The sequence below is a fragment of the Cajanus cajan genome, chromosome 6 (assembly GCF_000230855.2).
Source record: "Cajanus cajan strain Asha chromosome 6, NIPB_CcT2T_4, whole genome shotgun sequence".
Lineage (NCBI taxonomy): Eukaryota > Viridiplantae > Streptophyta > Magnoliopsida > Fabales > Fabaceae > Cajanus > Cajanus cajan.
The window spans coordinates 35833230-35905318 of record NC_138522.1 but is presented as its reverse complement, the minus strand read 5'-3'; the positions used below and the strand labels follow the sequence as shown (position 1 = coordinate 35905318).

The following is a 72089-nucleotide window of genomic DNA, read 5'->3' as shown; positions in this document are numbered from 1 at the left end:
AAATTCATGTTATTGAACTATTTGTGGTTTGAATTGAATTATAGGAAGAGGTTTGCTCAACAATTTGTGACTCGTGATATCATTTCTGAGGTAATGTCAAGGATGCCTTATGCTGCAGATTGTTGGAAAAGTTATTGCCCTGAAATGAAAGAAATGTTATTTAATGATTTTAAGGTAAGTAATTAATCTAATAGTATTATATATTATATCATTATATCAACAACTATTTTTTTTTACTTTAGTTGTATTATTGCAGGAAAAATATCGTTTTGCATCAGAATATGATCGTGTGATGGCGAGGGAAGTTTGGGAAAAAACATGCATGGATAGGTATTCTGATCAATTGTGTAAAGACAGGGATAAAGCAATAAAAGTAGCAAACTCAAGAAATTATGAGGATTTAAGGGCTCATAAGCCTAGAGGGATGAAAGCTGAAATATGGAATGGGTTGATCGATATTTGGAAGACACCAGAATGGCAAAAGAAATCTGTTGCTGGAAGACAAAACAGGGCTGCCCAGCCTGAAGCAATGGTGCACACAGGAGGGTCAAGAAGCTTCGGGCAACACAAAAAAGCTATGGTAATCAAATCATATTGAATTTTGTCAATAATTAATGAGTGATGTTTGCTTTATTCCTATTCTAATATTTGGAATTTGTTACAATTAAAATTGTGTTATTAATGATGTCTTAAAAATCTTTACCCATGGATTTTTTTTAAGTGCAGTTTTTTTTTAATTCTTTAACAAGTTGTGGAAGTTGAAGGTTTTGAAAATTAATGAGTTTCTTTGGTAAATTTCATTACTTACAATTTGTACTGTAATTTTTTTACAGGAGGCACAAGAGAATCGTCCTGTTTCTTATCGTGAAGTGTATAACAAAGTTCACAAAAAAAATGATGGTGAATTTGTCTCAACTAGGGCAAAGAAATTTATTGTATGTTATTTTATATTTTAAGATTGATTATGTACTTTTTTAATCTCTTACTATTTCACTTATTTTTTTTATTTATTATTTGTAGGAAACATATGAAGAATCAATGACACAAAAATATGGAGAAGACACTTCATCTCATCCTGTAATTGATTCTGATCTTTGGTTAAAAGCTGCAGGTGAAAACAAGAAGAAAAGAGTGCATGGCATGGGACATAGCTTGGATCTTGGAACTAGTAGCTCTACCCAAGCTTCATCTCCAGAGGTTGCAGGTTCCTCTGCAAATCTTACACCTATGACAGAAGAACGGGTCACTGCAGTTATAAATAATGCATTGGCTTCTTTTTTGCAAACACAAATACCAGAGATGATGAGGCAAATAATTCAAGCAGTTCAACCATCAACAACACCATCAACCAACCAACATAGGGAGGATCAAGGACGAGATGATGATTTTACTAGCTTAGGTTGATTAGTATTTAGGATGACTTGTTATTTGGCTTTTCTTTTTGTAAGACATTAATTAGTTTATGTTTCTTTAAGATATAGTATGCACAAGTTGGATTTTGTAAGACATTTAACAATTTGGTTTTGTAAGAGATATTGTTATATGCAACTTTTATTTTAAATCATGTCGAATTAAAAAAAATTATGTAGTTGATTTAGATTTATTTAAAATATCAAATTAAGTGACATATTTACAGGGATACATGAGAGAATAATGTAATTAGGAAAGCGAGATATTAGCGAGGGATTCGCGAGGAAACTCAAAAGATATGTTGTGAAGGTTTCGCGAGGGATTAGCGTGGTATTCGCGAGGGAACTCAATCCATATGCTTTGATGGATTTGCGTGGGATTAGCGAAGGATTTGCGGGGGACATATTTGCGAGGGTTTAGCGAGGGGTTCGCGAGGGAACTCAATCCATATGCTTTGATGGATTTGCGTGGGATTAGCGAAGGATTTGCGAGGGACATATTTGCGAGGGTTTAGCGAGGGATTTGCGAGGGACATATTTGCGAGGGTTTGACGGGGGATTCGCGAGGGAACTCAATCCATATGCTTTGATGGATTTGCGAGGGTTTAGCGAGGGATTTGCGAGGGACATATTTGCGAAGGTTTAGCGAGGGATTTGCGAGGGACATATTTGCGAAGGTTTAGCGAGGGATTTGCGAGGACATATTTGCGAGGGTTTAGCGAGGGATTTGCGAGGACATATTAAATACAATTAGCGAGGGAATTTAGGTTCTACATTTGCGAGGCGACAGCGAAGAATTAGCGGCACAAATTTGCGACGGACTAGCGAAGCTAGTTGCGAGGGAAAAGCGAAGGAATGTAGCGAGGGAATTGCGAGGGATATACATCCGTCGCTAATTAGCGACTTGAATTTAGCGAGGGAATGATCTCTCGCAAATCCCTCGCTAATCCCTCGCCATTATGTTTAGCGAGGGATTTGCGAGGGATTTGCGAGGGATCTTTCCCTCTCTAATCCGCGAAATTCTTGTAGTGTCACTAAGGAATACATCATCAAATTCTTTTAGTAATTGTGTAACACCAAGAGGTAAAGAACTAGGTTCAAGATTTAAATTATGACATTTAAGCATACTTCTACAAAGAAGAATATAAGAGGATTTTTCAACAAGAAGTGTTTGTTTCAAAATTATTTTCTTGTTGAAGTACTTTTAATGGAAGATGAATTTCTTCCTTTTTCTTCTTTGATGATTTATACTTCTTTTCTTTTTCTTCTTCTCTTTTCAATTTCATCTGAACTTGATCCTCTATCACTTGTGAAGGAGATAAAGGATGAAGTACAAATTTCTTTTCTTTATGGGTGAAAGTTATTTCATTAGTAAGGCCATTATGCATGGTTTTCTTGTCAAATTACCATGACCTTCCCAACAAAATATGGCAAGCCTCCATTGGAACTATGTCACATACCACATGATCTTCATAGTTACCAATAGAAAACTTAACTTTCACTTGTTTATCCATAATAATATCCCCATCTTCATTTAACCAATGAAGTTGGTAAGGTTTTGGATGGGGAATTGTAGTTAGATCTAGCTTCTCAACCAACCTTGTGCTACAACAATTACAACATGATCCACTATCCACAATGAGAGAACAAACTTTATCTGAAATTTTACACCTTGTGTGAAAAATATTCTCTCTTTGTGAGATATGAGATTCATTAAGTTGGCTTCCTAGAAGCCTTCTAATCATCTAATTGACCATCATAAGGATAAGCATTTTCAACTTGATGGTCTTCATCACTAGAATCGCTTTCACTTGTGGTAGTAGAACTAGATTCATCATGACTACTATAAATGTCTTGTTCTCTTAAAATCATGATTTTCTTGTTGGGACATTGAGAAACTATGTGACCTCTCCCAAGACATTTAAAGCATTTAATGTCACTAGATTTACTACTAGAAGTGATAACACTTTTATTTTTTTCTTTTTCTTTTTCTTTTTCTTGACCTTTGCCAAAATTTTTAGAGGAATCATATTTGGAAAATTGACCCTCCCTCTTGTAATCTTTTTTGACATAAGAACTAAAGTGAGCTTTATCTTTCTTAAAAGAATTTTTCTCAAATGTTGTTGTTCCGCCCTTATACAAAGTTGGACCAAATCATCAAGGTCCCTATAAGGGAGCAACTCAACTCTATCCCTTATGTCAAAGTTAAGACCACTTAAAAATCTTGCAATGGTCAACCTTTCTTCCTCTCTTATTCCAGCCCTCATCAAATACAACTCCATTTTTTGTCTATATTCCTCTACACTCATATTCTTTTGTTGGAGTCTTTGGAGCTTATCCATAAGCTCCCTACTATAATAAGAAGGTACGTGCCTTCTTCTCATAGCACTCCTCAAATCATTCCAATATTTTATGGGTGGATCATTATGGAGTCGTCTCTCTCTGACCAAGGTTGTCCACCAATACATAGCTTGTCCTTGGAAAGACAAGGTGGCTAAGGGAACTTTTCTTTCTTCCCCTACTTGGTGACAAGTGAAGATTTGCTCCACTTTTATTTCCCAATCCAAGTAGGCATCCACATCCTCTTTGTCATGAAAGGAAGGGAGATCAATGTGTGATTCCCTTACCTTTGGCTCTCTAATAATCCTTCTAGGGGTAGGTTGATAGTATTCATCTAAGTTTAAACTCCCTACCTCCTCGTGGCTTGTGGAGCTATTAGAACCCTTATGAATCTTCTTTTTTTGTTTTATTTTTTCTAAAAGTTTAGCCACTTATTGCTTAACCTTTTGTATCTCCTCTTCAAGGACAACAAGTTGTATTTCTCTTTCAATTCTTTCCTTTTCTTTGGTAAGTACTTCTTGCTTCCTCCAAAGTTTTAGTGATTCTACCTCCTTAACAATTTGGGAAAAACTTTTTGGAGATTCCAAATCACTACCACTTTCAGAATGATTACTCATGGTTAAGTAAGAAGATTTTTTTATGTTATGCAAAAGAGAGAAAAATGTTTTTGGCTTTTTCTAGGAACAAGACTAGTACTTGGAGGTCTAAGTGTACAAATTGCACTATCAAGGGAGGTGAGCTACTAAGAGTCACTTAATAACCAAGCCTTTTCAAGTGGAAATCACCAAACCTCCTTATGGTAATCTCAATTCCACAAAACTTTTCACAAATTGTTTTAATGCTTTATGATTTTCAAAAATATTTCTTGACTCCTAACTAAAACGTGAGCAATTAAGAACTACACAAACTAGTCGAATTTACAAATTAAAGCAAGCAAAGAATTGAAACAAATCAAAGGAGTAAATATTAAGCAAACTAGTCGGATTTCCCTAAGTGAAAGCTTGAAATCATATGAAATTTTCAAGCCACTTCCACTAGATCTACACGTGAATGATTTATAGGGATTTAGATATACCTGACCAGCTTCTTAATACTCCCTCCAAGCTATTACAATTTGAATGAAATCAAAGAAAATTGCAAAGAAAATTAAACTAGCCTAAAACACACTTAGTGACGGATTTGCAAGGAAAATAGTGACGGATTAGTGATGAATTTTCCAGCCACTACTTTTCTTCTCAATTCCGTTTCAATTCTTTGAATCCTTGATGATCCTTGTAACCTGCACATTTTAAACAACCAAAATACAGCAAAGCAATGGCTCCTCTCAATGATTAGGAAAGTTCACTCTTGTGATGGAAATTTAGATGTTTAGGTCACCAAATTAGGTCAAAATTTTTTAAGTCCTTTGATCTTAGGCCTAGCAATACTCCTCTCCTAATCTTGTTGAGTCAATGTTTGATTCTCTTGCAAGGATTTGAAGCCACTTCCAGCACTGGAAATTTTGAAAGAAAACTTGGACAAGCAACAAAAGCATAATTAGAACAAGCTTATACCAAAGATAAAGAATTAGGTATATGCTGACAAGACTCAAAGATAGCCAAGAAATAAAACTGAAAAATTAAGACTCCAATGAAGGCTAACACTCAAAAAGAATGTTCCTAGATAAGCACTAGAGTAGATTAACAAAACCAAAAGAATTGTAAAGGAATTACAAAATATTAAAAGCATATTAGTAGATCCATCACATAAAGAAATTTTTGGTTTTCTCACTTGTTTTCTTCTCGGCTTTTTCCTTTTTGTTTTGCTTTCTTTTTTTTTTTTTTTAACTTTTGTTTTTCTGAATTCAAAATGTAATTCCAGAGAAGATAAATTGCCTTTTACACCAAAAATTTCACAAAAATAAATGTTCACAAACCCGATCTACAATCATTAGATGTTTTAAATGAAAATTTCAATTTCTAGTAAATTAATGATGAAAGTTGTTTTGGATTCTTTTGTATTTTGTTTTATTTTATTTTTTAACTCTTTTGATTCAATTTTTCTCTGTATTTTCTCTGTTTTCCAGCAAGCAATTTTCCAGAATTTGAATCCAAAACAAACAATGCACTAGAAATAGGTATATCACTTAAGAACTCAAAGAAACAATGATTGAATTAAGATTTGAATTGGAACTTGAAATTTGAAAACTCTTTAAACACAATGGAAACCTAACTCTAGGAATTCATCATTGTCGCCACCCGCCGAAACGGACCTTGGCATTCGCGACGATGGTTGGACTCGTTTTAATGTTTTGAAAAGTGATGGATTGCTAGAACGACTTATTCTCAAACTGAGACCTTGTCGAGCTAACAATTTTATTAAATGATTCACCAATCCATGTTAATCCCAAGCGGGACCCTCCATGGATTAGTGGTTTTCGCAAAAGGTAGGGTTCTTGGAGTCGCCACCAATGTTTTACTCAAAACATTGGAAAAAGATATAAGGCAATTGATTTCATAAATCAACTTTGGCCATTACAACCAGAGTCGGGTAAGGGAGTCGGTTACGTGCGAGGAAGGTGTTAGCACCCCACAACGCCCCTTTCGGGTTCCCTATGACGGATTATTTATTAAATAATAGCGTAAAATTACTAAATTACCCCTATTTATTATAAGCGATTATATTAAATATCTACATGATGACGAATTTAAATATGCAACAATCAGAAAGCGGTAAAAGAAGGGATTTTTAGAGAAGAAACCTCTTGAAGCGTGCTTTTTATATATCAATGAAGTTTAGGAGGCTTTTTGGCGCTCCCTCCCTCTACAAGCTCGCTCGCTCCTTCCTAAAAAATAATTTTTACTATGGAAATCCAAAAGATTTCCCTTCGACTAAGTTCGAGACTCAAGCAAATGGCTCGTGACTCAAGAACTTCGTCGGATTGACTCTCAGAGCGATTTCTAGGGCAGAACACTGCTCAAAAACCCCAGAATACTCAAGGAGAGAGTCAAAACTGTGTGAAAAAGTGTCAAATGACGTCCAAATGACGTCCTATTTATAGGGATGAGGCGCAGTACGGCCCCTGGGGTCAATACGGCCCGTATTGAGTTTTTGTACTTCAATACGGCCGTATTGAATTCAATACGGCCGTATTGAAATACAGAAACTTCAATACGGCCGTATTGGTTTCAGTACGGCCGTATTGTAGTACAAAATGTGCAGTACGACCGTACTGAACTCCAAGGAGGCCGTATTGAGCTCCAAACCTCCCACTTTCTTATTTTTGGCTACTCTAAGACCTCTAAACCTACAGATAGTCATCCTATGGTCTTCTGGGAGTCCTTCTGGCTGACTTTCCTTTGATCTTTGAGAGTCTTCGAGTCTTATTTCCGACCCGGACAATTTTAGGGGTCTACAGCTGCCCCCCCTTTACTTAGTCAAACGGCCTTTTGGTGTACCGTTTGATAAGTAAAGGAGTTGACCCAATTGTCCGGGGAGTAGGCCATCCTTCTGACTTGTAGTGTCTTCCGGTGGAAAATTGTTGAGTAGCCTCTCCAGGTTGAGTATTAGTCGTCGCCTCTCCAGGCTCATGCATACCTCCGTGTTCTTGACAACCTCGGGGTAGCTGAGTACCGCCTCTCCAGGCTATACCAACGTGTTCTTGACAACCTCGTGGTAGTTGCATACCTCCGTGTTCTTGACAACCTCGGGGTAGCCGAGTACCGCCTCTCCAGGCTATACCAACATGTTCTTGACAACCTCGTGGTAGTTGCATACCTCCGTGTTCTTGACAACCTCGGGGTAGCCGAGTACCGCCTCTCCAGGCTATACCAACGTGTTCTTGACAACCTCGTGGTAGTTGCATACCTCCGTGTTCTTGACAACCTCGGGGTAGCCGAGTACCGCCTCTCCAGGCTATACCAACGTGTTCTTGACAACCTCGTGGTAGTTGCATACCTCCGTGTTCTTGACAACCTCGGGGTAGCCGAGTACCGCCTCTCCAGGCTATACCAACGTGTTCTTGACAACCTCGTGGTAGTTGCATACCTCCGTGTTCTTGACAACTTCGGGGTAGCCGAGTACCGCCTCTCCAGGCTATACCAGCGTGTTCTTGACGACACTGGCAGTTGCATACCTCCGTGTTCTTGACAACCTCGGGGTAGCGTGAGTTTGCCCTCTCCAGGGATTTGTGATGATTTTGTCTCCACAGTCCACGATGCTGTTTCGACGATTGTTTTTGATTTTTGTGCCACTGAGGGCTGGATAACGCAGGGATCCGTCTAGGGGATGTGCAGTTACTCATAGGTTCTTGTGTCCCAACTTTCCATTGCGTAGTTGGTACCCATTGAGGAATTTCTGTTTCCTTGGGGTGTAGACACGAAGATGCTCTTTCTGATGTGAGCGATGCCTTATGATTGGCTGACGTCCTTTCGACGATGGTGGAGTATCCCGGTTATCCTTATTCGGGTGACTCTTTTTGGTTTTCTGATCTTGTTGCCTCTGTGTAGGCTGTTATCCGCTGGGGAATTCTATTGTGATGATCTTGATTGGCCTCTTCTGTTAGGCGGATTATCTTGACGTTTGATGTTTGGCTGAGAGCCGGATTCCACTTGGGGAATGATTATTTATCTTTTGTGATTTTTCTTGAAGGGGTGCCTCTGAGTAGGCGAGTGGGGATTTAAAGTTTATATATCCCAGAGTATTATTTAGAAAGCCTCTTCAGGCTTAGCTTCACTCATCGCTTGAGTTGGAAAGCTATCCTCCACTGAGGAGGTCATAGTCCTTTCGACTCGGATATTCTGTTTAGACGATCAAGCCCTCCTTGGGAAATCTTGCTGATCTTGGTTTGATAGCTTTCACTGGGGAATTTGGCCCGTGAGTGGAAGCTGAGATATCTCTGGGGAGTATTATTTCGGTGAGCCTCTCCAGGCTCAATTATTCTGATGAGGGAGTATTATTTCGGCAAGCCTCTCCAGGCTCAGTTATTCTGAGAGAGTATTATTTCGGCAAGCCTCTCCAGGCTCAATTATTCTGTGGGAGTATTATTTCGGCAAGCCTCTCCAGGCTCAATTATTCTGTACGAGTATTATTTCGGCAAACCTCTCCAGGCTCAATTATTCTGTACGAGTATTATTTCGGCAAGCCTCTCCAGGCTCAATTATTCTGAGAGAGTATTATTTCGGCAAGCCTCTCCAGACTCAATTATTCTGAGAGAGTATTATTTCGGCAAGCCTCTCCAGGCTCAGTTATTCTGTACAATTTGTTGGGTTTTCTGTATTTTTTCTTTTTTGTTGATTTTTGGCTTTTTCTGTATTTTTGCCTTTTTTGTCGATTTTTCGGCTTTTTCTGTTGGAGGGATCTCAAACACACTCACAGACAATATAGATATAGGAATGAAGAATGCTGTGATGAATGAGAATGGACCAATACGGGCCGTATTGAATTCAATACGCCCGTATTGGTGTGGACGTTATGGCCAATGCTGCCGTATTCATTTCGGTACGCCCGTATTGAGTTGAAAATTTGTTCATAACCCTGATTTTAGTACGGGTGTACTGAACATGATACGGGCGCATTGTTTTTTCTGAAGTTTATATTTTTTTGTTTTTTTTTTGTTTTTTTTGTTTTTGTTTTTTTTTCAATAAACAGAGAATAAGTGATCTTCCAGTACACCTATCATCTGTATGCATGTATGCGGTATGATGCACCTAATTCTATTTGATTCATTTTTCAAAAGAATTAACCGATGCGTTTCTCTGTTTGAGTTTTGCCATTCCTCCAGACGGGCTGTGCGCTGCCGATTTACATAACCGAGGAATGATGCGTGTTATATCAAGATGGGCGTCATCAACCCAGTGATTCTTCCCTTCCTTTAGAAGACATGTCAACCCTCCTATTGACCACTATATCTCCATGTTTCCACTAGATTATCCTAAAATCGTTTGGGACAAGAGAGAAAAGAAGGGAAAGATATTTTTGTTCTGAAGTTTGTGTTTTAGAGGGGATTTATTTTTTCGAAAATGGTTTTTGTAAGAATGGCTGGCCAAGGTAGGCTTATGTGTTTAGGCTTGTTTGATTAAACACTTATGAAGTTAAGAAAATCTTGTTATTGACGTTGTGATTTTGACAACTTAGATAGCTTCCCTTGAACCTTTCTTTTTGAATTCGGTTCATGATGTCATCATGGATTTCTTTTGTTTTTGATTGTCCTTATTTTTGCCTAAAACACCCTTTTGTGGCGTTTTAGCGGACTTTTGTTTTTGTTCATTTTTGCAACCCTAACTTTTGCCTAGGTCACCCTTTCGTGGGATTCCTAGCGGGTCTTTTGCTCTTATTTTTGCGCAGCCCCCTTTTTGGGTTTCCTGCCGAGCTTCTTTTATTTTAAAGGATTTCTTTTTATCCATGATGGCACTTGTCGAGGCCAAGGGAAGGTGCTCCAAGTTGTCACACACACTTCCACATAAAAATGATGCGGGTTTATTGTTATTAAGATGATTTTAACTTCATTCATGTTTATTCAAACAGGGTTTAAAAATAATGTGGTTTAGAATTTTATTATAAGCAAGAAGAGAAGCAATAAGAAATAATAAAGAATGATTTTATTATAATCATAGTGGAAACATGTGCCCTATCGAGGCTCGGGGGTCGGGTTGTCCCCGAGGAGTAATCTCTAATAGTCATCAGGTCTATACATCCCTATCGGAAGGAGGAGAGCACTTGATGACGACGACCGACCTTGACGCTTGTGAACCGGCCTTCCTAAAGATCTGGCTTAAAGAACGTCGAGAAGGATCTTGGTTCCTCTTCGTCCTTTGATCTTTATTAGGGTTGTATCCTAACCCTTGTTTCCCCGGATTATCCTTGATAACGGGTAGCTCGGGAATTCCTTGGGAATCCTTGCCAAGTCCTTGTCCTGGCAAGTATCCGTTCTTGGTGAGCATGGAGGCTACCTTTTTCATTTCTCGGGGAAATGTTTCGACATTGGCAATCTCCAATGCTTGGAAGGCGGTTTCTAAAGCTTCCTCTGCTGCATCCACGTAAGGTATGGTGGATGGCTTACTGATGAGTATGTCATCTTCAGCTTGTACAGTCACCAGCTTGTCACCCACTATGAATTTGACTTTCTAGTGGAGCGTAGAAGGAACAGCTTTTGCATCATGAATCCAAGGTCGGCCAAGGAGACAGCTGTATGCGGGAGTAATGTCCATCACTTGAAATTCGACGTTGAAGATGGTGGGTCCAATTTGGATTGGGAGATTGACTTCTCCCACCACTTCTCTTTTAGAACCGTCGAAAGCTCGAACGATCATGTTGCTCGGGCGCATTTGGATTCCCTTGATTGCCACTTGATCGAGCGTTCTTTTTGGCATTACGTTCAAGGAAGATCCATTATCTACCAAGACTTTAGCGATGTGATACTCCTTGCACTTTACAAAGATGTGCAAGGGCTTGTTATGATTTGGTCCCCCAGCGGGGATTTCTTCATCGGTGAAAGTGAGGTGATCATTAGCCGTGATGTGACTAACGATCCCCTCAAACTTGTCTTGGGAGATGGTATGCGACACATATGCCTCGTTCAAGACTTTCAACAGAGCTTGCCGATGCGGTTCGGAGCTTAGGATCAACGACAACAGAGTAATCTTTGCTGGCGTCCTATGAAGTTGATCCACGATGGAGTACTCGCTCTGTCGGATATACTTTAACAGCTCGTTAGTCTCCTCCTCGGATTCTTTATTTTCCTCGGTTTTTTCTTTTTCTTTATTCTTGGGAGCTTTATCATGAAGATCTTCGGGAGTGTAGATCCTGCCACTCCTAGTCATGCCCCCAAGTCCAGCGACGTTAGAGATATCGCTGTCGGCAGAAGAATGGATGTCATATATCCATGGCACAGCCTTATTCGATTCGTAGGGAAAAGGTCTTGGAGCAGTGATCCTTAACGGTGTCGGACCTTCCCCTTTATTCGTCTTGATTACCAACAACGGAGTTGACGTGTGTTCGCTTGGCGCGGTTGTTGGCTTACACTTAATAACAAATGGCGTGGGATCCATTCTGAACATACGCATCGCTTAATCCTTTCTTTTTATTTATGTTTATTAATGAATTACTAGGAGGGATGTATGAAATGCAAACCTAGATCCCTCCATGATCTTTGATAAGAATGCATGATATGAGATGATGGCGTTGAATATGCATGCATTGTGTTTATTCAACTAAGCATTATCATGTTTTCGGGATGCTCCTAAGATGATGCATGATATTGCTTGGTTTGGATAAATAACCCTTTTTTCTTTTTTTTGGGTATTTTGTTTTTTTGTATTTTTTTGGGTGAAAAGGGAATCTACCTATATGAATGTGATGAAGGTAGATGTTAACACCATGTAACGGAAGATTCTTATTCCTATTTATTCTTATTTTAAAAAGGAATGTTGTATGTTTAAAGAATGCAATGTATGCTCAAACAATGTCACATAAACAATGCACACACAATTCACTCATCCACGAGCAGTCACGAGCGAATCACGAGGTAGGGGTATCTTGCAGAAAAGTGCATATTCAAGGTGGTTCTAACTGTTCTCACTGGTCTGAGGCCCCCAAGGTGCCCTCATTATAGGGACCCAATTCCTCTCGTCGTAAGTCGATGGAAAGTTCCAACGCACTGTCGGACTTGAGTTCATGGTTATCACCTTGAGTGATGCTTTCCGACAACGGTCTACGGGCACCTATAGACCCATTCGACAACCGGCCGTACTAACATCCACTCCCTATGGCTTTCCACTCATGCCCCCGGGTATAGAGGGAACTGTTGTGTGCAAAGGTTTGTGTACAGTTTTTATTTCAAACAATTGCGGAAATTTAAACATACAACAGTTATTAAAGCCAAATAGATAAAGCATATTATCATACAAGTAAGGGGTAATAAAGTAATTTTAAACTATTATTTTGAAAAGAATCCATCACTAAATGGGACTGACTCTCGAGGCTTCCCCAGTGGAGTCGCCATCTGTCGCCACCCGCCGAAACGGACCTTGGCATTCGCGACGATGGTTGGACTCGTTTTAATGTTTTGAAAAGTGATGGATTGCTAGAACGACTTATTCTCAAACTGAGACCTTGTCGAGCTAACAATTTTATTAAATGATTCACCAATCCATGTTAATCCCAAGCGGGACCCTCCATGGATTAGTGGTTTTCGCAAAAGGTAGGGTTCTTGGAGTCGCCACCAATGTTTTACTCAAAACATTGGAAAAAGATATAAGGCAATTGATTTCATAAATCAACTTTGGCCATTACAACCAGAGTCGGGTAAGGGAGTCGGTTACGTGCGAGGAAGGTGTTAGCACCCCACAACGCCCCTTTCGGGTTCCCTATGACGGATTATTTATTAAATAATAGCGTAAAATTACTAAATTACCCCTATTTATTATAAGCGATTATATTAAATATCTACATGATGACGAATTTAAATATGCAACAATCAGAAAGCGGTAAAAGAAGGGATTTTTAGAGAAGAAACCTCTTGAAGCGTGCTTTTTATATATCAATGAAGTTTAGGAGGCTTTTTGGCGCTCCCTCCCTCTACAAGCTCGCTCGCTCCTTCCTAAAAAATAATTTTTACTATGGAAATCCAAAAGATTTCCCTTCGACTAAGTTCGAGACTCAAGCAAATGGCTCGTGACTCAAGAACTTCGTCGGATTGACTCTCAGAGCGATTTCTAGGGCAGAACACTGCTCAAAAACCCCAGAATACTCAAGGAGAGAGTCAAAACTGTGTGAAAAAGTGTCAAATGACGTCCAAATGACGTCCTATTTATAGGGATGAGGCGCAGTACGGCCCCTGGGGTCAATACGGCCCGTATTGAGTTTTTGTACTTCAATACGGCCGTATTGAATTCAATACGGCCGTATTGAAATACAGAAACTTCAATACGGCCGTATTGGTTTCAGTACGGCCGTATTGTAGTACAAAATGTGCAGTACGACCGTACTGAACTCCAAGGAGGCCGTATTGAGCTCCAAACCTCCCACTTTCTTATTTTTGGCTACTCTAAGACCTCTAAACCTACAGATAGTCATCCTATGGTCTTCTGGGAGTCCTTCTGGCTGACTTTCCTTTGATCTTTGAGAGTCTTCGAGTCTTATTTCCGACCCGGACAATTTTAGGGGTCTACAATCATTGATCTAATGATGAATATGAACTTAAAGATGTAAAGATAAAAGCACACAAGCAAAGCACATATAGTGAAAATATGAGTCTCGACTAAACTCAAAAATTACTCAAAATTTTTTTAGCACTAGATTAACAAGCACATCTTGAATTGTGTATGACATTTAAAGTAATTCAAACATGACTTAGACAAAACTTAAGATTCAAAAATTAAAAGAAATCACATGCATATGAATCAAGATGACTGAATCAAACAAAAGAAATGAGCAATGACTCAAACAAATGACAATTAGCACAAGTTGAATCCTAACACAAATTGATTGTGGATTTGAAGTGAAAAGCAATCAAACCTTTGGATCTTTCAAGAAATTTTTTAGAACAAATAGATCCAAGAAAGAAACTCAAGATATGACAAGTCTAAACACCAACAATCCAGAATCCAATCGGTGAAAGAGGACACATAACCTTCAAGGAAGAAAACCTTGCTCTTGATACAAAAAATGATGGAAGTAGGTAGGTGAAAATGATTTTTGATCTTCCCTTGCCTCCTCCAAGCTCACGGACTTTCTTCCTTGATGAAGTACTCAAACATGATGAGTTGTAGAAGAATGGAGAGTTTCCCTAAGCTAAGGAAGGAAGTATCCTAGCTAGAGAACCAAAAGAAAGCCCATGGACAAGGCTTAGGAGAAGTGATTTTCCTAAGGCTAAGACTTGATGGAGTTTAGGTTGAAGCAATGGATGGATTCTTGCTTCTTGTGACCTTCTCCGAATTTGAAGACCTTTTCCTTGAGCTTGCTACAGTTTAAAAGATGTAAGAAGATGAAAGGAATGGTAGGAGAATCCCTAAGCTAAGGATGGAAGCATCCAAGCTAAAGATCCAAAGGAAAGCTCACTTTCAAGGCTAGGAATGGAGGTTTTCCTAGAACTAGAATGGGTGAGGTTTCGGTGACTCTTGGAGAGAATATGGCTGAAGTAAAATTCAGAATTCTCATTCATTCAAAAGTCAATACAAGTTGTGAAGGATCTTGCATATATAGGTTCGGCTAGGGAAGCATTTTGGTGCCATGATTCAAACACCACATGTGGTGCCAAGATTTGAATTCAAATTTGAAATTTGAATTCAAATCTTCACTCCCATGTGCAAGTCCGTGGATCTAGGTGCCCTCATGCATCTTAATTTGATTTAGGAAGCATTTAGGGTTGATTTGGCTAAGCACATGGTCATCCACAAGTGGCACCATCCATGTGATCCCAAATTCAACTTAAATGCCTTCTAAATTAAATCTAGTTTAGCCTAATGAACCTATTTAAGTAATCCCTCAATAATCCTAATCTAATGGCCTAAATACAATGGCCAAGCAAATACAATGGAAAGGAAAAATTACAAGAATGAAAATGAGCCCAATATTGGGTACCAAAAGCCCAAAGGCCCATGAAGCCCAAAACTAGGCCCAATAAGCCTATAGCCTAAAATGTTATCCTATATGGTCCAAAATACAAGACCCAAAATATAGAGAACCTATACTAACATGGTATATACAAGATATAAGAAAATAGCTAAAACAAGATATGGCCCATGAGAAGCTCAACTTGGGCCTTTCAAGCCCTATTGGGCCCATTGGGCCTTGATTGGCCCAATCCTCCATGTCTAGCCCACTCCTCTTGGTTCCTTCAATATGTCACTCCTTGCTTTCCTAAGCATGATTCCATCACTAAGACTAGGCTTTTTAGGTGACTTTGAGAGGAAGAGACTTGGCTAAAAAATTCAGAAATCTCATTAAGCATCAAAGTGAATTACAAGAGTGAAGGTTCAAGTATATAAAGCCACGGATCAAGGGAATTTGGCGCCACTCCCATGTGCACACAAAGTGGCGCCAAATTTGAATTCAAATTTGGACGTCCACTTGCACCATGCCATGTGCAGCCCTCCCTTCTAGAATCCTAATTGCATTTAGAGGTAATTTAGGGTTCATTTAAGTGTACACATGTGCAACCACCTTTGGCACAAAACATGTGACTCAAATGAAACTCTAATTACTCCTAAATGCAATTAACATTCTATGATTCATGCTTAATACTTATTCCTTCTAAATTCCTATTCTAATGGCCTAAATACAATGGCCAAACAAATACAATGGAAAGTAAAAATTACAAGAATGAAAATGAGCCCAATATTGGGTACCAAAAGCCCAAAGGCCCATGAAGCCCAAAACTAAGTCCAATAAGCCTAAAGCCCAAAAAATTCATAGACTAAGGTCCATAATACAAGACTAAACAATATGAAATCCTACACTACTAAATATGCAATAAAAGAGGTGGTCATTCATGTAAAGCCTATGTGAAGAGAACCCTCGGCCTACCAAGCCCATTGGGCCTACTAAGCTCTGAAGCAGTCAAATCTTCAAGTAGTCGCCCAACTATAGCTCTAGTGGTTCGACCTTTGGTCCATGCTCTTCCATCATTTTTTATGAAAAATAATTTACAAGAAATTTTTGCAAATTTTGCTACAATTTTAGTGATTATAGAAATTATTTTCCATGATAAAAATTTGCAAAAAATATTGTGAGAATTTTATTTTGTTTCTTGCATATTTTCTTGCAAAAATAAATTCCCAACTAATGTTTAATAAATGGTTGAAAAATTTTGCAGGTAACTTTTCCTGTGGATTTTCCTGCCAATTTTAATTAGCAGGAAAAATAAAAAAAAATTTAAATTTATAAGTTTAATATTTAAAAAAAAATTTAAGTGTCACATCGATTGAAAATAAAATAATTAAAAAGTATATAAATTGGGGCAACACTTACCTTACAAGTTGATTTGTATGGTTGAGTGTTAGGTTTATAATCTACAATCTTAGAAATAAAAAAATTATGTATCACATGTTGGAGGCATGAAAACAAATATTTCGAATAAATTCATTGTGAGCATTTGAAAGTTGAAGAATTATTGATAGAATTTATAGTAATTTCTTTAATTTTTTTAATAAAAATATTCTTGTAGATTTTCTTACAAAAAAATTTGCAGGAAACTTTGTAGGAATAACATTTCTTGCGAATTTTTATGAAAAATTGGCAGAAAAAAGTCGCATGTAATAATAGAAATTCTAGTAGTGTTTATCAGTAAAAATTATAATGACCGACAACAAAATTCAAACTTAAAATTTTATACATATTATTTCAATCTCACTATAAAACATATAATACATTACTAAAAAAGTAATTATACAAATACATTAAAAAAATAAAGATTAGAATATGCTATATACAATAATAAAGGTAAATTACTAGTTAAATATATTAATGAGAATAATAATTTATTATTTCTTTAATTTAATTAACTCATATAGAGATTATTATCTTGAAATATAGTAATTTGATTTTTTTCAAAGCGTTCTCAAATTATTATTAATTTCGTTAATAATATTGCGATTATTGTTGATTTTATGAGTTTTTATATCAATTGTTGGTGATTTTATGAGTGTTTATATGAAATGTAGTGAATTAAAATTTGAATTTCTCATATGATAAGTACATCTCAAATAAAATTATTTCCAAAAGAAAATTAGGGAGGAAAATAAATAAGATCAGAATAAGCTTTGAATATATAAGTCGAACATATTTTACAAAATTATAACTTAAGTCTAACCTATATCATAGGTTAATTTTTATTTAGTTATTTATATAAATATGGCTTGATCTATTAACATATTTAAATGCCTATTTAAATTATTATTTTAAATTAAGTTGATAAATTTAATTTTTTAAAAATAATAAAATTATTTTTAAAATATAGTTTATTCAATATTATTAAAATTTAAATTGAAAAAAAATATAAAAAATTGAATCATTTTCTATTGAAGGACAATTCATGCGTAACCATGTTTGACATACACTCATACATAGATCATAAACTTATAAATCTATAATGAAAAATGTAAGACCCATTCTTTTTCTTCCTCCTTCCCCTCAACACTCTTATTTCTCCTCACTTCCTATTCTCTTGTTCTAAAATTTCTGAGCTTTTCTTGTGGTGTTGTTGTTGTTGAAGGTGCTGAGTAGAGGTGTGGGTTGCTAGTTGGAAGCACAAACCTTCTTCTTCTTTTCTTTTTCTTCCCCGAAGCTCGGATTCTTTTTCTCCAAGGTGAGGGAAGTTAGAATGCATAGTGTTTGATTTCTTTTGAGTTTAGGAACTCATTTAAGGCATGAATTCTGAGAATCCGTGGTGGGATTTAGGAATTTCTCATTTCCGGGGCTTCGGGAAAATTGGGAAATTTGATGAATTTGATGCATATTGTGGTTGCATGTTGATTTTGAAGTTGTTTTTGAGTTGTATGGAGTAAATGTATTTCATTTCATGTATTACATGTGTTTGAGTTGGCTGATTTTCAAGTTTTTGAAGAAAATTTTGAAGTTTTGGAGTTGGCTATTTGAATTTACGCTGGGCGTAGTTCTTGACACCGGGTGTGCGTTCATCAAGGACTACCATGGTTTAATCACGTCGGGCGCGAGGTTAGTCACACGCCGAGCGCGATTGAGAATAGGGTGTCTCTGGATGAATCACGCTAGGCATAGGGAGAACCACGTCGAGCGTGATATCAGATAGTGGCCCAAAATTTTAGGTTAGTGATATGGCGCCGGGCGCGATCTGAGCGCGTCAGGCACAGAGACTCATTGGGGGTCTTATCCTTGGGTGGCGTCAGGCGCAGAGTGAGCGCGCCAGGTGTGAGACCCTTGTGAGGTCTCTACCTGATTTGTGCTGGGCACGAGTTGGGCACGTCGGGCTTGGGAGACTTCTGGAAGTCTCTGCCTACCAACATGCCGGGCGTGATGATGCTACGCCGGGCGTGAGAGAGCTTTAGAGCTCTCGGGTTGGGTTCAGGTCGGGCACAAGTTTACTTGTGCCGGGCGTGAAAGTGTTTGGTCTTATGATTAAGAAAATGTTGAATATTATGGTGTGATGAGAAGATATAGTTGTGTGTTGAACCATAGTTGTGTATTTGTGTAGAAATATTGTATGTATGATTTGAATGAGTTTCTTTGTTGCTAAAACATGTTGTTAAACACTATTGAGAAGTTGTTATGTTGTTGAATTGTGTTGTTAAAGTTGTGAGTTGACCACGCTACCCCAACTTAATCTCTTGTTGGTCCCCAACAAGATACCAATCAAAAACCAAAAAGGTCACTTCCTACCATGAGATTTCTTCTGTATCAACAATAGGTAAACACTCAATCAATTCACCATCACAAACCAATTTCTACTCACTGAGGTGCCCACAACAACAATCATGCCCAACCACAAAAATTGCAAGGCAAATCATAGCATGAACATTACAAACCAATATCTGAACATACTTTCTCAACAATGGCTCTCCAGGGTGAGTGTTTCTCTCAATTCTATTCATCATTTCTATGAACATAAGCATTGATATCATCTCTACAGTACTACTCTTTGAGAGAAAATTAGGAATCACAAGGACTTTTTGAAGGTTGAGGGTTTATTGAGGCTTGGTTAACAAATGAGTGTGGTTTTTCAGATTAACAAGGTTTAAACTCAAGAGAGTAGAATGAAAATGAACCAAACACTCCATCTTGTTTACTCTAAATATTCAACTCCAACTAGATCTCTCATCCCAAATTCTTCCTCTAATTACACACCCTCTTTCCTGAAGATTCTCTGCCTAGATTTCAAGAGGCCCCTCTCCTTTTAAGACTATTTGTACAAGTGCTTGCTTATTTTACTTTTGATTTTATTTTTTTGATTTTTTTGATTTTTTTGATTTTTTTGATTTTTTTGATTTTTTTTGTTGATTTTTTTGAGTTTTGAATACATGATAATGGTAGAATGAAACTAACAAGCACACTTGATTTTGAGCAGAGAAAAATGATGGAGGGGTGACTCTTCCCTTCAACTTTGCATTAACTTAATTTCACCACTTTCTCTCAACTTGGCAATTCTTACCAACTACCCCAACTTAATCCCCAATTCATTTTCATTTACTCTCAAGAGTTTGGTCAGGGTGATGAGTTGGTATTTGGGAAAGGTTTAAGGTGATTTGAAGGTTAAGGCTCAAACAGGTTTTAAAGGATGGATTCAATTATGGCTGGCTGTTTGGCTCTAGGCTTAAAAAGATTTCAGTTATTTACAAGGGAATGCCTTGATCCTGTCCAAAACTTTCTCACAAGAACAATCATTCAAGACTCAAACAATGCAAACACATATGCTATGATGATGGCTCTCAAAAGTGGAAATATATATGATATATGCACTGTTTAGTCTCTCTCACTCACCAACTTGGCTAAATGTTCAATTACTGATCTTTCATGTCATGCTACTCAGATATCTCACAACTTCATGATCAAGCAAATTGGATGAGTGCAACCTCAAAGCAAGTCTCAAAACAAACCATTTTAAGGTGAATCAAAAGATGTGTTTTCACTCTTGTTGATCTAAAAACCATCTCATTTACTACCTTTCAAAAATGATTTTCAATTTTTCCCATTTTTTTTAATGATTGTTAATTCACAAAAAGTATATAAACTACCAGATAGTCCAAACAATTAACAAAACAGAAACTAAAACAACTGGAATTTAAAATGGCATAAAATTAAAGTCGAACTCCTCTTCCTCAGAACGAGGGTGCCAACAACCCTCCATCCTCTCCTTTTCATCATTGCCTGCTCATGCTCCTGCTCCCCACCATGAAGTTGTTTGCCTTGATCTCCACCCCCTCCAAAAAATATAGGACTGTCCCCAGGCCACTTTAGATGGTGGTGGTGGGGTTGGTGCAGCTGGGATTTTATGAGTGGCTTTAGAGCTTCCGCCTGAACCGCCACCTCTTGAACATGCCATCTGAAAGACTAAATCCATTCTTGCAACCAAGTTAATCCACCAGTTGATCATAGAAACAAAACACAATTCTTCATGGGGCATAATTAATGATTGATAAACAGTCTAACATGTGAAATGCTCAAGTTATTTCAAAGCTACCAATGAACAAGCAAATATTTCAACGAGAATTTTTCACATGTATTTAAACAAACAGCCACCAATGAAATGCTATTAGCACTAAATCTTACTTGCTTCCACGATCATCCCACCACAAGATTCTTTTGATTTAGAAAAATGAAATCAATTTTCACTTAGGCATTTTGTCGAGCATATAGCAAGCAAAAACATGTAATGGTCATGCATGTGCAAGGTGGATTATTAAACATCCCAAAATTCAAACTTTTCAATCCAAGAAGAGAATCAATTCCATATTATGTTTTCATGATGAACAAAGAACCCAAAAATGATTATGGTTCATGAAAGAAGAAGAGTTCATGAATATTCTTCATGCAATGACTTAAGAGAAAAGAAAATTGAAAACTTTACCTTGCAATGCCAATAAAAATTGATTCTTTTGTGTTTGTGTGCACAGTGGATGAAGAAAAATGAAGGTTTGATGGGGATTATAAGGAAAAGGCATGAGACGTAGGGAGGCGGAGGGGTTTGGGTAGGGTTGGGAAAAATGAACTGAACTGAACTTATAAAAACTATACTGAACTTAAAAATAGTTCTAATGAACTGAACTGAACTGAAAATTAGATTACAAAAACTGAACTGAACTATTTTTATTCTATTAAACTGTACTGTACTGAAATATATTGAACTATAATATGAACTAAACTGAACTGCTATACACCTTAATCTATTTCTGAACTGCACTATTTTTGAACTGAACTATTTATGAACTGCTTCTAAACTGTGCCACCAGTTTATGAACTGTTGATGAACTATACCAAAAAGGCTAAAACTATTCATTTGGTCACTTATTTTCATTCGAAGTTTTAGTCTTTATACAAAATAATAAAATTTATGAAATTATATGAAACAAAATAATAATTAAATCTAATTTAATTAATATAACTTCAACCACGTATAGTATTTATTTATTGAATAAACTCTCAATTTTCTCTTTAAAGTATTACATTTTATTTAATAATGTTTCAAATAAAAAATATATGAATAAAAATCCCATGATAGCCTCCATGGAAGAACTGGCCCACCACATGCACACCTTTCTCCTCCACTAATTTCGTGAACCCCACTTGACGGTCCACCAGAAGGTCCCCATCGCACCCGAACACCACAACCCTCCATCCAAGCCCTCTAATTTGCTCCAAAACCGGTGATCCACGTGAACCGTTGGATTGGAAAACTCGTGATCACGGTTAGCGCCTATGGGCACTGGGCAGTGACAGCTTCCACGCAAGATCAGTGGTGAACAAAGGCAATTCCAAACTGCTCGTGCGTGGTTTTATTTTTTAACGTGTAGTTAATTTTAGTTAACCAAACTGTAACTTAAATAAGTTCAGTTTTTTAAAACTGAATTAAAAAATAGTTTAGTTCAGTTTTATTTAAAATAGTTCTAGTTTTTTAGTTAAAATAATTCAGTTATTAATAGTTTTAGTTAAGTTAAGTTAATTTTGCCCAGCCCTAGGTTTGGGATGAGAGAAAAGGAGAGACCAAGATGTGGAGAGAGGGGCTTCATTTTTTTTTTACTGACCCAAAACTCAACCTTTTATTTATCTCACGTGTTTTGAATTCCCTTCATTTAAAACTGACCCAGAAAGTTGCCGCTAAGGCCATGGGATTGGTGCTTCAGCGCCAAGACTTAAACATATCAAGACTCAATCCGAGATGTGGCGCTAAAGCCGTGAATCTTGATGCTTGAGCTGTGGGATTTTTAACATGCAATTGCCAAGACCGAAACTTGGCGCTAAAGCTATAAGTCCAGCGCTGGAGCTGTGGCATGTGAAAGTCTAGGAACCTTGGCAGAGAAGTGGCGCTATAGCTGTAGAAGCTGGCGCTTGAGCGTTGGCACTTTCATATGCAATTGTGCTAAAACAGAAAGTTGGCGCTATGGCCATGGAGTTTGACGCTTCAGCTGTGGAACTTAGCATGCAAACTGGGCTCAACAGAAACTTGGCGCCTTAGCTGTGGATTGTGGTGCTTCAGCTGTGGAAATTCTTTTTCACAAAAATTGATCCAGAAAGTTAGCGCCATGGCTGTGAAGACTAGCGCTCCAGTTGTGGAAATGGGTATATAATCTAATCAACCCGAGAATTGGCACCTAGGCGCTGGGACTACCATTGGAGCACTAAGATTGTTTCCATGTGAGGGACCCTTATAGAAAATTGGCGCTAAGGCCATGAGTCCAGAGCTGCAGTGCCAAGACTTAGAATTTGATTTTCTAAGTTGCATATCACTTTTACTCAAATTCCCAATGATTTTTCATGATTTGAGAGAATAGAAAACTATCTTAAAGCACATGAATATGCCATTAAATTGACATAGAGCTTAAATTCCTATTGAATCCCCCTGATTACCTCTCAACTCTCAAAATTGCCCAGTTATCAAAGTAGCATTTCATACCCTGTGACCTTACAACAAAAAAAATTATAACCTTCAAACAACAAAAATTATGAATGTAGATATGTTTTTGAACAAATATACTTCATTCCATGTCACCAAAACACATCACCAACATATGCTATTGTATACTAAGCATCACTATCATAAAGCTCAATACAGTGCAAAATGAACAATCACAACACGAAACTCAAAATACTGCAACCAACTATAAACTTAAACAAGATTATATTCTCTAATACTAAGACACAAAACACAAACAGAACTTCAACAAGATCAGCAATGTTAACACACTCCAAAAATGCCAATCATCAAGCACATTCATTTTGAAATCAAACAACCCTATGCACAAAAACTCTTAACTACTCACTATTCAAACTAAAACTTAGAATCTAAAACAAAAATTAAAACAAGAACATGCTAATTTAATGTCTTCAGCTTGACAGTCCCTGTTTGATCATGGCTCCTTCAAATGTGTGCTGGCAGTGAATCTCTCAACTTCACCACCCAAATAATGCTTGAGCCTCTGACCATTAACCAACCAAGTCCTTCCAGAAGCAAGGTCTTCAAGTTCAATGGCTCCATAGGATCTGACAGATTTAATTGAAAAAGGACCTGACCACTTGGATTTGAGCTTCCTAGGGAAAAGCTTCAACCTGGAATTGAACATTAATACTTGCTGGCCAGGTTGGAAGTTCCTGTTCAGAATCTTCTTGTCATGGTATATCTTGGCTTTGTGCTTGTAAGACTTAGAGGAATCATAAGCTTTCAATCTCCTTTCTTCCCATTCATGCAATTGAAGCTTTCTTTTCTCCCCTGCTGCCTTCAAATCATAATTTAAGGCCTTTAAAGCCCAAAATGCTTTATGTTCCAATCCCACTGGCAGATGACAAGCTTTACCAATGACATTTTCCAATTCTTCGTTAGAGATAGGCAAAGCCTTCTCTAGTGGCGATGAGCTCTTGAAATCATTTTGAGTTTCCAAGTACGCATCATCTAATACATCAATTCTAAAGCAATCTTTGTTGCCTTTTGGAAACTTCGTTGTTTCAAATACATTGAAACTCACTTCCTCATCTTGAACCCTAACTTCAGCTTTCCTTCATCCATGTCAATGATAACTCGAGCTGTCTTCATAAAGGGTCTGCCCAATATCAAAGGAACTTCTATATCCTCTTCCATGTCCATGACTACGAAATCAACTGGAAACATGAACTTATCAACCTTCACTATCATATCTTCCACTATGCCATGTGGAATCTTGATGGATCTGTTTGCCAACTGCAAGGTCATTCTTGTAGGTCTCACTTCCACTTCTCCTATCTTCTTCAGCATGGATAAAGGCATCAAGTTAATATTGGCTCCAAGGTCTAAAAGTGCCTTACCCACTGATAGATTACCAATTGATACAGGGAGAGTGAAACTGCCTGGATCTCTGGACTTCTGAGGTAGAGACTTCTGTATAATAATAGCATTGCATCCTGCCTCAAGCTCCACAGTCTCTTCTTCAAGAATTCTTCTCTTCTTAGTTAATAATTCCTTCATGAACCGAGCATAAGTGGGCATTTGTTCCATGGCTTCAGTGAAGGGAATATTTATCTGAAGTTTCTTAATGATGTCCAGAAACCTTGCAAATTGTCTTTCCTTCTCTTTCTTAGATGGGGCATGAGGGTAAGGTAAGTCTTTAATAGGAACAGTGGAAATGACTTCCTTGCCCTTCTTTTTATTTTTCTCCTTCTTTAATCCATTCTTCTCTTTTATTTTCTCACTATCTACACCCTCATTTTTATTGCTTTCTCCCTCATTCTTCTCAATCTCCTCCTCAACTGCCTTTAGTTTACTATTTTCTTCCTTATTATCAACACCCTCATGGTCACCACTCACCCCAATATCACTACCAACTACCTTCCCACTTCTTGTTGTTATGGCTTGGCAATACTCCTTGGGGTTGGTCTTGGTGTTGGCTAAAAATGGGCCTTTAGACATGTCAGCTAATTGTTTAGCTAGCTGACCCACCTGCACCTCCAAATTCTTGATGGATGCTTCAGTGTTTTTCTGGTTGTTCATAGATACCTGCATCAACTGGTTCAGAGTATCCTCCAATTTGCTGGTTCTTTCATGCATAGAAGGATAAGCAAACTGATGTTGCTGTTGTTGTTGTTGTTGTGGGGGCCTATTGGATGGCCCAACTTCATTCCTCCATCCATATCCCTTGTTGTTATTGTTTCTCCAACCTTGATTCCCCTGCATATAATTATTAGTATTATAATTATGGGAATTAAAATTACCTCCTTCCGGTTGGTTACCCACATAGTTGACCTCTTCTTCATTTGAAGTTTCAGAACAATGACCATTGGGATGATCTCCCCCACAAAAATCACACTTTAAATAAGAATTTGATTGAGCTGGGGAGGAAGCAATGGCATGAAGCTGTTGTGGTATTTTGGCCATCTGCTTAGTCAGTGCTTCAATTTGTTGAGATAGCAGCTTGTTCTGAGCAAGGATTGCATCATTAGTACTGAGATCAAGAACTCCTCTTTTATGAGATTGATGTCTCCCATGCTTTGCTTGGTGATCAGAAGATGCCAAAGATTCTATAATTTGAGTAGCTTCTTCTTGGCTCACAGTCATCATGGTGCCACCAGCTGCTGCATCTAATAACATTTTCACCTCAGGCTTGATTCCATTAACAAAGAAATTCAGTTGAGCTATATCTTCAAACCCATGGTTAGGACATTTTCTGAGCAATGAATTAAATCTTTCTCAGGCTTCACAAAATGGTTCATCTACACCTTGTCTGAAAGTAGTAATTTCTGACTTGGCCTTAATATACTTGGATGAAGGATAGAATCTATTCACAAACTTGTTTTCCACGTCACCCCAGCTTGTCGAACTTTGATTTGGGTGAGATTGTAACCATACTTTAGCTTTTCCTGTTAGAGAAAATGGAAACAACCTCAAATATACAGCTTCCTCATCACCTTCAGGTATTCCCATTGTTCCACATAACTCAGAAATTTGAAAGGTGTGAGTATGGGTCCTCATGATCAAGGCCAGCAAATTGTTGTGAGCTAACCAAAGTAAGGAAGCCAGGCTTCATCTCCATGGCTCTAGAAGTATTTGGAGCTGCAATGCTAGAGAAATGCCTAGGACCATGTTGTTGTGCATAATCACCTAGGGTCCTTCTAGGAGGCCTGGCTGGTCCATGTCCACCATTATGAGTGCTTGTACCTTCTTCGGCCATTTCTGTTTCAAGGTGTGGTTGATTTGATGAAGTAGAAGAACTTGGAAGATCTTGTTGTTTTTTTTTTAAGTCTCTCTAACTATTTACGCCTTCTTGTCCTACTATTATTTCTCCTTACCGTTCTTTCAATTTAAGGATCAAAATGCAATTCTTCGGCTGGAGTTTTCCCTCACATACAAATTTAAGAAGTCTGCATAGGAAGGTGAGTCCACAAAACACAACAAGACAAATATCTCTATATATTATAAGTATTCACAAAATAATTTACAAAATTACAAAATCACAAGACTAAGAATTACTAAATAGCACCAGGTCCTCGGTAACGGCGCCAGAAACTTGATGAGGTTTTTCGCAAACACACCACTTGGCAAGTGAACCAAGTTTCGAAGTAGTATTCAAATATCGTCCTCAGGGATTTGAGTGTTTAGTAATTCTTGCTCTAATGACTTAAATGAGAATGATGTTATGATTGCAACTGAGTGAAGATAGGGTAGAATCACACAATAAACTAAAAGTAGTAAAGACAATAGTTAAGAAACAAGGATTGGTTCAGAAGCACTTGCTAACTCATAGATCTTCTTAAAATACATGTGATTCTAATTCCATTATTTCCACGTTCATTAAATAATCCAACAAGATTCCTCAATGTTGAATCCTAAAGTCATTAAGCTCAAAACATGATTCCTCTATGTTTTGAGTTTAACATTTTGCATTAAGACCAATGACTTGAACAATGTGACTAACCAAATCAAGTCTATTCCTAGAACAAGAAATGATTAGGTGCAAGATTCTGTTTCGAGTTTTCAAAAACGTTTTCCAACTGGATTCAAAAACCAAATATTCATACAACGGGTGATCAAGTCGATATAAGCATTAAGAGAAGAATCAATGCACAAATAATGAGATCAAAATGCATATATTTAAGAAGAAGAGGAGTTAGTAGTTACATCCAACCAATCCTTAATAAGTTTAGCCACACATGGCCATTACAAGATCTAAGAAGTAAAAGAAGAGATTACAAAGTTGGAGATGAAAACAAGGGGTTGGGCTTCGTTCCCAAATGACCCAGCTTCCCAAGTAGTAGTTCCTCCTCTGGTTCTCTCTTCAAGTCCTCCTTACTCTGTTCTTTCTCCTCTGTTCGTTATGCCCCCTTTCTTCAGATTTTTGCCCTTTTATATGAGCTTTAAAATAGGGGCAAAGAGTGATTTTTACTCCCACGGCTGCAGCTGTAGATCCACGGCTATAGCTGTGGAGAGTCCTTCAGGGTGAAGAAACCTCCAAAGCCATAACTGTGGTTCCACAACTATAGCTGTGACAACTCCTTCAAGCTTAAGGAACCTCCAGCGCTGCAACTGTGAAGCCACAATTATGGCTGTGGATCTCTGGAGTTTTTGCTGGGTCCTGGGTACTCCATGGCTTTAGCTTTGAGTTCACAGCTTTAGCTTCAACTCTCTGGAGCTTCAAATTGTATTTCAGATTTCCACAGCTCGAGCTCCAGATCCACAGCTATAGCTTCAAGTCTCTGGAACAAAAAATGAGCATTCCAGATTTCCACAATTATAGCTGCAGAACCACAGCTATAGCTGCAAGTTTCTGACTTTCACAATTTCTCCCCAGATTTCCACAACTCGAGCTCCAGATCCACAGCTATGGCTATGGATCTCTGCCTTCCTAAAAAACCTGCAAAAAATGAGGAAATTCCTTAAGATTTTGCTACTACTCCTCTACTCTTTTAGTATAACTTGATTCTTTAAATAAAGGGGGGTAAAATAACATATCTAATATCTACAATTACCAAAAAGAGTACCAAAAGTTGAGTGCAAATCATGCATAAAAGACACTCAACAACCACGTTGTTTAAGTTGTAAGTTGATTGAGCTGTGATGATGAGATGTTGATCACTAGGACTAGAGGAGATGTTTTGAAGTTGCTCATCCCATTGTGTGGATGGAGATAGTTGTGGTGCTCTAAGAGCCCAATTTGTTGAAAAACTCTCACTGGGAAGTTGTCTCTTGGAGTGAACGTTGTGTTGTTCTCCTCTAAGACTTAGTTGATCCCGTGTGTGGGCAAGGTCGAGACACACGTGTATGAAGCGACCACAGTATAGGGCCAGGTCGAGCTATACCGATTACAAGCGACCAATTTGAGTAAAGTACGAAATCGGGAACTTAGTTCTTAACCAAGTATTGGAGGGTTGTAGTATTTGGAGGATAGTCGGTAGGCTAATCCCATAGGTGGCTTAGTTGAGCTAGCTAATGCTATGGTAGGCCTAAACCCAGCTGTTCTATCCTGACAGAGTACTATACTTCCTTGTTTAAGTGACAAAGTCTGAGAAACTGTTATCGTGTTGTGGATTGATATCCAAATTTGCTGTTTACCTAGCAAGCCCAAAAAGTTTCTGTGTTGTCGGTTCAGTAAGACCTAGTCACTTAGACTGCTCACCCATGTTGTAGGAGATCTCCGAGTTGAAATGTGTGACGACGCATAAGTTGTAGATGTATTGATCTTGTGTTGGTTGAGTTGTAAATATGTTGTTGTGTTGCAAAGATGTGATTGAGTTTTGTGATGCCATGTGTTGTATGTTGACCTTGTTGGGATTGATGATAATGCTGTTATGTTGAAAGTTGCTTATTTAAATATATGTTGATTCTTTTCACTAGCTTACCCTTGCATGTTTCCATGTGGTTTGGATTACTATGATCATACTATGTATGAGAGTAGAGCGATGATAGACTAGAGAGTTGCAATAGAGTAGCTGATGATGCTCGGAGTTGGATGTTAATTTTGTAGTCTCCCGATTGTGGGTAGACATTTTGTGTAGTTACTTGTAGATAGTTGCTAGACAAGCAACATAGTTATATATATATATATATATATATATATATATATATATATATATATATATATATATATATATATTATGGAGATGATGTTACATATATTATATTACTATCTTCGATATATATTATCATGTACAGTTAGTGTTGTGCTGTGAAGTGAGACGACCATGACGGGTCGTTACAAAAAACATAATTATATAAAAATATTTTAAATATTAATAATATATCTTTATTTTATAAATTTATTTATATTTTTAATAGGTTGACTTATCAAATTTAATAAAATTTTCTATAAATCTAAGTTTAACTTTTTTTTTAAAATATAAATAGACTTTTTTAAAAGTCTAAACTTAATCTTTTTATAAAATCTCGGACTTTAAAGAGGATTAATTATAGATTCTTATTTAAGACTAAATTTATTCTTATCACTAAAGAAAATACTAATAAACAACTATTTTTACATTACTTGATGGTTACATCATAGTTATTCATTTAATGTATTTATAAAATTGTTTCTTAAATTTTATTATGATAAAAATGTATTGAACCGACAATAAAAAAGTAATTATATCTTATTAACGTATCAAATAATTAATTAAAACTAAATATGATAATTTTTATATTGTATTTTAAAGTTTAATGACTATATATTGTGCTTTACACTATTAATTAATTACATTTTTAATAACTAATTACATATATTTATAATTTATAATTTTAAATATCTTTTTTTATCTATCAAATTACATTAATGATATCAGAGTTTAAATTTAAAATTATGTGCATGCTACACCAATCTTCTCCTATTTACTCACAGAAGTATTTCATTTCAAATAAATTTTTATAAAATACAATAAATTTATTATTTATTATACACAACTAAAAGAATATAAAGGAAAAAATATTACAAGAAGTAATTTTGTTTTGGCAAGGTGTGAGTGGAGGACGCATGTGTATGTAGCGTGCACCCTTCCACACCGAATTGAGATTGCCCTTCTTCGTTTCTTTCTCGTTCTCGATCTCTCTCGATTTTTTCATCCCTTTTTCTCCATAAACAATCGGAGGGAATCGAAATTCCGCCGCAGAATGGAGGACTTACCGTTACCGGCGCTGTTTGAGCAAGCCCGCAAGATCCACGCCGCGGCCACCGACTCCGGCGCCGACCAGGTTCGCCTCTTCCTTCTCTTTCTGTTCTACTTTCTGTCTAGGGTTTTTCACTGGACACGCGTTGTTTCTCGGCTTCAGGAGGTCGTGAAAAAGGGTTGCGAAGCCCTGCGTAGGTGCGAGGACATGGTAAATAATCTAGGTTTGTTCTCTCTCAACGAGACCAAAGAAGATATCGGCACCACCAATCTCAAGTATATTCTGGTTCGTTCTTCTTCTCTTCTTAACCTTCTCATTACTATTCTTCTTTCGTATGCTTGTTTAGGTTTAGTTCTTTTAGCTTTTAATTTCCGCGATTATTTTATACGTTATGAATAGCGGCATGAACCTATTTAGGTCGTGTTTGGAAGAGTTAAGCAGGATGCAGTGGTTTGGTGTTGTTTTTAATTCTTAGCGGTTCAGCAAGCATATTCAGTTTTTCAAATTCTTAGAATCAGAGAAATTTTTATGTACTTGGAGAGTGATAAACCACATCAAAACGTGTTGTGTGAGGCAGAAATGTGCTGTTAGATTAATCACTGAGCTTATTATTTAATGATTTCTCATAACATAATATAATAAACGGCTATAGTTTTTGGTTTGCCCCTATCTTTCTGTATGAGGACTAGCTTACCTTGGCATTTTAAAAACTGTAACCACTCCATTAGAAACTATCAATTTTCAACATCCAAAACAAAGGGGAAACAAGAGAGTACTATCCATTCCCACCCAATTCCATTGTGAACTGTCCTACTCTACTGATCCAAGCACAAGATAAAAGATATTTATGTGTTTAACCACAACTGGTTCATGCTGAGAATCTGTTATCAACAAATCCAAACTGGAGGAAAGTGATTAGCGAAGATTCTTTCAATACTGTAGTTGAAAGTTGAAACTAACTTTTCTTGGGCCTCTACATATTTAAAGGTTGAGAAAGGAACTTAATATGATGCCTAGAAATGAGAATCTTGTTGTAGCTTTATTTACTTTCTTGTTTGAATGGTTTGGATTGCATTCTACTTTTAAAGATGGGACATGCAGGGTGTTATGTGTCAGTTTAGTAATTCAGCGTACTATTTACTCCCTGAGAGAATAGAATTGTTCTTTTTGAGCTGCCGTTGAGAGAAAATATGTTATTTTGCAAAAGCACTAACTTGCCATGTTCAGCTGGTATTCGGCTTCTTGAAAGATTTTGGGTGAATTTTTTAATAGAATAAGTTTCATCATGGGAATGATTGTTTATGCTGTTTCCCACTGAGCTTTGTATAAAAAGGAACGTGCAAAAATTTGTACTGGCAAATTAGTATTTAGGAAGGAATCCCATTATCAACTTGCATTTCTCCCCAAAATTATTTGAACTGAATATAAGTGTGTATAAATGTGTTAAGGCTAGACGCGTGCACCACCCATGGATATTTGTTTCATCTGTTTTAACATTTAACTTTTACTGATTGTTAAAGCAACTGAAGAATTAATATTGACAACTTTTTACTATTTTATTTACTTCACATGATAATTTCCTCAGGTGCCATTTTATCTTGCTGAGTTGACTGAAAAAATAGCACAGGATGACAGGATACCGATTCTAAAGGCATCCCAGGCAAAACTAAAGGTGAGAACTGATCAATTAAAATGATCCTCCTTCCTCTACCAACAGCCAATTCAACATTGGATGCACAATTCCTTATTAAGGTTCTGTAATATTCATTTTCATTGAAGTTTACTAAAGAAAGCCTTTCTGTAGGAATTTATCTCATTTTGTGAAGCAATGGAGCTGGTCCCAAAAGAGGAGTTAGAATCTTACACTGAAGGGGCACCACAATCTGTTGCTGATCAGAGGGCCAGGAAGGTGTTTTTTTCTTTCTACATTTTAAAAAAAAATTACATATAACATGATTTTGTATAGAATTCAGGCACTATAAGTCTGTGTCATGTTGTGCAGATTGCTAGGTTCAAACGTCAGAGAGCTGCAGAATCAAAGTTGTTGGAAATAAAGGAGCGAAAGGAGCGGCGTGGGCGTTCTACTAAAGCTGCTGCCCTGTCCACCCCTGTTGAGGCAGGAGAGGAAGAAGTATTGGATGATGATGGGGAAGAAGAAAGAGAGGTTTGTGTGTGATCTGCTTTTTTTAGTGTGATGTTGTTAATATTTTGTTAGCTTATGCTATATGCCTGTATCATTGAAAAATCTTTTTTACATGATTCATTTGCCTTCCATTAGACAGGCTTAAATTCAGCTCTACTTCTGCTGTAAACATCATTAATTAGTACACAGTGGATGATATATTTGGAAAATTAGAATATGCTCTTAAAATTTTTTTGTGGGACCTATAGTGGTCTTAAGATGAGTACCCAGGAATGGATGGGTATTGTTTTAAATAAATAAAAAAAAAAGATTTCCTGATTTAACTACTGCCCCCCTCTCCAAGATCAAAAGCTCTGAAATACAATTCAAGATAAATTCTCCAATGGTGCTTCTCCCTCACAAATTACTCTATATTTATTATCATCTCCCTCAATCATATGAGAAAGGCAAAAAACAGAATAACAAATATAAAAGCTAAAGATAAGCTATGAATATGATATAAGAATTCAAATAACATAATCTTGAACTAAATTTGCTGATCTATGAGTTGGGCTCTATCAGATTATAATCATTATATGTTGTCTGACTGACTTATGATTTATGAAAAGGATTTTGGCTGTTTTGAAGGCCTGAAAGAATTTTTGTGCGAGTGATTGCATAATTGTGGTTGCTGTGAAGCATGAACTATATCTACTCATTGTACTGCACATTTATTTTATTTCATCTTTTTTCAGGCTTGGAGCACTACCATATCTTTGGCAATCTGTAAGGTTGGTTTGTGCTCATGTAACATTTTCATGTTTCAAAATTCTATTTTCATTGTTCTGATGTGCATCTTGTGTTATATTCAGGCATTAGATCTGCTGGAAATGTTAAAGAAAGAGGAGGAGATGCTGTCTGCTGTAAAGGATAGACAATCCAAGGTAGTAAAATGCTTGGTGTTTAAAATACTTCATGAAGCACTGTTGTACCTTGTCATCCTTGGTTCTGTTGCTACTATTTTACATTGATGTTATTACGCTAGAAGTCTATTACTGTAAGGAATGCTATTGTGTTAAAAATTAAAACTTGAAGAACGTATATAAAGTACCAGAATTTGATACTTAGCTAGTTTTGTTAAGACATTGTAGCATGTTTCAAAAAGCTAATTCTAGAATCTAAGGCCAAATATCGCATATATACTTGAACGTATTAGACAGGTTTTGTACTTCTGTTTTAAATAGGAACGGGAAATAGTACATTTTGTTGACTTAGATTTGGTTTTATTTATTCTTGTATTTTGCCGTGTTTTAGGATGGAGATAAGGAGTTCTCTAGAGATGTTCTTGATGAACGTGCCAAGAAAGCAGAAACTTGGCATCGTGATGCAGCACTTCGTGCACAGTACACTAAGCCATCACCACCAATCACGTGTGCCACTTTTGCTCAAGATGTTCTAGAAGGAAGAGCAAAGGCTTCACAAGCACATGAGCATAAACACCAACCACTAATATTTGGACCAGCCAGCCTTGTGAATGGAAGCATAACAACAGAGAGAGAACGAATGGCAGCTCAGGTCTTCCAACCTAGTCATAGGTACACATTATTCCCTTTATCAATAAGATGCACACACAACCTGGCTAATGCAAGAAAAAGGGAAAAATGAGTGTTTCAGACTGACGATGTGGCCAAAAAGAGATAATAAATTTTTATTTCCTTGTAATTTTTACTTTCCAGTGTTGTATTGCTTAGGACTCCATTTGTTGCCTATTATTGAGAGAAGTGATTGGGTAGAGTTTTGCATATTTTTTTGGGAACATGGTTTAGGATAAGAATGGACTTTACTTGCACTCTGGTTACATTTTTTGAGATGCTAATATGAATATTTTATGAAAGGTTGCCAACTATGAGCATTGAGGAAGCTGGGCTAAAAGAAATGGAAATAATGAATAAATGGCAAGAGAGAAATGTCAGACTCATGGAAGAAGCCAATTCATCTTGGTACAAGGATAGGAAGTCAAAGCCAGGAGAAGACGATGATGACGATGAAGATGATGATGCTGCACAGGAGAAAGCAAGGGCTTTTGATGACTGGAAGGATGACAATCCACGAGGTGCAGGAAATAAGAAACTTACCCCTTGTGGGTAAGGTGAGTTCTTCCCTGGCTTGAGACTAATGGGTTCGGGATAAATCTGATTTTTAACAAAATCCCGTAATTTGTAGTTCGTATACTCGTAGTTAGATTGTGTTAAGATATGTATACCAGGATTTCCATTTGATTACATGTGTATATTCTTGGAGTGCAAGTAGGGTTCTACCCCACCTTGCCCCTTTTATTATGTTTTGCATGCTCTTTCCTACGGATACTTGTGGGATTAGAGCTTGCTTTACAATTTGCACCAAAAATAACGAAGCATGAGATTTGTCTTATTGGATTACTGATTAAATTTTGCATTATACAAAAGTTTCTAGAAAGTCATGTTCGGTTTTGAATAATTTTGAGAAAATGATTACGTTGATTCTTTTAGAAAGGCTTCAGTAAAATCTTGATTATACAGTTTAGTTACACCGCAAATGTTTCCTTTTAGAATATCGTCTTCCAAATTTGTCCTTAACGTGTGTTTGGAAACACTAAAGATGAGATAAACCACATCAACCTACTGAAAAATGCAGAAGTTCTATTTGCTAACTTTAAAGGGAACGTAAAATTTCAGATCACCAACTTGTAAGTTGTAACCTAGCACGCCATACATGTGTACAGGAACTACGTGCGTGTAACTATATGTTCATCTGCTGTTAATAGAATAATTGTACTTTCACGTTTTTGCTTTAATTGTTCTCAGCTTAATCATTGAATAAAGCGCTGGCGTGCACATAATATTTGTGTTCAACTATTATGTATTTGAGTTGACAGGACAGTTAGAGACAATTTCATTTTGAAACCGAAATGTTTTTTCAACATTTTTTGTTATACTAATCAATTCATTAGTATCTGTAAAACGTTTTCATTTTACAGTAAGTTTACATATATCTATTTACTTAGTTAATTATTGTTAGTAATATAAAACGTTTGGAAATGGAATTTCAGCTCCTTCCCAGACCACTGAATATTGCCAGTGACTGATAGGCATTTGTGTTTGGATTATAAAAAAGTTTATTTTAATAATAACTTATATAAAATAAGTTTAGATTTGGGTATATTAGGTTAAAAATTAAAAATTCCTGTGTTTAAATTGCTTTAATCTTATATTGAAATTTAATATTTTTAATAAATTATTTTTGTATGTAACATAAGATAAAAGAAAAATTATAAAATTATATTTTTAATTAAGGAATGGTTAATATATATATATATAGAGGGGGGTTCAAATGACACTGGTGTAATTTTTACTAAGTGTTACACTGCTCAATAACTTTAAATTAAATTAAATTTTATAAATCTAACCGTTGGATTGAAAATTTATACCACTTTATATGTGTATATCAAATTTTGTTAAAATTTTGAGCAACAACTTGAGGGTAATCAAAGTGTTCATATTTAAGTATATTTTGAAATAAATATATTACGTCAATGTTTTATAAGAATAAAGTATCAAATCATCTTGGATTAATATAAAATTTTGTATATATGATCTAAGAGATATGGACTTTCAATCTAATGGTTAATTTACAAAATTCACATTTAATTTAAAGTTATTGAACGGTGTAATATTTAGTAAAAGTTACACCGATTTGAACCCTCCTCATACACACACACACACACACACACATATATATATATATATATATATATATATATATATATATATATATATATTTATAATTTTAACTATCATAAAAAATGATATCTTTTTTGTTGAAATTACAACTAATATTTTAACTCTTGTAAATGTAAGGTAAATGTTTTTTAAATACAATAATTGAATAATATAAATTAAAAGTATTTTATTCTATTATTTCAATGAATGAACTTAATATAACAAAAGATAACACCTAATTTAATTTAAATTTGAAGATAATAATATGACTGTAACAATAATATTTTGAAGATAATAGAATTTGCTAGAATTTAAAATAAAATAATACTTATTTTAAATCTGAGAATAATAACATACAATTTGTTAGAACTTAATATCTAATATAATTTAATTTAATTCCAAATTCAAAATTCAAAATTGAGTAATAACATACAATGAGAATAATATCATAGTCATAATAATAATATCTAATATAATTTAATTCAAAATTTAGAAAAATGGACAGAAAAACAATGAGTCTCACTCTTTAAACTGAGTATTCAAATTTATAATACAGAAAAATCATTAGAGTTAACAAGAAAGTTGAAAGTTGAAATAACATGTACGGAATTTTATGCTCGATTCTTATTATTCTCTTTGTACACAAAAACTAAAAAAATAGTGTAGAAATTAGATTAAAGATTATAATTTAAATTATCACAAACATGATTGAAGAGTAATGCCGATAATTTTTGTTTTTTAACCAATCATATTATAATCTTTGGAAAAACAATCTTAGTCCAAGCATGCCCAGAATTGAATTTTTTACCTGTACAGAAATCCATTTCTACACATTTTTTTTTCTTCTTATATTGAGAAAAATAAATGGAAGAAAGAAACACTTTCTAATAAGTAATAATTTCACTCTTCCTCCCTCCCTCTCTCTCTAGGGAGATTATTTCTCCCTTCTCTCTGAGAAGTTTTGATAAGATATGATATGATGTAAATCTCATTTATATATTTGATCATTCACTCATCACCGATGCAACACTGCTGTCTGTGATATGATATCGTATCAATTTGCATGGGCCCAAACTACGCATCACCAAAAATTCGAGATCTGTGGTGGGAACATAGGCTACGAATTTCAGTCTCTAAGATCAAATATTTCTTACACTTCGCTCTCATACTGTTCTAGTCAATAGGGTGGATAGATATCAACATCCACAGGTAACTCCTCCAACCTCCTTATCTTTGGACTTTTAAAATCAGCTTAATTACACTTATTTTTTACCCATATTTTATGTCTTTAGGAATTTTTTCATCTAATTTTTAAAATTATATATTTTATCATTAATTTTTTTTTAATTTTACATATTTTATTAACCAATCATTTAATATTTTTAATTCACCATTGATATGACATATTAATTGTTAATATAATATGTTTATTATTAATATGTTAAATTAATTGTCAATGTGGCATGTTAATATGACAGATAGATAATGATGTAACATGTATCATATGTTGTTGAATCAACAATCAATTAACAATATCAAGCTAACAAAATTGTAAAATATGTAAAATTTTAAAAGTTAAATAATAAAATCTATAATTTTAAAAGTTGGATAGTAATTAAGAGAAATTAAGTCCAAAATCAATTTTTTTTTTAAAAAAAAAAGTGAAATCGAAAAGAACATTGTAAAATGCATAGGAGAATTTGAAGCCGACATTACCGAGTTCACATACCAATAACAGATCTTGAATTTTTGAAATTACAAAACGTTTATATGCAAACTGCAAAAGGTACAATAAGTCATCCTAAGGTCAATAATAAAGGGAAAAGTATACATGATATGATATAGCTATACATAAACAATCATTGTCGTTCCTCTTCATTCCAATACAAATAAATCTTTTAAAACTATCAAAGTTAATTATTGAATAATGATTAAAAGAGTCCAGAAAACAATAATATTTCCACCGGTAGTGAAAGTTATGAATCAAAATTAGTTTTCTAATAATAGTGAGTGAAAAATTTATTGTAATGTATACATGTATAGTTGTATACATTAACCATAAAAATTCATAAAAGTTGAAAAGAAAACCTAATTTGAAGTCTTATTTTTCCTGAGGTACTAGACTTTATTGGACTTATGAGAGGCCACCACCTTAATTTTCTCTGCTATGTACATGAACCTGGCATTCATAATTTAATTTGATGTTGTGTAGCTTTTGTTTAACAGGTTCCAGCTTTTGCAGATCTCAATTCTCAAAAGGAAAGCAGTTAAATAGAATCATATCCCTCTAGTGCATTTGGTATCCATCATTACTCTTAACAACTTTATTGCTTGGAAATTGAGAAATATGTACTTAACTGAACGTTACATATACTTTTGGTATTGTAAAATTGGAGGTATCATATCACAAAATATTTGAATTCCTAAGTTGTGATTAATTCACGGATAAGATACGTGGTCCAGGAGAAGCTATTAATTCATTTGTTTGTATTGTTGTTGTTATACTATATACTATCAATCATGAAAGGGACCTATTTGTCAAAAATGGGTAAACCACGTTACAAAGCAACCAATACTTGTTCTCACTTGTATACGTATACGAAGAAGGAAAACGGAAAAATATACTTTATGTAACTGCTTCCATGCACTTTCAAATATGTACCATCTGTGATAGTTTTACTTTTTAATTTTTATCTCCTGTTGAAACTAGAAACTCTGGTCATGCAAGTGTTTTTTTAATAATTTTTATTAGGAAAATGTTTTTTTTTGTGTGTACTTTGAATACAGGTAAGCAACTCTGATTTTATTGAATATTGTATAGCCAAATTGATTTTAGATATTTATTCTTTTTGTTGCTAAGGCTCTCTCTCTTGCAATTAATGGTGACAAGCATCCAGGAATCTAGTGCTTTTGCTTGCTGAAATGGTTAAGAAGTTAGAGAAAGGAAAGGGGTGAGGGGTTGGTGGTGGTAGGAGGAGAAGAAATCAAGAAAGAGAAAAATTAAAATAAAAGAAAGGGAGAAGCATGTGGGGTTGTGTTTCACTGAAAACCAGGGAGCACAATTCATAGTTTTCTTTTCTTTCTATTCAGTGTAGAGTACCCTTTTTCAACCGAATGTGCAGGGTCACACGTGTAAGCACCCATCTTCTATGCATTCTCCGGCCCTTTTTTAGAAGATTCATACCTTTCACATCAGCTACATGAGCTTTGCTGTTTGGTGTGACTGGTGGAGTTGATTTGTCCATTGGAATAATACTTTTTTGCTGAACCTAGCTGCAATCTCTCCTTCACTCACTTGCCTTGTTTTTTTTTCCCCTGGATGTGAGTTGAAGAAGTGGAATTGTAAGTTGTTGAATGTTTTTTTAAGGAAACTATTGTTTTAGTCACATTTTGAATCTGCACCCATCAATTTCACCGGGTATTGCTGTTCCTCAATTATTGCACTGCCAATGTACGAAGCCTAGTTGGTTCCCAATTATTGAATCATTTTGTGATCTGTTTTATCAGAAGTGGGTCTGTGCTTTTCCCCATTTGTGTCCAGTGAGTCATGTGCTTGTAAGGTGATGTGGGTCTTACATTTTGCTGGTTTTGTTTTTTAACTTTTGGTTTTCAGTTGCAGAGGTGCCAGGGAATCGGATCTCACAGGAATAATGGGTGAGAAGGAGATTTCTGTTTTGGATAGAGTTGGGTGTGACACTGAAAGCATGTATCCCATGTATTTTGGTGTTTCTTGTGCATTCTTTGCGCTCCAAGTCCTCACAGAACCGCAAGTTGAAGTTCAGAGATGGTCTAAAATCCGTGACACCATGCTTCAAGGGAGTGCTCAGATTTTGGGGTTGATTGTGTGGAAAGTTCAGAAGGGAGTGCCAAATGGGGGAGAGTGCAAACTCAGAAGTGCTGAGAGGGAAATTGAAAATCTGAAAAGGATGAGGCATGAGGATGCCAAGGCCAATGAGAAAGTTGTGGGAATCTTTGCAGCACAAGAGCAAAGCTGGTTGAGTGAAAGGAGGAGGCTCCGCCAGCAGATTGGGGCTCTATTGAGTGAGTTGAGAGTTTTTGAGAAGAACAAGGGTGCTGCTATTTCTGAACTGAATCAGAAATTGAGGGACATGGAGGCTCTGGTGGAGTCAAGAGACAAGGAGATTGAACAAGAGGAGAAGAAGAGGAAGGAGCTGGAAGAAAAACTCACCAAGGTTGAGAGGGATGCTGATGAAATGAGAGAATCTGCCAGGCGTGAAGCTCAAGAGCATTCTTCTGATCTTAGGAAGCACAAGACTGCTTTCATTGAGTTGGTGTCAAACCAAAGGCAGCTTGAGGCTGAACTCGGTCGCGCCGTTAAGCAAGTGGAGGCTACTAGGCAAGAGCTTGCTTCTGTGATGGAGAAGAAGGAGGAGTCAGATTTGATGGCACAGAAATTGTCTTTGGAGATTGCAAAGTTTCACAAGGATTTGGAACAGAAGGATAAAATTTTGTCAGCGATGTTGAGGAAGTCTAAGTTGGATACTGCAGAGAAGCAAATGCTGTTGAAGGAGGTTAAGTTGTCAAAGGCTAGGAGGAAGCATGCAGAGCAGGAGACACAAAGGTGGAAGGCTGTTTCAGAAGGAAAACATGAAAGACATTCCTTGAAAAGCATGTTGGTGAATTTGAGTTCAAGGATGGATGTTTTCCCTGGTGCTACTAGAGGTATGCAGCATAGTTCCACAGGGTCCTCACACATTGCAAATGAACCAGACCAATTTTCACCTTTTCCTGATCACTATTTGCAGCAAAGAAATGGAGACGTGTGTAAGATTAAATTCTTCAAACTTGTATTGTATATTACTTTATTTGTTGCTAATGTGCATGCAGAGTTGCCTTGACTCTTTGTCCTATTATTTTGTGTCCAGCCATTCCTGCTAATGCTAAGCGTGTGGAAGATTGGATGAGAGCTGAGGCAGAAAGATATGCAACCTTGATTGAACAGAGGCATCACTTAGAGCTAGATGCTTTTGCAGAACAAATGCAACTAAAAGATGAGAAATTGGAGGCATTTCGCTGGCAGTTGTTGAGAACAGAATTAGAAGCCAAACAGCTGCAGGCACATGTGGAGGGACTAGTCAAGGATGTGACACAGCTAAGACATGACAAGATGAGATTGGAGAGCTTACTGTTGGAGAGAGAAGATGAACTGACTTCTCTGAAAGACCAATTTGTATCAAAACTGAGGCCCTTGAAAAATAATTCAAATTTGCCTCCACAGTCTTCAGAACTAGCCCAAGATGCTGTCTGGTCCAGAGTCAAGGTTGTCAAGAGAAAACCAGGAGAAAAAGTGCTAGAAAAGATGGAAACTTTGGTTGAGGAAGATTGTGAGAAGGAAGTACATTGTCTGCCCCATGATCAGCTCGGCAGTGCTAATTTACTAGTTCAATCTCCAGAAAATGAGATTGAAGAAGAAAAGTGTCTTTCTAGGGAGGATAGTCCGACTCCCATGCAAAATCAAAGTCCATATAAAATGGAAGCTGATGCTTCTGAAAAGATAGCTTCTACCAGCCAGACCTTTAGTACAACAAAACAGCCCCTGTGGAAGATGGATCTTCATGCTCTTGGAATATCTTACAAGATCAAGAGGCTGAAGCAGCAACTTGTTCTTGTTGAAAGGTTAACAGGAAGACAAGCCAATGATGAACAAGCAGAAATTACTGATGATATCAAAGTTGGTATGAAGGCTTATCTGTCCTTGACCACTTTGCTTAATAAACAAGTTGGAAGATATCAATCCCTCCAAGAGAAGACTGATGATCTATGCAAACGGATGGTAAGCACACCAATTCCATATTGTTCAATTAGTTTTGACACTACAATCCATTAACAACATGCTCACAACAATCTTTTATCCATTTTGGCTTCTTTTTAATACTATAAAAAATGAAGCAAAGTTGCATTAACTGTTATCCAAATTCTAGTGTCCAACTCCATTTGGCATTGCAAAGTTGTCAATGATTTGTTGCACATTGTTTCAGCACGAGAATGACCTCTATGCAAACCGTGGAGATGTGAATGTTGCAAGAGCTAAGGAGAAAACGTCAACACTGGAGCACTTCCTAGAGGAGACATTTCAACTACAGAGGTACATAGTTGCAACAGGACAAAAACTGATGGAAATTCAGTCCAAGATTATTTCTGGCTTTGTTGGAGTGGCAGAAGAGATGGAGAAAAGTTCTGGCATTGACATGAACAGGTTTGCCGACAGTATTAGAAATCTGTTCCATGAAGTTCAAAGAGGTCTAGAAGTTAGGACGGCTAGAATTATAGGAGACCTTGAGGGAACACTAGCTCGTGAAGGAATGACATGTTTGAGAAGGTAGCAACGGATTCATGTGGCTTAGAATGCCCTTCATGTGTTTATTTTGTCTATACTATACTTGTCACTGTAGTTAATAACATCAATTTGTATACGGATGTCACACAAATTCCAATGGAATTGAAACTTCTATCATTTTTCCTGTGTCCTTAGAGCATATGCAATTACTTATAAACAACCCGTGTACCGCATCACTGTTACATCAGTTCTGACTCATTTTATAGATTGCTTAAATTTTAGCAAAATTGCTTGTAGAAATAACTTTCTAAAATTTAAGCAACCCATAAAGTAGAACAGAGTTGATGTGTCAGTGATGTGACACAGGAGGTTGTTTATTAGAGATGCTCTTAATTGACTTGAGCCAATTCATAGACCCAATTTTTTATTGTTATATATATATATATATACTTTTTTTTAAATTCGAAAATGGCACCCCACAAAATATTTAACGTGTTTCCTGTAGCAACTCAGAATTTGGTCTTTGGAGTCGAATTTTGAGATGCTTTTTAATGATACCAGCCACGAACCCTATCTGAATTCAGTCCTTGAGAATCCGAATTTCGAGCAGGAAATTTTTTATTTTTTTTAAATGTTAAATTATTTATTAATTTTATATATAATATTAATAAAATAATAAATAATATTATGTTTATATATTTATTTTAATATGTATTTTTGTTAATAATTTATAATATGAATAATTTTTAATTTAAATAAATAATAATTTTAATAATTTAATAATTTATAATATTTATTTAAATGTAAAATTAATATGATAAATTAATAATTAACAAAATAAGGTAATTACTAACATTAATTTGGAAATGATACATTAAAAAAAATAAGTTGTAAGCTACATAAATCATTGACGACCTTGAACAATGTTTGAACATCTCTTTCTTATGTGACCAGGGGTATGAAAAAAAAAATAATGTTTTACACGATTTTATTGTTCTTTAATGTCTATATTTAATCTTATTCTGCTTGACTTGGATCGACCCTTAAAAGTTCTTTTAAATTCTAGATTTGGACACAAAGTTGGACTATTGTAAGTTGGTCGATAGTCTGTGTCTCAGTTCCCAAAATTTTCTTTCATATACCTTAAAGACTTGTTGTAAGGTATAGACAGGAGATACGTAGATGTTAAAATTGTGGTATGCGTGTAAACATGCAGTAATAACATGCGAGCATGAGATGTGAACTTTTTTGAATTTTCCACATTCACACCACATCTCATTTAACCTTATTGTAAATCTCCCTATTGGTCAAACTTCTCTTAGATGTTATGTCTTTTGTACTAAAAATCTTGTACTTATTTTATCAAAGGTGATCATATGAGTGTTTGCCTTTGATTAACGCAATTTTTGAGTAGACATGTCCAACATTAATCATGACATGTACCTCCCTGTCTCTCTTGACGAAGAATTTGTTCTAGAGGGTGTATGTTGCGATGACCATGGAACAAATGAGGAGGTCCCCAACGGCTGTTGTCAAATAATTTGAATGACCTACACAACATTGACATGATGGAAAGACAAGATAAAAATTGGGTTACTAGACATGTTCAGTGGATCGACATATGGAATAATAGACCTGAGCACACATTAATGGGTCATCAATGCAAGACCTATTGTTTTACACACGAGAATACATGGAATGGTACTTGGCCAATTCCATCTATTTTTATCTGTATCACGACTACTGTAAGATCTAAGGACCCACCAATAGTGAAGGACTACAACAACATTTAAAACCGGTGCGACTCCTATGCCCTCGTATCAAGAGACTCACCAACATGTATCAAATCCTCCACACAACATGACACCACAAGAAAACATAATTGACGGAAGAATTTCATTTGTAACAGCTTCAGAGGATTTTTTTACAAACTTATTTAGAGTAGATTTTACAACTCCATCTTCAACATAGTTACTGTTCTTACCAGAGATCTGCTATAGATGTGATCCGCCGAGTAAGATTGGTGAGTCTCCTTCACTGGTACGCTTGATGTTCCAAGATGGGGATGGTACCTGCAAAAGAGACTCCGATGCCAAAGATAGTGTTTGTGGGTGTATGAGTCTCGTATAAGTAATGCCCGTACCTTTGTGTGTATTAGGGTTTTGTTGGGCCTTGGGCTCGAGATCAGTTTATGACCTAATTGGATAGCGAGCCGATGTCGCCTAGCGCGTGTCCGAGGTCACTCCGCGCTGTGATGCCGAGCTCAAGCTCGGCATAGCGGTACGGATAGTACACTAGCCCCCCGAGCTCCGAAGACCGTAGGTCGAGGAGTTAAGACCGAGCTCGACAAGGGGTCGTGACTTTTCGCGTACGCCTATTTGTCATGACGCCATGTGTCATAACTGTCACCTCGTTCCCATAACGCGTGGGCAGCGCGGTGAAAAAATTGTATTTTGATGACGTGGCCTCTTTGGGCCGATGTGGTGTTCCGATGTCCATGTTTCATGGTGGGGCTGAGGAGCTCGGCAATAATGAGCTTACTGCTTGGTTAGGTTGGTAAACCTTTGACTGAGTCAGCAAATTGGTGAGGGACAAGTCGGCAACTCGACTGGTCAGTACACTTTCCCCCCAAGCACCGAGTGATGTAAGAGCAAAGGGGCTTCTGAGGAGTTCCCAAATTTGTTGTTTGAAGGTTCAAATTTGACCTTGTTAAGTAAATGTGATCTCAAGGTTCGGACTCGACCTTGGCATATCAAGGTTCGAACTCGACCTTGGTTAAGAAAATGTGATCTCAAGGTTCGGACTCGACCTTGGCATATTAAGGTTCGAACTCGACCTTGGTTAAGAAAATGTGATCTCAAGGTTCGGACTCGACCTTGGCATATCAAGGTTTGAACTCGACCTTGGTTAAGAAAATGTGATCTCAAGGTTCGGACTTGATCTTGGCATATCAAGGTTCGAACTCGACCTTGGTTAAGAAAATGTGATCTCAAGGTTCGGACTCGACCTTGACATATCAAGGTTCGAACTCGACCTTGGTTAAGAAAATGTGATCTCAAGGTTCGGACTCGACCTTGGCATATCAAGGTTCGAACTCGACCTTGGTTAAGAAAATGTGATCTCAAGGTTCAGACTCGACCTTGGCATATCAAGGTTCGAACTCGACCTTGGTTAAGAAAATGTGATCTCAAGGTTCGAACTCGACCTTGGTTAAGAAAATGTGATCTCAAGGTTCGGACTCGACCTTGGCATGTCAAGGTTCGAACTCGACCTTGGTTAAGAAAATGTGATCTCAAGGTTCGGACTCGACCTTGGCATATCAAGGTTCAAACTCGACCTTAGTTAAGAAAATGTGATCTCAAGGTTCGGACTCGACCTTGGCATATCAAGGTTCGAACTCGACCTTAGTTAAGAAAATGTGATCTCAAGGTTCGGACTCGACCTTGGCATCAAGGTTCGGATTCGACCTTGGCAACGTAATTTGTATTTGAAGGTTCGAACCCGACTTTAACATCAAGGTTCGAACTCGACCTTGGTAACGTAATTTGTATTTGAAGGCTCTTAACCTTGTGGTCGTGGGTTCGAGCCCCACGGTGGGCGCCAAATGTTCTTACCGGAGATCTGCTGTAGAGGTGATCCGCCGAGTAAGATTGGTGAGCCTCCTTCACTAGTACGCTTCATTTTCCAAGATGGGGGTGGTACCTGCAAAAGAGACTCTGATGCCAAAGTTAGTGTTTGTGGGTGTATGAGTCTCGTATAAGTAATGCCCGTACCTTTGTGTGTATTAGGGTTTTGTTGGGCCTTAGGCCCGAGATCAGTTTATGACCTAATTGGATAGCGAGCCGATGTCGCCTAGCGCGTGTCCGAGGTCACTCCGCGCTGTGATGCCGAGCTCGAGCTCGGCATAGCGGTACAGATAGTACACTAGCCCCCCGAGCTCCGAAGACCGTAGGTTGAGGAGTTAAGACCGAGCTCGACAAGGGGTCATGACTTTTCGCGTACGCCTATTTGTCATGACGCCATGTGTCATAACCGTCACCTCGTTCCCATAACGCGGGCAGCGCGGTGACAAGATTGTATTTTGATGACGTGGCCTCTTTGGGCCGATGTGGTGTTCCGATGTCCATGTTTCATGGTCGGGCTGAGGAGCTCGGCAATAATGAGCTTACTGCTTGGTTAGGCTGGTAAACCTTTGACCGAGTCAGCAGATTGGTGAGGGACAAGTCGACAACTCGACTGGCCAGTACAGTTACCAATCGGATTTTTATAATAAATCTAGTAGTTCCTCAACTGCATTCCAACAACTAGTCCTTGATGATGATCCAAATTTTGCAAAGCAACAACCAACACGACGTAGCCCAGGATCTAACATAAGTCATTCTCGTTGTGGAACTAGACATTATTACAAAGATTAAACCTTATGTAATTCACTTTGTCTTAATGTAATATTTAATGCAATCTCTCTTTATGTATGTAATGTTTAAGTCATTAATATTATAAATTATTAAAATTATATATTATAAAAATTATCAATTATAAAAATTATACATTATTAAAATTATAACTTATTAAAATTATAAATTATTTATTATTATTATATATGAAACTTTATGACAAAAATTAGTAATCATTAAATTTTTATTATTAAATTAAAATAATTTTACTAAATAAATACACATAATACTTTATTTTATATACAAATTTATTATAATTATAATAATATGTTATTTTTAAATTTTTTTAATAAATAAAATATAATTTTACTTTTTTTTAAGGAAAAAGGTCAGGCTCATTTTTAAAACGAAAAAAATATAAAAACAAGACTACTCAGAATTCAGTTCTATTGGAATCGAATTTCAACAACCACACGCCCGGTGCCCCCATGTAAAAGTTTAGAATTCGGTTTTCTAGTGGCCAAATTCTAACTTTTACAAAAAAAAAAAAAATAAGTCTAGTTGGATAAATATTTTGTGCGAGTCAATTTTCTCAGCTTTTTTTTTTAAAAAAATTATATAACAGTAAAAAAATTCCCTATAATATTAGGGAAATACATGAAGTTTACTTTTCTTATGAGGGTTTGCAAGGACGGATCCCATGTTTGTATTAGTGGGCAGTTGCTCCCACTTAAATATATTTTTTATATATATATATATAATATTAATTATTTTATAAAAAATATATTATTAATTATATTATTATATTTAATATGATAAAATATATTAATATTTTGCTTATATTTTATTTTATTATTTAATTATTTTTATTTTGTGACAAGATTATCTTAATTTTTTATGAAAAAAAATTCATTTATTCTAAGAGTAAGTTTTGATAGATTTATTTTACTTAATAACTAATGCTCTACATTAAATTTTTAAAAATCCAACTGTTAAATTAAAAGTTCTCAATGTATTCTACTTAATAATGAATATTTTACATCAATTTTTAAATATTTAACAGTTAAATTAAAGCTTTTACGTATAAATCAAGTTTATAAATTTTTTTAAAAAATTAAAAATCATATGATACTTTGTTAGATGGATTCAAATTAACATTTTTTTATTATCCATAAATTTAAATTAATGAAATAGAGTATCAAATAATTTTTATTTTTTTAATTTTATAAATTTGATCTATACATTAAAGAATTTTAATTTAACGGTTGAACACTTGATGTAGAACATAAATTATTAAGTGAAATAAGTCTATAAAAATTTACTCTTGAAATAAGTAGATCCCTCCTCATTTTTTTATTATTATAATATACAGTATTTTTTTACTAAAAGATGTATTACTTCTTTACTCATTAAAGATGTTATTATTTAATTTACTAATATAGTTTTTTTAATTTTAATTTTAATTTTTAATTCTTTGACCCTGTATATGTGTATTGTGTGAGAGGATCCACATTAAGAGGAATAAGATAAATTATCACACAATTTTTTTTAACTTAAACATCAAAGTAATTGCCACACATTTTTTTTATAACTTAAACATATTTAAATAAAAAAAATTACTCTTATAAAAAAAATAGACATTGTACTCATAAAATATTTTTTTATTTTAAACGAGTGCAGAAATTTAGAAGACACTAAAAGAAAATAAATTAATAATTTTATTATTTTTATCCTATTAATTTTTATCATTTTATTCCTCTAATTTTAAATAAGTCAATCCTTATTATGACCATCTTTGTAATCTTTTCTATTTTTATCATAAATAAATCACAAAAAATATAAAATTACACTTAAATATAATCTCAGAAAGAAAGAGAAAAAGGAAAAGTTGTTACTCTATTTATAAGATAATCATAATTTATAAAAATAAGATATTTTAACTTTTTTACCATAAAAATATATTTTCTAAAAAATTATTATATTTTTACTAAAAGTAATATAGGAAATTTTATTGTCCTTACTTAACAAATTTTTTTGAATCCGTGGGTATGCCCTGTCACCTTATTTGATGAAATAATTTGCCGTTTGTTAGGTTGGATTAATAAATGAAAAGTTAAGCGTACTGTGTACATTTGATTATAAGTCAAAATTTCATGTTCCCATTTTTAACATACTCAACCAATTACACCTACCTTCCATAGTAGGTATGCTGCACACCAAAAAAAAGAATAGTACATGCCACTGACCCCAATCAGAAAACAGAAAAGATAGGCCAACTTTGATTCCGTAAATAATCTATGCTTGTGAAATGAATAAAAAAAATCCGTGAACCTTTTCACTTTAAAAGCACTATGATCTTTATGGATAGTTATGTGTGAAACAAGAAAGATTATAAAAACCTTTTTTTTTTTTCACTCTGACTTCTAATCACATGAACTTTGACTAGACTTGGTGGAATATTTTCCTTTTGTTGATCTAATATTTCATCAAATAAGGTGCTTATATGTTATAAGATGCCGTGGTGATGTAGCAAGTTCTCTCTTCCCTGTTTGTTTTCTCTGGCTTTGCAAATGGGAAAGTAGAAGAAAAGCATAAATCGCAAAAGGAATAACAAAAGTGTGACCACAATTCTTCTTGTCCATATGACAGCATTACTTTTACATAACTTCGTCCATAAAAATTCGGGTTTCTTTTTGGGTCGTGAAAGTTTTAATGACAAATGTTAAATATAATATACTAATATTTGGCTCGTGATAAACACACCTCCACTCTCCTATAAGCACACCCCCTTTTAAAAAAAATATATATATAATGTCTAAATTACCCTTAAAAAAAAAAAATTCCTAAATTTACACCCCTCCTTCCTCGCACCCCCTTCCTCGCACCCCCTTCCCCGCAAGCAGAACGGGCCGTACTGCAAGCAGAACGGCCCGTACTGCTTGCAATACGGTCCGTTCTGTTTTCAGTGCTGGCCGTTCTACAGAAAAACGGCCATACTGTTTTCAGTATGCCCCGTTCTGCAAGCAGTACGCCACGTTCTTCAATCAGTACGGCCCGTTCTGCAAGCAGTACAGGCCGTTCTGCTTGCAGCAAGGGCCGTTCTGGGGCCGTTCTACAGGCCACTGCGTCACTTTTAAAATGGCTACCTTATGACTGATTTTAAAACCCCGATTTTAAAAGTTATTTTTGTACTAATCTTTCTTTTCATAGAACAAGTAAGAGTCTTTCTCATACAGAATCACTTGCCGACATTGCGCACCCCTCTTCTTTCTCTTTCTGGCACTCCTCTTCTTCTTCTTCTTACTGTTACGAAAAGTTCTTTCCGGAATTATATAAAAATGTTCCGGAAAATACTTTCCATAATATTAAATTCTTATTCCGGAAAGTATTTTCCGGAAATATTTTGTTATATAATTCCGGAAAGTATTTTCCATAATATTAAAGTTACTATTACGGAAAGTTCTTTCCGGAATTATATGAACAATAATTTCTATTCCAAAAAGTACTTTCCAGAATGCTAATGACTGTAAAAGTACTTTTCGAAATGCTATGACTGTAAAAGAACCTTTCTTATGCTGATTATGGTGGGACTAGTCCTTTTTTTCTATTCAGAATGACTGTAAAAGTATATTGCTTAATAACATTGAGCGGAAAGAGGCTTTGGGAAGAAGAGGGGTGTGAAATGTGGGGTGCGGGGAAGGAGGGTGGGGGTAGGGAGGTGTAAATTTAAGAATTTCATTTTTTTAAAGGGTAATTTAGACATTTTATATTTATTTTTTTTAAAAAGGGGGTGTGTTTATATGAGAGTGGAGGTGTGTTTATCACCAGCCCTAATATTTTCCTTTTGTTGGGCCATTATCGGTTGGATGAACCCTCAAAAGTATCGTCGTGGGCTCGGAAATCATATAACTTGCCTAAAATCAATGAAGCAATTCTTCACCACTTTGGAAATATAACAATATCTGGTTTTATTATAATACAATTGGGCTCGATATCATACCCTTTTTATTTTACACTCCACAATCCTAAAAGAAAAAATGTTTTTAAGCACTATTTTCTTTGGACTTATTTATATATAAGTAAAAAAAATTAAATTTCTTAGATATAAGCAAATTCTACTAAAGTCAATTTTATTTAATGTTAAATCCAAAAATATTCCTATAATAATTAATAAGAACACTATCTATCATGAATGTGGTTAAGAATATTTTAAAAAATGTAATATAAAATTGTGAAAATTAAATATATTTAATAAATTTTTTATTTGTGAGAAATTAGTTATATATATATATATAGAGAGAGAGAGAGAGTATCTAATACATTAGATGGAAGTATAGATATCGAAATAAAAATGTATGGTTTGATAGCTCGTTAAACTCGTTCAACCTATTTGGTTTGATTTTTTTTTCTCTCTCTCTAATTTGTAAAAATTAAATAAAAATAAAAAAGAAAATAGGTTAATTTATCCAATGGATAGACAAAGAAATTAGTGACTGATTAAGAACTTAGGTTGACTCAACTTAATATACATCATAAGCATTCACCTATTGCATTGAACAAATCTATTTGACAACTCTAGTCTAATGTGTTGGTCATTCTTCATTCAAATATTATAGGCTTAGTTTTGTAATCTTGAAATTGAGAATGAAAATTTAGGTAGGTGTAACACTATTAATTTTGTGACATTTGATTTAATTATATAAGTGATTGTATGATTTGTGTTATTTAATTGTTAATTGTTGTTTAAGAACTCTAGAGTCAAGGAATTTTGAGGGTTAAGTTGGTATTTGAGGTAGTTGAATTAGAGATAAGTTGGGTCAACTTCAGGAAGGACATATAAGGTTTTTCTTAAGACATGAATCTCATAAGTTCATATGTTAAGAAACCTTAGAGAGAAGCTAATGAGAATTTCGTTGAAATTTGAGTGAATTCTTTCCATTTTCCTTTACTAAAACCTTTCTCTTCTCCCTTATTGTAGTTGATCAATCTTGTCGAGTTAGAGATCAAAGCTTGCGAAGTCAAGAATCTCCAGTTTTAGGACATGTGAAATTCTTTTCTTCTCTTTGATTTAGATTGTTAAGAGGTAAGGGAAGCTTGATGTTTTGAATGATCCTTGTTGTATGATGATTTTTTGTTGATTAGAGTCACTAGATTCATAGCTATTGTTGTTTGAAATCCATGAGTGATGAATTGCGAAATTGGGATGTTCTTGAAGTTGCTTATGAAGAGTAGATGGTGGATCTTCTTAATCTTTAGTTTCATGTTGTTTTTGGTGTTGTTTATGAACTATATATGATGCAAATGGGATTTATATCTGGTTGCATGTGAATTTTGGTTGATTTTCAAGTGGTTAGTGCCAAAATTGAGTTTTGCACAAGTGCAAAACTGATGTCGTGTCAGCCGCATCTTCATGGCATTAGGTTTAGTTTCAACCAAGGGGTTTTGTCTTGTTCATGCTGAGCATAAGATTGGTGGCGTTGAGCATGAGGAGAGAGAATCATTTTGGGTTGAAATCATGCCAAACGTGGTTCGTCGGGCACTTGCATGATGAAAACTTGTTGTTTTATAGTTGAATGATGATGAATAAGTTATGTGGTTGATGATGTATGATGATGAATCTATATGTTGTAAGTTGATACATGATTAATGATGTTTGTATTGTTAATTTGTGAGATGATAAATGATTGGCTTGTAAAGTTGTGTGTTTTTTACATTATGATTATAATGATTCATGTTTAGAGTTGAATTTTCGCAATTTATGGTTTTGTTTTGAGAGATTGTTATGTTACTTTCTTTACCTTACGTTGGATTTTATATTTGGCTAATTAGGTATGGATTAAATTTTATTTTTATATCTGTTGCTTCGTTAAATATATGTTATTCATATATGCGAGTAGAGGATGTCACATTGTGATTCGGTAGGGTCTAGCCACTTAAATTGCTCACTTCTATAGTATGAGATCTTTGTAACACTTATCTTATTTCTTCTAAATATGGCTTATAATTATTTAATTATTAAAAAAATAAAAAATATTCAAATTACACAACCTATAATACTGAATTAATTGGAGGTACATAAAGGATAAGTTTATTTATCACACATAGATATTAATTACTAGTCATATTTACTAGCATTTTTACCAATTGCTTATAAGAAAAGAAAAGGTTGTTGTTTTTTTTAATAGTTAATATTTACAAACCCTTCATATTTCTTATGTCATTTTACAATAACAAATGCTATATATTACATAGTGGGTTGACGTGATTTGTTGGAGGAAGGGTTAAAGTGATGGTTTCATGACTATCAAAGAAGATTGGTGTAGTCTTGTTTGGGAGTATTATTGCTAGGGAACCTTGTCCATGAAAGGTGATTGTATTACTTTGTGTATCAATTGTCCATTGCATTCAAGGAAAAATGACATGTACCAAAATGGTGAAAAGTCCAACATTGGGTGAATTCATCTATATAATCAATTTATAATAGTTTTTTAAAACAAAAATAAATAAATAAATTTAAAGAGACAAGAACACAAAAGGAGTGAGAACATAAATCATATAAATCAAGCAAATAACTAAAATATAATCATATATCTATACATCTCTCTCTCTCTCTCTCTCTCTCTCTCTCTCTATATATATATATATATATATATATATATATATTTATACATACATATATTTATTTATTATTTTTTTTAAAAAAATTAATCATACTCCATGGAAAGATTTTAATACATAAAAGGAGTGAGAACATAAATCATATAAATCAAACAAATAAGTAAAATATATCACACACACACACACACATATATATATATATACATGCATATATTTATTTATTATTATTTTTTAAAATTTAATCACACTCCATGGAAAGATTTTAATTATAGATTTGTACTGACTAGTCAGGATAAATGAGTTATAACAAGAATATTTCACCTAGATCAAATAAATACTTATTTAAATCCCCAAGGTCAAACTTCTAACCTACAAAGAAATTCAAACTTTTTTTTTTACTCATACATGATCATATTAGTTAAAAAATACCATCATAATAACTTACTAATCATAATGAATAAAAAAAATACCGATTACTATATATATATATATATATATATATATATATATATATATATATATATATATATATATATATATATATATATATATATATATATATATATATATATATATATATATATATATATATATATATATATATATATATATATATATATATATATATATATATATATATATATATATATCATGTCTATACATATTTTCATTCTAGTTTAATATGTGTTAGATAAAAGATAAAATTATAACTATAATTAAAACATAATAAAATATATAAATAACCAATATTTTAAGTATAAAACAATTATCTAAATGAACTTGACATTATTTTATGTAACTAAAATGTAAGAGTTTTAAATAAAGTATTTGCAAATAAGAATTAACATTTTAAAATAAATTAAAAACACACACAAATAATGCATATACTATGTTAAAAGAATCAAAAGCAGTTAAATTATATATAACATTAGCATAAAATAAATGAACAAGATAGAGTTAGGGATATCCTACCGAACAATTATAGTTATATTTTTTTAGAAGAAAAAAACTTATTACAAATGTCTCTTCTCCCTATTTGAATAATTTATGAGACAATTGAAATAGGTATTAGGAGTATTTAGAACCTTGAAGACAACTTAATATTGAGACGCTTAAATTTTTCTATTTTTCTCACATAACTTTTTCACTCACAAGAATTAGCTTTCTCTCATCTGATTTTAGGCAACCTTTAAAAGCCTATTTATAGACAAGTTGCATGATTGTTCATAGTTTGAATTTAATGTCATTTATTCTTATTTTATTCATTTGCAAATGCAAATTCTTTTCTAAGAAGATTCTTATTTCTAACTGATCCAATAGTATTATGCATACCCATCTTCACATTTATGCGGATGAGCCCCCCACCCCTTTGAATTTTTCTTCTTCCTTATCCCTATAATTAATGAAAATTGTTTACTTCTTCTAGCTTTCTGTGCCATTTGTGTGTGTATATGTGTGCGTATGTGTGTATATATGTGTGTGTATATATATGTATATGTATGTATGTATATATGTATAATTCTACAAAAATTTATAAATTTATACAATAAAGATTAATTAATTAATGTTAATATTCTAGTTAATCATTAAATTATGAATCTTTATGATTAAACTAATGCATTATTATTTTACATCAAGAGTAAAAACTAGATTGTTACCTCTTTATTTATTTTACTTACTAAAATATTTAAATTCACAATTTTAAGAAATGCTAAAAAATAACTTATAACTGAAAAAAAAAACTTATATTTATATATAATTACAATCTCCTTAGTGGTTTATTGTTACTTATGTTGTTTAGTTGAAATCAATTAATGATGTTGATGTCAAGTTTGTGAAATGTTGGAGTTATTATAAGTTGTTTTAAATTGCAAGTTGTATGTTTGGAACTTGTTGACAATTTAAAGTTGTTTGTTAAGTTGAATGTTGTTATTTAATTGATTCAATTTGTTACTCAATGTTGTATTATATGTTGATTCTTTTCACAAGTTTATCCTTCTTTTCCTTGTGATTGAAACTGTAATGATCATACTTGGTATGAGAGCATGATAAAATTAGTTGGATGGCTTGGTTGGCTAGGTGGTGAGTCATGTTGCTAATGACTCATTTTGCTAAGACTATTCTATTGTAGCTAGGTCTTGCATAATTATTTGATCGACAAGTAGGATTACTTATATACTCTAGTATATTGTGTATGTAGATTGTATATGTGTACAAGTTATTTATTTATTTTTTATTTCCTACCTTATACATATATCAATGTGTATGTTAATTCTAAGATAGTTGAATGTTTTATTCTTTCTTTTCCAGTGTTGAGAGTGAACTACAGTAAGTTTAAGACGTATTAGGTGTTGTTGTATATGACAGATGCACAAATTGGTAACCTAAAACACTGAACAAACATGTTAGATAAATTCTCCCTAAGGCGTGTGATGGCATTGACCTTAAGCACTTATCTATGTATAGGTGCAAGCCCTCCAACATACAATAGGATCGTCTCAAGCAACTTAAGGAACAAAACTAGTAAGGGATGAGAACCTAAAAGAGAGAAAATAGAAAGAAAAGAGAAAACTGAAGTGTTTTGGGACAATTAAACAGTGATGCAAAGACATTTATTTATAGAGTTATGGAGCTCTTGAGAAACTTGTAAATCATCCAAAAATTAGGGAATAAACTTTATCCAAACATAACTGTAAGTTGTCAAAAATTAAGGGATAAACTTTATCCGAATAAAATATTAGATCTGGTAGGGTCAGATGAGATTTTTAAGATCGTGTCAACTCTTAAATTGAAACATAAAAAATAGTCATATTTTGGATAAATTTTGTCTCAATTAATTAAAACAATTTAATGTAATCAAAAATTAAAAAAAAATCGAATCCCATTTTTTGCACACATAGGGAGGGAAATCGACAAATTTGAACTACAATGGACTCACAAGGCCCATTGTCATACACGCGAGCCTAACACCTTTTGTTTGCCTCTTTGGAAGTGTTAGGAACACTTTGATACATAATGACTCAAATTTTACATGGACCAAGCAATATGAGACTTCTTTTGAAATAGATACTCATATGTGTCATATATATGCAACAATCCCCCACATATTTCAAAAGAAAAAAAAAAATATTTTATTTTACTTTAAAAAAAGAGATTAAGAAAGAAGAGATTGGAGCTGGTGTAACAAGCTATATGAACCAGACCTAGATTGGTAATACTTAACATAGAGTGAGATTGGTGTAGCAAGCTATATGAACAAAAAACACTTACTGTATATTAGTAGTTTTATAAATCACATTACACCCCACAATTCTTTTTGTTATCATTGTTTTGCGCTACTAGGTCATGCGCATGCCTGGTATTCATGAGTGCTTTAGAGATCTCGCCAATATCTCATGCAATTGGCCCCACTTAACACTCATATAGGTGATTTCATCAAGTGCATGCCACAAATCATACACCACCTATAAGAGATATGAAAATCATTAAAAATTTTATAATGTGTCAAGCTTTCTCATCATAAAGCTTAACAATAAAACTTATCATCTCAGTAATGTAGCTTTAGCACTTTATCACATCATAGGAAAGGACAAAGATTTAAGAAATCAATTTTAGTGCTAGTAGAACTAATAGGTGACTTATTCTTACCCATATAAACCTCATTCATTAGATCTCCAATCACAAAGGTTGGATTACCATCACGTGTTTGTTTTCAATTGGCTTTAGTCCCATTCTTCTTGATGTTTCATAAATCATTTTTCTTCCTAGGAGTTTTGTCAAAGGATTTGCTAAGTTTCCTTCTGACTTCATATAACTAATGAAAATAGTTCCATCCTTCAGCAACTGTTGTACTATATCATGTCTCAATTGTATATATATGTCTATTTTTCCCATTGTAATATTTATTCTTAATTATGGCTATTATCAATTGGCTGTCACAATATATTGACTCTGATGGGGTTGGTTTCATTCTTAGAGGAATGTTTACCAAGTAGTTTCTCAACCACTCAGCCTTAGTATTAGTCATATCCAAAGCTACAAACTTTGACTCCATAGTTGATCTAGCCATAATAGATTGCCTAACTAATCTCCATGCAATCGCACCACCACTGAGTGTAAATACATAGCCACTAGTGGATTTTGTCTCATTTGAATCGAAGATCCAATTAGCATCATTGTATCCTTCTAGTACAATGGGAAATCTACTATACTCAATACAATGATTCATGGTACCTCTCAAGTATCTCATGAGTCTTGAAAGTGCTTCCCAATGGTCTTGATTAGGACTATGGGTATATCTACTTAGTCTACTTACTGCATATTCAATGTTGGATCTAGAAAAGTTCATCATAGGTAGCATGCTCCCTATAATTTGGGCATATCGAGATTGAGCAAGAGAATCTCCTTTATTCTATTTTAGTTGAGAGTTAACATCATAAAGGGTAGTCATAGACTTACAGTCGCAATAATCAAACTTCTTAAGAAGTCTCTCAACATAATGTCCTTGGGATAGTAAAATACTACCACCCTTTCTTACAACTTTAACTCCCAAGATTACACTTGCCTCACCATGTCTTTCATATCAAACTTAGAAGCAAGAAAATATTTAGTTTTGAACATATATCATCACAAGTACCAAAAATAAGCATGTCATCCACATATAAGCATATGATAACACAATCATCATTCACAAATTTGGTGTACACACATCTATCAACACTACTGGAAGTAAACTCATCATTAAGTAAAGCTTGATCAAAATTTTCATGCCACTGTTTTGGTGCTTGTTTTAAAACATAAAAGGATTTTAAGACAGCTGTGTGAACTTCTCCAAGGATCACTTGATATTGACAGGCAAGAAATGTGAACACTTAGTCAATCTGTCAATCACAACTCAAATAGCATCACTATTTCTAGTCGACTTAGGCAATCCATCAATGAAATCCATAGTGATACTATCCAACTTCCACTACAGGATCTTCATCATCTACAATTAAACCACCAGACTTCTGGTGCCCAACGTTAGCCTTCTGACAGGTCAGACAGGCCGCCATATATTCAACAATGTCTCTCTATACTTAGAATCTTGAGGTAGGCAAATTCTGCCCTTAAACCTCAAATCCTATCTTCACCCATCTTAAAGCCAACTGCTTTTTCTGTATCTAACAAATTAAGAACCTTCACAACTTCCGAATATTACAACTACTTCATGCCAACTTGCTATAAGAACTCACTAGCAATGGTAATCATGCCACAGCTAATGTGGTCTTGAGCCAACTCCACATACAGATTCAAATCTCTAAATCTCTCAACCAGCTCCAACTCCTTCACCATCAAACTAGACATGTGGATGGATTTTCTACTCAAAGCGTCTGTCACTACATTAGCCTTCCTAGGGTGATACATCAACTAAAATTCATAATCTTTTAAAATATTTCATCCACTGTCTTTGTTTCATGTTCAACTCTTTCTGATCAAGCAAGTACTTCAACTCTTGAAATCATCAAAGATGTTAAATCCTGCACTATGAAAATAGTGCATTCATACCTTTAAGGCAAAAACAACTGCTGCCAACTCTAAGTCATGAGTAGGATAATTCCTCTCATGATTCTTCAATTGCCTTAAAGCATATGCAACTACTCTCCTATTCTACATCAATACACACCCCAACCCTAGGTGAGAAACATCACAACACACCTCAAATGGCTCATTAGGATTAGGCAACACCAACATAGGAGAAGTAGTCAATCTTTCTTTTCAACTCTTCCACCTGACACTTCAATTCAACCAACTCTGTTGGGGCCATCCTATAGGGAGCAACCAACACTAGCCCTACACCAGGGACCAGATCAATGCTAAACTCAATCTCCCCAGTAGGAGGTAACCCATATACCTCATCCAAAAACACCTTCAAAATTTCCCCCACAACTCCTACCTATTGATAATCTTCTCAGTTTCCACACTCACAACAGCAAATAGAATACAACACTATGCTCCATCTCTCAACATCACTTCAGCTTGGCTGGCTGAAATCAACAATTCATCCTCCCCCTAAGGAAAAAAAAAAACAAATCCATATTGGCACAATCTATAAGAATGTGATTGGCAGATAATCAATCCATCCCTAAGATTATGTTAATATCCACTAAAGGCAAACAGATCAAGTTCACCTTATACTTCCTATCACACATCTCCAAGGGACAACCAACACACATCTTAGAGGCAACAATAGAAACAGAATCGTGCGTAGACACAAGCAATCTCAACTCCAAATTACGTACAAGCAAACCCAAATTTTCAACACATGTATATAAAATAAATGAATGGGAGGCCCTGAGTCAAATAACATCATCACAACCTTACCAGTAGCTTTACCCTTCCCCTTCACTAGATCAGATGAAGTGAAAGCTTCGACTCCAGTCAAGGAAAACACCCTTCCAACTACAGTAGATCTATCACCCCTCGGGGCACTCCTGGTCTGTCTGGCACCTACAGGACAACTAGTCGATATGTGACCTACCAAGGCTGGAAACTCCGTGATGGCCATAGGCACCACCACTCTCCTCAAATCATACTTCAAGGCTTCAACAAACTTCCTACACTTCCAAGCCTCAGAGGTGGCTTGGGTGTAGAAGTGTGCCAAGTGCTCAAATCTCATGGCATAATCGGTCATCGACATTCCCCCTACTATAATCTCATAAACTCTGCCTCCCGAGCATGCCTGACATTCACTGGAAAGTACTTCTTGAGGAAGGCCCTCTTGAAGCACACATAGTCCACAACCACTCCACGGTCAATCAGCATCTGACTAGTACCTCTCCAACAATACTCTGCCTCCCCTGTCAACATATACACTGCATAGGTGAGCTTTCGCTCCTCTGAACAACCTAGAACTGAGAATATCTTTTCCAACTCACAAATCTAGTGGTCAGCCACCTCTGGATCTGCATCACCTCTAAACTGAGGAGGACTACACTTCTTGAACTCAGCCAAAACCTGACTCTCCTGTGACCCAAATGGTCTTGCGACACTAGCAGCTCTCTCAGCATCCATCCTAGCAAAGTAGGCATTCTGCTGTTGCATAGCCATAGCCATCATCTCCATGGCATAGACTATCTGCTCATGATCTAAGCATTTTCTACAAAATGAACAACTCATTTAACACACTACATCTCAACTACTCAACACAAATCAACACAACATCCAACACAACACAGAGTTCAACACAACAAAAGCCTAAAGGGACCACCCCACAGAGTGTCCACTAGACTTGAACTGCTCTGATACCATAAAAGTGTAATGACCCGCCGTAGCCGTCACACTACGAAACAACACTACACACTACTAGAATATTTATACTAAAATAGTATAATAAAGTATTTACAATACAAGTTGCTGATCAAGCAACCAACATCAAATAATTATATACAACAAAGTATGCTACTATAAGGTAGCCTACAAAAAAATATTCATCTCTAGGCACCTCTTGTGGCCTCTAGCAGCTATCTCCCAGCCTATCCCTGCCCTGCTCCCATACAACGTATGATCATCGCAGTCCAAACCACATGGAAACATGCAAGGGTAAGCTAGAGACAATAAAAAACTCATAAATATCAAATATGCAACATAACAACTATAATCATCTTCACATCCGACACAGAAGACAAACAACACATGTTTAAAATAGCTTACAACATAACAACACTATTATCATCCTCAACAGGGTCAACATACAACACAATCATAGCTTAACAACATAACAACATAGATACAACTCTTATCAACAACAAATCAACTCATCAATAACTTATGCGTCGTTACGCATTTCAACTCGGAGATCTCTAACAACTAAGGTTGAGCAGTCTAGGTGGCATAAACCCTACCGAATCCAACGTTTGACCTATCTCAACCAGGTCAGGTACAAAACAACGTTAGGAACTCTGAAGAGAACCAGGTATAGACAACAATAGGCGATTTCTCAAGTATGCCACTTAGACTCGGAGGTCCAGTACTACTGTCAGGATACAAGGGTTTGGGTATGAGCCTACCACGTCCTTGGCTAGCATCACCAATCCACATATGGAGTTAGTCCACCCACTACCCTCCAAGTACCACGCACCCTCCAGTACCTAGTCAAAGATTACATCTCTAACTAGATACCTTACTCAAATTGGTCATTCAACCATGACATGGATCAACTATTTCCATGTCGCTCACACAATACTAAGGGATTCAACTTTAAAACAACTTTCAACTTATCACCTTAGTATTATGTATCTCAACATAGGACATATATCTTCACCATATGTCCCCAACTTTCTGACTTTACAATAATAGACATCTGGCCACTTGTAATCGGTATAGCTCGACCTGGCCCCTATACCGTGGTCACTTTGTACACGTGTGCCTCGACCTTCCCCACACACGGGATCAACTAAGTCCTAGAGAAGAACAACATAACGTTCACTCCAAGGGACAACTTTCCAATGAAGGTTTTTCAACAAATTGGGCTCTCAGAGCACCACAACTATCTCAATCCACACAATGGGATGAGCAACTTCGAAAACATCTCCCCTAGTCCTAGTGATCAACAACTCATCATCACTGCTTAATCAGCTTAACAACTTAAACAACATACAATTTTTCAACTCATCATCTCAATCAACATTCAACTTAAACAGCATAGTTTATCAGCACAACAACTCATCAACATTGTTTAACAACACATCTAAACAACTCAACAACTCATTTCAACTTTAAACAACACAATATTAGCTCATCTTTATACTCAACATGCATCTCTTCATTTTACTTTCTACTCATCATACATCTCAATGTAATTATACAACTTCTTCTTCAATTATACAACTATGTAACTTTAATAATTTTAACAACATGCAAACAACTTAATTAAACAACTATAGTCATTACAATATCAACTTAATGCAACTTAACAACTTTATAAACAACTTTAACAATATACAACCTATTTAAAATTCATCTATCATGTCAACTTACACAATATAAACAACATAAATCAACTTAAGCACCCAACAACGCAACTATTTCAACAAAAGAACACCATGCATAAAGTTTTCCTAAATCTCCTGAAATTACACAGCTTCCCTCACTTGAAGATTGACTCAGAATAGCCAAGAACTGAGAAGAAGCGGAATTCCCTTTTAGAAGCTCAAGCCGGGACTTCAATCCACCCAAAGCAAGCTTCCTAATCTGAATTTCAAGAAAAGACATAAGGCATTAGTGATCTAGAAGAGAAAAGCAATCATACAGAGAAATTTAGGAGAGAAAGGAGCTCACAGACCCAGAGTCCTTCTCTCTAAAACATCTCTCTAAAAACCTCATTTTCTCCTCAACTACCCAACCCCTATTTATAAAAGTTCAAGAGTGGCCAGAACAGCCTGTTCCGAATCTGGAACGGCCCGTTCTGCACCCCTCGATCATGTGTAAAAATTACAATGCAGAACGGCCCGTTCTCCATCTAGAACGGCCCGTACTCCTTTCAGAACGCCCCGTGCTCCATCCAGAACGGCCCGTACTCCCTTCAGAATGCCCCGTACTCCATCCAGAACGACCCGTACTCCATCCAGAACGACTCATTCTCAACTATGATTTACAGGTCAATTTAATAGTTTGGAACGACCCGTTTCAAATTGGGAACGCCCCGTTCTTGGCTACTAAATCACTCATATTGGGCTTTTGGGCCTTTTGAAACAACTTGCTACGTTACAACAAACCTTGTTGACTTGAGACCAATCATCTAATTTGGATGCTGAGGTAGTGGAATTTGACTTCAGAATTATAAGAGCATAAGCGACTTCATGTATGTCCAGTATGGAATGGATACGCTCCTACCACCGACGAAAATGTTAGCCAAAAAAGACTTTGACTCTGGATAAATCGAGTAAAGTTTTCACATACGTGATGGTCGTCGTGGGTGAAGGGACAACAGTAGCGATAGTAGCAAAAGCGGCGATATTTGAAGTTTCAACCATGGTAAGTCCTTAAGATTGTTGTTATATATAGTAGATACACATATTGGTAACCTAAAACATTGAACAAAAGCGTTAAATAAATTCTCCCTGAAGTGTGTGATGCCACTGGCCTTAAAGACTTATCTGCATTATTCACGCAAGCCTCTAGGATACAACAAGGTCGTCTCAAGTAACTTGAGGAACAGAACTGACAAGGGATGAAAACCCAGAAAAGAGAAGAGAGAAAGAAGAGAAAAAGTTGAAGTGTTTTGGGACAATTAAACAGTGATGCAGAGACCTCTATTTATAGAATTACAGAGCTCTTGAAAAACTCGTAAATCGTCTGAAAATTAATTAAGTGATAAACTTTATCCAAACATGACCTTAAGGGATAAACTTTATCTGAATATGGTCATTTGGAGAATAAAACATTAGATCTGGTAAGGTCAAACGAGATTCTTAAGATCGGGTCAACTCTTAAATTGAAACATAAAAAAACGGTCATATTTCATTTAAAGTTTGCCTCAATAATTAAGATAATTTAATGTAATCAAAAATAAAAATATTTTTGGATCCCATTTTTTGCACATGTAAGGGGAGGACAAATCGATAGATTTGAACTACAATGAACTCACAAAACTTATTCTCATGCGTGTAAATCTAACACCCTTTACTTGCTTCTTTGGAAGTGTTAGGAACACTTTGATATACAAATATTTAAATCTTACATGAACCAAACAATGTAAGACTTCTTTTAAAATAGACACTTATGTGTCATACATATGCAACATTATGTTGTTATAGAAAATATTTTTAATATAATTAAAACTATTTATTTGACACATTTACTCAAAGGCAGACCTTCTTAGTCCCAAATTTTTCTCTATATATATTTAATATTATATTTGTATGATTATTTTATTAAATGAATGATAATATTTTTTAAGATTTCATTATCATGTATATTTATTTTGAGTAAAAAAATTAAGAAATTCTATTATTTTTTTTAATTAATAAAACATTTAATTTATATATAAAAAGATTAATTTTGCACTCCAAATTTTTTTATCCGCCTCTGCATTCACGGATTCACCAACAAATGTGAGGTGGATAATTGAAAACTCAATTGGGATTGGATAACCAAAACTGTACTAGATAAACAACTTTATCATATGAACTCAATTTTTGAAATTGACACGAACCTTCTTTCTTTTTAGCTTTCTTTTGTTTCCCTTCTGTTTAAGTGGCTCATACCTTCAACTAATTCTTCTTTATTATCATTATTACGAAGTTTCTCTGCCTTTAGCGACGCACTACAAAGGAGAAAAAAAAAAGCAATAATTATTGCAAGAGGAATGAAAAAAGAAAAGAAAATAGCATGTACTCCTCCACCAACTGTACGAGGTACATGCACAATTTTATTCGAGTAGGAAGCTTTCTTAACTAATAGCCAGTGATACAATTATATGTCTGAGAGAGTCACCTAAAACTATTGGATATATAACTCTAAACAAACGTGGTTACAAAATGACCATAAAAAAAGTTGCTATACTATCATAGTAAATACAAGTGTTTTGAATCGGTTAATTTTTTATTCAATTAGTTAATTTATAAATTTTTAACATTTTAACTTCTAACTTATAATTTATTATGTTTCGGCTATCTTATATATTATAATCATTTTTTTGAAACACCAAAGCATTGTTTATTACCATTATGCATGGTACACTTGGCTCTGTTTCAATTTACCCACAATCCTAATTTTGCACGTTTTGTTCAGACATGATCGTGAAGTTGTAGTTAGTATTTTAAAAAGAAAATGCGGTTTGTGTAATTGGGTTAGCTTTTTCATTTTTGTGTGTGAAGGTATAGATCATATAATGGATTCATTGTCAAATAAGGCAGCATTGAGTTCATTTATGGATCACTTTCTTTTACGAAGCTTCTGCTCTCTCTTTTGCTAAATAAAAAAGCATATAATTTTTTTACTTATTTAAAAAATAAAGTTAGAAAGAGTTGTGTTAAATTAACACGTATTTTAATATCTTGGTTTGTTATCTAAATAAAAGTGATGTAAGAAACTAATAATACTCTTTTTGAAAAATATTAATACAAGCTCCTTCCGTCATTTTTTTTCGGTTTTTTTTGTTAAATTTTCTTTATATTTATATATTATTGTTCAAGATAATATAGTAGAAAAAAAATAATTTTACATTAATTAAAAAAGTTAGTTAAATTCATTTAATTTTTATGATTTTATATAAAATATACATTATATTTTAAAAAAAATATCCTTAATACTGATGTTATTTTTATTACGGCTAGTGATATTATTATTATTATTATTATTATTTTTGTTCGTCCCTAGAGAATCTACCGCCGATAACAGTGACTAATCTCCTCGCTATGTTGGAGGTACCTCAAAGGGTGGGATAGCTGGTCCCAAAATTTAACGTGACTGCATATACAAGACAGGATTCGAACCAAAAATATTAATATTATTATTATTATTATTTACACTCTATCAAGCACATTTCTAGCAGCAGTGCCAAAAAATGTGCAACAATGGAAAAGGCTTTCAAAATTCTTTAGACAGTTGGACCGACACTATATTAGGGAAATGATTTTAGTGCAGATGGGTAGCTAGCATGAGATTGGAAGGCAGTGGTGAGGATGAGCATGGTTGTCATTGTCACCATGAATCAGTATGAATGTTCCCTGTATGAGTAACAGTATCTATTACAAGTGGTTGTGGTTAATTAAGTTCTCTGCAAGATTAAAGATGTCGTATTTTTGGTTCACTTGTCAAGAATCCCTCAATTTCATTCAAGCTAACCCTCATGCCATTACCTTAACTTGTCGGTGGTTTATATGTTTCCCTAATAACATTAATATTTTAAGGTTGCTTAATTAACATCAATCAATGCACGAAATTGAAGGAGGAGATTAGTAACTAGTTGGCAGTTTTATTGCGATGGAGAAATTTAGAAAACAAAAGCATACTATTACTTGTTCATATCTCAAGTGCTCCTCAACAATAACCATCGCTATACGCAATTACTCACTGTCCTCAAACCAATATATGCTTATTATTACGTGTACGAGTATATTACTACTTCATTTGGTTTCAATTTTCAATTTTCAATTTTCAATGTTGTCATTGGTTTCGCTGGTTTGGACAACTTTAAGGTCAGGAATGACTTCGAAAGTTTAAAGTTGAGCTCCATTTAAAAAAATAATAATAAGAGTTTTCAATCATAAAAGACAATTGATTTTATGAGAAATTATTCAATCATTTTTCTGATTTAACCAGATTTTAAAATTAAATTTTAGATAAATGAAACATTTATAGATTTTTAATTAATTTCATAGTTACTATTTACTTATATAAAAAAGTATCTAATATGCCAAAGTTAATTGATAATATTAATTTTTACATGCTTAATCTATTTAATAAGAAATTCCGATCCAAATGAATTGACGAAATTCAATATGTTTACAAAACGTTGTTAAGTAGAATATAAGTATGAATTATATGCTACTTCTAAAGTAAGTGAGTCTCTAACGTAAAATAATAATAATAATAATAATAATGTTGGATATATTATTCCCTAAACTATGGAACCATTGCAATAGTTAATAAATAATAACCATTTGCATGGTTTTTTTTCTCTGTTGTTTGTGGTAACAATTTATAGAAGTGAACTTTTATATATTATATAGATAGATATATACGAGAGTATATATATTACAAAGTTATAAAAGTAGAAAATAGCATAAAAAGATTGCTGCTAAAGAACAGGGATTGAAAAGGGCATACCATGAGTGCGTTGGTATTCTCTAACCCTTTCCTCTTTTTTTTTTTATTTTATAATCTTTTTCAACTTTTATGAATTGGAACTTCTTTTTGGTCGGATCGAACTTTTTGCTGGTGGGCTAGTGTATATGTTACTTTCTGGATCAATTTTTTTTGTTATATATGTGTTTCAATATAAAATTTATGATAGAAATTAATTTAAATGTATATTTAAATTGTGATTAATAATTTTAATACTAATTTTATCCTATTTTTAAAAACCAGACACTAAGGCTCTTCAAAACACGTTCATTGTGTTATGATAAAGACGACTCTCTTCATGCAATATTTTCAAATATTTCTTTGATATCTCAGTTTATTCGTCAGCATATAAATTATTTAGAGAATGACCTCAAAAGATTCTCAGGAATCAACAATAACTAATTCAAAACTCCTTTACAACCCCATGAGTGTGAATAATTTGCATAAATTTTAAATTATTCTTCTTTTTCTTTCATCAATTATTTCTTGTTTGTATTCACCAAAAGAAAAAAATTATTTCTTGTTAGTTCAATTTCTTTTTTATATATATTTTTAGCTACTTCATCAAAAGGCATATACTTTCTTTCACTCTGCTAATTGCCATTTCATTTTGGCGAGCTTGATAATAATAGAAATATGTTGCATGCACATTAATAATAAAAAGGTTGTATTTGTAAAAAAATAAAATAAAGTTCTCAATGTCACCTTCCCTCTAACTGGACAAGATATAAAAAGTGGACCTTCTATTTAGATTCTAGTATTTCAATATGATCCATAGATTTATTAATGTAATATATTTTTACTTGTGATAAATTATTATTATTATTATTTTGTTATTAATGTAATATACACTTGTAATAAATTATTGACATATTTAAATCTTCTCATATTATTGAGTAATATATTATGATCATATTAAAAGGAAAAGACACGAACGTTATTAATAATATGACTAATGAGTCTTGTAATTAATTATAATATATTCTTCATTGTTTGAACAAATTAATATATATCTTTTTCATTTTAATGTGTACTTGATAATACGAGACAATTCAAATTCATTATAAGAAAAAATATGTTACCCTTATACCATAACTTATTGGAATTTAATTTTTCTTGCTTCTGTTTCTTTGTCTTTTTGTTTTTTCTTTCTTCTAGTACCCAAAAAAAATGGAATTTTCATTTATCAAAAAAGAGAAAGAAATAAACTAATTTATTTAATCTCCCCAACTAAATTTTAATATTATTATACGTGACTAACTCTTTATTAGGAAGACATGCGTAACATCGTGATCTATCTTACAATATTCGTAAATTCTATTATTTTCCATTATTTCAACATTGGACAAAACACACAAATATAGGAATATGGTACAGGCATGTACTTCAAAATTTATGAATCAACTTATGGAAAGGTTTCTAAATGTGCGAATAAATCAAATAGGAGAGAAAATTATTCCCCCTACCCTCCTTTCTTTATTTTGCGTTACATGCAAATTCAAGTTACACTATAAAACTACTTTCTTATCGATTAGGTTTTTCAGGAAAAGTTAGTCATAATGCTTATTTAAAAACCATTCGTTATAGGTAATATATATATTTTTTCATTAATATTATTTATACTAGTGAAAAAGGTACTATGTATCTTCCTAGTATTATGGGATATAGAAACTATAAAATGGTTGTGTTGCCGTTTATTTTTAGAAAATACTAATTTTTATTTAAATTAATAAAATAAAATTACTGAGTTATCATTCACTAAAAATAAATAAAATTGTACGATTATCATAATAATTAAGAGTAAAAACGCCTTAAATTTTGTATATACACAAAAATGATGAATTTCCTTTATATATTGTTATTCATTTTTTTATATATTTCATTTTATAGATAAAAATATTATGATGAGTTGTGCTTTTAAAAGTTTACAATGATTTCTTAATTTTATTTTATTGTATCTCTTTTCAAAAGTATAGACTAAATTTAAGGATCAAATTGAATAATAGTTAGTAAATAATTTATATTTATATTTATATGTAATATTTAAAAATATTTTTATTTATCTTAAATTTTTAGATGATTTTATTTATAAAAAAAATATCCTAGTTTGTTTTTTTTATCAATTTTGGATTCATTCTTACTAATTTAGAAATGAGTTGGGTTTTTAAAGATAATGGATCAGTCACCGGAAATGATTGAACCATTTTGTCTAGTTCAAATTATTTTTGACACCTTTCTAGTTCAAGTTTTAAAACAACGGTTAAAATTGAAGAAGAAAAAAATCATGAAAATAAACTTAATTATGTTAATAAGATTATATAATTAAGACAACAAATTAGTACTTGAAATAGATTATATATATATATAAATATAATTATCACAAAAGAAAGAATAATGCATTATATCGTATAAGTAATGCACGTACCTTAGTGTGAATAATGCTGTAGAGCTGATCCGCCAGGTAAGATCGGTGAGCCTCCTTCACGGGTACGCTGGTGCTCCAAGATGGGGGTGGTACCTGCAAAAGAGACTCCGATGCTAAAGTTAGTGTTTGTGGGAGTATGAATCTCGTATAAGTAATGCACGTACCTTAGTGTGAATTAGGGTTGCTTTGGGCCTTGGGCCTGAGATAAGATGTAATATGATTAGATAACAGACCTCGTTTGGGGCGAGATCCTCGGGAATCGGTTATGATTCACTTAAATGTCGAGCTGATGCCATGCGGTGTGCGCTCGAGGTCGGCTTGCGTTGTGGTGCCGAGATCAGAGCTCGGTTACGCGGTACGGATAGTACACTAGCCCCCCGAGATCTGAAGACTGTAGGTCGAGGAGTTAAGACCGAGCTCGCTGGGGGGAGGTGACCTCTCGCGTATGCTTGCCCGTTGTGGTGCCATGTATCGCGACTGTTCCTTTCCCGGGAATGTGCAAGTGGCGCGTTATGGGAAATGACGGTTATGTAATGATGGTCTTGTAATTAATTGTGTTGTCAAGCATGTCCCCTGACCGACACGTGGTGTGGCGGTTTTGAAATGTGGGAAGGAGCCCCTTTTCTCTTCCTTTCCCGCGTCTCTTCCCATGCACTCCACTTTCTTCTACTTTTTGGCTTCTTGGGTACGGTAGCCCTCTGTGCCTTCTCGTTCCTGGATTTCTTGCTTTCGTCTTCGTTTTTATAGTCTTTCTTCAAGTCTTCTTGATGGTTGGTGGTCGTGGCGTCGGTTCTTCTGCGCCTGCCAAGGGCAAGGCGCGCGTCAAGGCGGTGGCTACTGGGAGGGGTGCCGCCGAGAGAAAAGACCTGCCCCCGCCTAAGGATCTGGAGCGGGGTGTTCCTGGTTACGCCTGGGTCAAGCGCGAGATGGGGGGCATCCAAAGTGTGTTCAGGTCGCCCCTGGAGGTTGATGCGGTCTGGGAGACGCACCGGATTTGCGACCCCACCCTTTCCCGGAAGATTCGGCTCGAGCCCTGTCCAGCTGGTGAGGGTGTGTTCATGGGGAAGTCAACCGATCCCCCTCACTTTTATGTTTATCAGAGTTTCTTCAGGGACCTAGGCGTTTGTCTTCCCTTCACTCAATTTGAGTGTGATTTCTTGAACTACATCAACGCGGCCCCTTGCCAACTGCACCCCAATAGCTGGGGTTTTTTTGAGGGCGTTTCAGGTCTTGTGTGCGGTCCTAGGGCTGGAGTTGTCCCTTCGCGTATTCCTTCATTTCTACCAGCTGAAGCTGGGCGTTCCGCCGTATGACATTCTTTCTTTGAACGGGAGTAAAGAAGAAGGTTTATTCACTCTTTACTCCCAATCTTATAAGAATTTCAAATCCGAATTTTTCCGGGTAGTCCTTGTGGACGTTGACCCTTTGGAGGATGGGGATATCTACTTTGGTGGACTGTCGAAGTTCCCCTTTTATTGGTGCCCTAAACCGTCTAGGTTTCACGGGGTGAATCCTTTGGAGTTGACGGCTTCGGAGGCTGCCGTCGTTAAGAATCTCTCGGCCTTGCCTCGCCCGTTGGATTGCAGGTCGATCTTGTCGCTTGCGCATTCGGCGCATAGGGAGAGGGTCCTGGAGGGTGAGTATTTTGTATCTTGGTATTTTGTTGAGGTTTGTGTAATTCTTTTTTTGCTGATGTGCCTTGTTTTCTGTCAGTAGGCCTTATAGGAAAAGACTTGTGGCTTGAGCTGAAGCCCTCCTTTAACGTGACCGAGCTCGGGGTTTCCAAGCCTCCGGAGGAGGAGGTTTCCCCTCTGAAAATCAACCGAAAACGAAAAAGGGGTGGGAGAGAGGTCGGGGGGACCTCTGCCCCTCATGAGATAGGGGAGGTGGCCTCCGAGGTTATTGAAACTGGGGAGGTGGACCTTGCTGGGATTCCGCCGCCAGAGGGGGTTGATCGTGTGGCTGCCGAAGAGGTGGCGTCGACTGTTGAGCCAGTCGTCCAACCCGGCAAGGCGCGGGCTCAAGCTGTTGAGCGGGTTGCCGTGGTGAGTAATTTTCTTCTCTTAGTCATGTTTCTATTTTTTGGCGTTTTGACTTGAGGTTGTTTTCTATAGGCGGAGGATGATGCCGAGGAAGTGGTCCTTGTTGCTGGGCGGGCCATCTCAGCTGC

General features: G+C 35.2%; 3 protein-coding genes and 1 pseudogene across 7 annotated transcripts in view; 3 read left to right on the top strand and 1 right to left on the bottom strand.

Moving 5' to 3' along the window:
• The window catches only part of LOC145959038 (uncharacterized), a 4613-nt gene extending 2792 nt beyond the window's left edge, over positions 1-1821 (top strand). Inside the window, exons 5-8 of the mRNA XM_083076964.1 lie at positions 45-174; positions 257-580; positions 834-935; positions 1021-1821. Of these exons, the coding sequence (XP_082933090.1) occupies positions 45-174; positions 257-580; positions 834-935; positions 1021-1404 (940 nt within the window). The 3' untranslated portion in view covers positions 1405-1821. The remainder of the gene's footprint in view (positions 1-44; positions 175-256; positions 581-833; positions 936-1020) is intronic.
• A 28519-nt stretch (positions 1822-30340) lies between these two features.
• Positions 30341-35026, top strand: TAP46 (2A phosphatase associated protein of 46 kD). The gene is made up of 9 exons (XM_020378867.3): positions 30341-30558; positions 30637-30759; positions 32060-32146; positions 32279-32383; positions 32477-32638; positions 33352-33387; positions 33469-33540; positions 33911-34191; positions 34492-35026. Exons 1-9 carry the CDS (start codon positions 30478-30480, stop codon positions 34742-34744), a joined length of 1200 nt encoding a protein of 399 aa, XP_020234456.1. The 5' UTR covers positions 30341-30477; the 3' UTR covers positions 34745-35026.
• Positions 35027-39167: 4141 nt separating this feature from the next.
• Positions 39168-42829, top strand: LOC109814426 (Ribonuclease P protein subunit P38-like protein). 5 transcript variants are annotated; one of them, XM_020378851.3, is made up of 4 exons: positions 39168-39486; positions 39974-41139; positions 41241-42148; positions 42354-42829. In XM_020378851.3, exons 2-4 carry the CDS (start codon positions 40005-40007, stop codon positions 42696-42698), a joined length of 2388 nt encoding a protein of 795 aa, XP_020234440.1. In that variant the 5' UTR covers positions 39168-39486; positions 39974-40004; the 3' UTR covers positions 42699-42829. The 5 variants fall into 5 exon arrangements, with proteins under 5 accessions (XP_020234440.1, XP_020234436.1, XP_020234437.1 ...); XM_020378847.3 differs by having other exon boundaries at positions 39968-41139; XM_020378848.3 differs by having other exon boundaries at positions 39168-39696.
• A 14197-nt stretch (positions 42830-57026) lies between these two features.
• Positions 57027-58718, bottom strand: LOC145958671 (secreted RxLR effector protein 161 pseudogene; annotated as a pseudogene).
• Between the last annotated feature and the right edge of the window lie 13371 nt (positions 58719-72089).

What these genes read in the sequence shown, in the direction of transcription:
- LOC109814426 (XM_020378851.3), top strand. Translation starts at nt 40,005, where the DNA reads ATGGGTGAGAAGGAGATTTCTGTTTTGGATAGAGTTGGGTGTGACACT. An exon ending in GCAAAGAAATGGAGACGTGT is followed by an intron (nt 41,140 to 41,240) that starts GTAAGATTAAAT and finishes TTTTGTGTCCAG; the next exon opens with CCATTCCTGCTAATGCTAAG. An exon ending in ATGATCTATGCAAACGGATG is followed by an intron (nt 42,149 to 42,353) that starts GTAAGCACACCA and finishes ACATTGTTTCAG; the next exon opens with CACGAGAATGACCTCTATGC.
- TAP46 (XM_020378867.3), top strand. Translation starts at nt 30,478, where the DNA reads ATGGAGGACTTACCGTTACCGGCGCTGTTTGAGCAAGCCCGCAAGATC. An exon ending in CCAATCTCAAGTATATTCTG is followed by an intron (nt 30,760 to 32,059) that starts GTTCGTTCTTCT and finishes TAATTTCCTCAG; the next exon opens with GTGCCATTTTATCTTGCTGA. An exon ending in TAAAGGATAGACAATCCAAG is followed by an intron (nt 33,541 to 33,910) that starts GTAGTAAAATGC and finishes GCCGTGTTTTAG; the next exon opens with GATGGAGATAAGGAGTTCTC.